This window comes from Pipistrellus kuhlii, unplaced genomic scaffold (assembly GCF_014108245.1).
Source record: "Pipistrellus kuhlii isolate mPipKuh1 unplaced genomic scaffold, mPipKuh1.p scaffold_m20_p_8, whole genome shotgun sequence".
Classification (NCBI taxonomy): Eukaryota; Metazoa; Chordata; class Mammalia; order Chiroptera; family Vespertilionidae; genus Pipistrellus; species Pipistrellus kuhlii.
The window spans coordinates 16,107,973-16,179,606 of NW_023425584.1; the positions used below are offsets into that span (position 1 = coordinate 16,107,973).

General features: G+C 41.2%; 2 protein-coding genes and 1 non-coding gene across 8 annotated transcripts; 1 reads left to right on the forward strand and 2 right to left on the reverse strand.

Moving 5' to 3' along the window:
- Window positions 1–9,877: 9,877 nt before the first annotated feature.
- On the reverse strand, window positions 9,878–26,679 carry MFAP3 (microfibril associated protein 3). 2 transcript variants are annotated; one of them, XM_045576827.1, is made up of 4 exons: window positions 26,526–26,583; window positions 26,301–26,403; window positions 16,260–16,721; window positions 9,878–12,817 (listed from the first exon to the last, which is right to left on the reverse strand). In XM_045576827.1, exons 3-4 carry the CDS (start codon window positions 16,552–16,554, stop codon window positions 12,024–12,026), a joined length of 1,089 nt encoding a protein of 362 aa, XP_045432783.1. In that variant the 5' UTR covers window positions 16,555–16,721; window positions 26,301–26,403; window positions 26,526–26,583; the 3' UTR covers window positions 9,878–12,023. The 2 variants fall into 2 exon arrangements, with proteins under 2 accessions (XP_045432783.1, XP_036279360.1); XM_036423467.2 differs by lacking the exon at window positions 26,301–26,403 and having other exon boundaries at window positions 26,526–26,679.
- LOC118710786 lies at window positions 13,449–16,242 on the reverse strand. Its single transcript, XR_006740724.1, has 2 exons — window positions 16,175–16,242; window positions 13,449–13,893 (listed from the first exon to the last, which is right to left on the reverse strand). It is a non-coding gene; the product is annotated as an uncharacterized LOC118710786 (transcript).
- On the forward strand, window positions 26,537–51,222 carry FAM114A2 (family with sequence similarity 114 member A2). 5 transcript variants are annotated; one of them, XM_036423464.2, is made up of 15 exons: window positions 26,577–26,678; window positions 31,017–31,136; window positions 31,221–31,345; window positions 31,687–31,786; window positions 32,176–32,268; window positions 33,478–33,569; window positions 34,901–35,035; window positions 35,550–35,708; window positions 36,269–36,392; window positions 38,765–38,844; window positions 41,189–41,308; window positions 41,762–41,901; window positions 44,731–44,803; window positions 45,382–45,435; window positions 49,571–51,222. In XM_036423464.2, the coding sequence occupies exons 2-15, from the start codon at window positions 31,031–31,033 to the stop codon at window positions 49,670–49,672; spliced, it is 1,503 nt and encodes a 500-aa protein (XP_036279357.1). In that variant the 5' UTR covers window positions 26,577–26,678; window positions 31,017–31,030; the 3' UTR covers window positions 49,673–51,222. The 5 variants fall into 5 exon arrangements, with proteins under 5 accessions (XP_045432780.1, XP_036279357.1, XP_045432782.1 ...); XM_045576826.1 differs by having other exon boundaries at window positions 31,017–31,123; window positions 31,208–31,345; XM_045576824.1 differs by having other exon boundaries at window positions 26,537–26,657; window positions 31,017–31,345.
- Window positions 51,223–71,634: the final 20,412 nt, after the last annotated feature.

Sequence of the window (71,634 nt, forward strand, 5' to 3'; positions counted from 1 at the left end):
ATAACCAGGAGCAGCTTGGCTTGGCATTGGGCACAAAGCTTTAGGAAGCAATAATAATATTTCCATGTCCCAGTTGGGGCTTTGTGACCTCCACTAGTTGCTTCCCACCCAGGACTCTATATGAAAAAGGTTGGCTATGGGAGGAAGAACAGTTGAGGGCTTCCTGTCCATTCTGCGACACAACAGCGGCCTCACGTGGCCATCAATAGAACTACCAGCACTTTTGTCTCAGTTTCTGGGTTTTCTTCATTCTTTCCTTTTACATTTATTGGGACCTACTGTGTGCCAGCCACGATTGTAGACACTGTGAACATATCAGTGAACAAAACAAAGTTCTTACACTCATAAGTGTAAATAAAGATTTTCCTTTACCACCTGAAAAGGACTTTTCTGTTTCATTGGCTATTCCTTTTAAATAAATGGCTCAATAAAAATTTTTTAAAATATTAAAAATAATAAAACATTGACTTTTAGCAGAATTTATATGGATCCATGCAAGTTCAGGTTAATAACATGCTCTGAGCAGATAGACCAGGGATAGCAGAACTGAACACATTTATTTATTTTTTAAAATATTTTTATTGATATCAGAGAAGAAGGAAAAGGGGAAGAGAGATAAAAATATCCATGATGAGAATCATTGATTGGCTGCCTCCACACACCCCTGACTGGGGATCAAGTCCCCAACCCCCGCATGTACCCTGACTGGGAATCAAACTGTGACCTCCTGGTTCGTAAGTCAATGCTCAACCACTGAGCCACACCAGCTGGCAGAAATGAACACCTTTAAAACAGAGTTTGGCCAAGCTGTTAGAGAAAAGATATTCCAAAGCACAAATGTTGGACAGATGGATGATACAAGATGCTTCTCAAAATGTTACCAACTCTCAAAAGGAGACAGAAAAATATAATATGTGGCAAGAGTTCTTAATTCATAAGAACTCTTCCCCCCCCCCCCCAAGGAAACATTCATTTTCAAATTCTTGCTCCTGCTGTAGTGGATTAATATGTAATCCATCAGCTAGTAAGCTATTCAATTAGAGTGATCTTAATATTGACTTGTTTCTTTCTCTGTGCCAAGTGTTTTAGCCCTCACAATCACCGAATGAGTAGATCTTGCACAAATAGGTAAACTGATGTTCAAAGAAGTTAAGTAACCTGTCCAAGGGCAGTTGGTGAGTAGATATATGGTGGAGGCCCTCACCCCAGACTCCTTGTCTCCTCCTCTCCTCCTCCCCCCCACCCCAGCTTAGAACCTCCTGTCTGTGCATCTCAGCATTCCAGTTAGGAGAGGGCCTTGGGTACCATCTTATTCTGAAGAAGAGGAATCTGAAGTCCATGGGGGGAGAGGCTTGCTCAAGGCATGTGTACAGGTAGTGACTGAGGCAGGTCTGGAATTCATGCATCTGTTTCCAGTGCATGTTCATCCGCCCTAACACACTTCTTTAGGCCTCGGGTACATAGCGTGCTTCAGACAATGCTGAGCTGAATTAAACTGGTCTCTTACATGGATAATTCTGTAACAGGCCTCCAATAATGAGGTTCCTTTCTGAAACCAGCACTTCCCAAACCTGAATATCTACTTCTGGATGTCTGCACTATACCTGTGCCCCTGAGCACCACTGTCAATTCCATAATTTGTCGGTGGGGGGTTACTATGGTATCAGCTATTTTACCTTTGTCTAGACAACAATACCTACGAAAGCACCGGATTTAGTGGTAATTCCATTTTCTTCTAACACATATTTTGAAGTGTAATGCTGCTTGCTCCCTTTGTTAAAAACATTTAACTTGTCTGCAGAATGAAGATTCCTAGGCTGGGCCTGCGGGAGGAGGGGCCTGCAATCTGGCCGCATGGCTCTGTAGCATTGTAGGAACCATGCTGCCTGCTCAAATGCACCCTGGCTCTCACAGCCACTGGACATGCTTTTCCATCTGCCTGGAATATTCTTGCCCCGAGCAATGCCTTCGAAGGAATCAGCTTAAAGGCCATTTCTTTGGAAAGGCCTCTCCCGAGCCCTAGGGTAGGCCTTTGAGGTTCTGGCCATACTTACTTACTTGATCACTGTAGTCTTCCCCAGCACATTGTGGGCTCCAAGAGGGCAGGACCAAATTCTTCTTATCATAGTGGGTATTGTTCTCAGTAGCCAAGTGCCCTACTTGTTGACTAAATAAATGAAAGAAGAAAGAAGAACCTATGCAATACACATAAGAGCGCTCAGAAAACATAATGGTTCTACACATCTGTGATTTCAGAGTTTATCACTATTTTATACCCAAATATAATAAGTCTATAACGATATCCTCGGGTTATTGACAAAAGGCTCTGTTCAGTGTGCTTCCAGAGAAAGAGGCACTGAAATTGATTTGAAATCTATTTCCATTACAATAGTCAAATTGAAAAAATCTTATAATGGGAGCATTAAGTACACACACACACACACACACACACACACACACACTTAGCAAAATATCTATCAGTGCCAGATAAACAAAGTGTTATTCTACTTTGAATTAATATAAGCTGGATTTATGAAATTTTATATTACAAATGGGTACATTTCATTCCCCACCCCCCATCTTATTCAGTCCCCAAAGGTTCACGGGTAATAAAACAAATTACTTTCTTTCTCCATTAGCCTGTCATTGCCACTTTCAAATGGCTCCTTGCCCATACACTCCAATATTTTTTCACAATAAGTGGTAAAGCCTTTGGCCTTCCCATACATCTTAACTGCCTTCTTTGTGTTCCAAAAGAGACAAGAAGTGTATTACCTGCCATCTACATCAGGGGAAGTGGTAAATAGAGGCAAAAATGCTAAATGGTTTCTTTAACTTCATACATTTAATCAGCCCATCCATCTATAGCAACGATGCAACAAATATTTAGTGGTTGCCAACTTGGTGCCAAACCTTGTTTTTGTGGCTGGGAGTATAATAGGAAATAAGATAGATAAGGTCCCTGTTTTCATGTGGCTGATGTTCTAGATAGGGGAAATAGATAACAAACCAGTAAATAAATAAATAAAAAATGATCCCAAATAGTGCTACAGACCACATGTTTGTGTATCCCAAAATTCATGTGGAAACATAATCTCCAATGTGATGGTGTTAGGAGTGGGCCTTTGGGAGGTATTGAGGTCATGAGGGTGGGTCCCTCATGACCAAGATGAGAGCCCTTATTAAAGAGCTGTCTGACCCCTTCCTACCATGTAAGGATACAGCAAGAAGGCAGCCAACTGGGAACATGGAAGTGGGTTCTCACCAGACACCAAATATGCTGGCACCTTGATCTTGGACTTCCCAGCCTCCAGAACCATGAGACACAAATTTATATTGTTTAATTTACTCAATTTACAATATTCTGTTATAGCAGCCCAAATGGACTAAGACAAATCGTGACAAACACTATGATAAAAATAGAGTTATTATTTAACCCTGACTCTAGCCCCAACCCTGGGCGCACCTACTGGTTCTGTGGTTAGGAAGGCCTCGCTAAAATGATGGCAAGTGTGAGAGACCTGGATGCCAAGAAGCCGTGAAGGGAACATTTGGAGGAAGATTATTCTAGGCAAAGGGAAGAACAAAGCCAAAGGTTTTGAGGTGTGTTTGAGGAAAAGCAAGTCCAGGGTGGCTGGATGGCATGAATGAGGTGAAGAGAGGTGGGTGACGAGCTCATGCCGGGTCTTGCAGACCACGAGGAGTATAGGTTTTCTCTAGAATTGTCTTCTAGTGGCAGGAAGTCCTGTAGAATATAAGTAGAGGGTGACATAATATGATTTATGCTTTTGAAAGTTCATTCTGGTTGTAGTGTGGACAATGGATGACCTGGGGACAAGAGAAGCAAGAAGCTTGTGATGGGGGGGCCGCATTAAATAGAACAGGTAAGAGATGAAGTCTTGGACTAGGAGAGTGCCACTGGAAGTAGAGAGTAGAGAAGAGTTGTTTTTTTGAAATGAGATACCAGGACTGGCTAACCTTTTGCATATGGAAAGTGAGGCAAATAAATCAAGGATGATGCAGGTTTTTGGACTGAGCAAATGAGAAATGGTGGTGCCAGTTATTAAGAAGGGATGATGGGGTAGCCACTGATGTATCCTTTAGATATCAGGGCAGGGAATCAAAACTTGTTTTGGACATATTAATTATGAGATGCCTTTTAGAGATGCCTGGCCAAGTGGAGATGCCATGCAAGGAGGTGATGGATCCACAAGAGAGCATTTAAGAGCTGTGAATATCCATTTGGGAGTCACCACTGTGAAAATCATATTTAACACTTCGAAAGTGGGTGATGTCAACAAGGAAAAAAGTGCTGGAGGAGAAGAGGCAGCCAACCTTCATCCCTACACCCACCACAGACCAGTGGTCATGGTCATATGCCATCACACAAGAATTTCAGCCCTCCCATTCCACTAAACTAAACAAACATCCATGGTCTCTTTGATACGAAAGTGTTACCTTCAAGAATAAGGGACCACAAAGATAGGCGACTAATACATAATGTCATCTCTCAAGTTGCTCACAAACTGGTAAGGAAAGAGTAACAACAATGTGAAAGATAGAATATGAAATATGTTAGTGTATTTTCAAAGATGTGGAGGGGTTCTCCAAAGGATACACTTGGGAGCATTTCATGAAGGGCCAAGAAAGTGGGTGTTTTTTCCTGCTTAGAAAACAGGACACCATTGAAGTTTTGAGTTCCATAATCAGATTCACATCTTTTGCTGTCATGATGTAGTCATCCTCCTGTGTCTAGCTGAAACCTCACCCCATTTACAAAGTGTTGTCCACTATCTGCTACCACTCACTTTCCATCTTTGTGTTTATCCTCTAGTGCTGATCCATTTGGCACTTGATGACACACCATCTCTTTCAGATAATTTACTGTAGGAACACCTTACTTTTTTACCTGCCCTATAAATTCCTTCTAAGCAGGTCTTATAGACTTAAACCCATAGTCTCTGGCTCAGGGGTAGGAACATAAGAGCCCCCAAGCAATGCCTGTTGCTTCAAATGCCACTGTTTCACGGAATTCTCTGACCTCTGATTAGATTAGGTTCCTTAGTCCTAGGCTCTCAATCAATCATTTTCTAGCACACTTCTCTATTTTTAACTATGCACCTGGTGTGCGACTATTTGAATAGGCTATATATTCCCACAGGCTGTAAGTTCCCAGAGAGCAGGGACCAACCCTAATTTTGCTCATAGTTGTATCCCTAGTTTGTGTGCATCGAACACCTGTTGAAAAATTGAACAGGCATGCCTTAGGGGTTCAAGGTTAAAGGGCTTAAGCAAAGTAGCCTCTGGCATGGTCCAACTGTTTGCCTGAAGTTTCTGAAAAGAGCAATGAGATTCACGCAGCGAAGCTCTCACAAAGGGAGTTCCTCCTGATGAACTCTTCGGCTTAGGAACAGTTTCACAGAGCGTGGCTCTTTAATGGGAAGGAGGCCCCTTGGAGCGAATTTATCATCATTTAGGGTCCTGAGTCCCCCTTTCACACAGCTGAGCGGGAGGCAAAGCAGAGTGTTCCCAACTGTCAGGAAGAAGCAGCATGTTGGCAGCAGCTACCGATCTTCTAGGCAGATGGAGGGACATATGTATATTTACATATATATTTCCTAACCAATAGGTTCCAGAGAAAACAGGAAAACGCAAGAACACGACTGGAAACCAAGGGGCTCTGAAGGAGTTTAATTCCTTAAAGGAAATTAGCACAACTGTTTTTTTTTTTCTTTTTCTTTTTCTTTCTGTAGAGGACTTTAGGAGAAAACAAATATTATTTGAATGACCAAACTTTCTTCCCTAAATATGTAAATTCTCCTCTTCCAAATTAGGTACTTCTAGGATTTCTTCCAAGAAATGCTTTTCTGGAGCCAGACAAAAAGAGCTTTGAAATGTATATTTTTTGAAATGCATTGATTTCAAAGAAGGGAGAGGGAGAAATAGAAACATCAGTGATGGCAGAGAATCATTGATTGGCTGCCTCCTGCACTCTCCATTCTGGGGATTAAGCCCACAATCTGGGTCTGTGAACCCCTGGTTTATAGGTCCATGTTCAACTACTAAGCCACACCAGCCAGGCTCTTTTTTTATTTTAAACTTATCTTTATTATTGAAAGTATTACAGATGTTGCCCTTCTGCCCCATTGACACCAGCCATACAGGCCTATTTCTTCTCTTTCTCCAAAAGTCCAACTTTGGTCTCCTCTAAGAACTTTGTCATTGTGTGTTCTTGGCAGGTGGACAATAAATGTTAATGAATAAAAAGGCTAAGGTAAACCAATTATGCCTGAGCAGAACCCCATAACTTATATCTGCTATTTGAGCCACATGTATTGGAGGCAATATAAGTGATGGCTTGAAGATTTATTGCTTCTGACTTTCACTTTGTTCATGCAAGTATCTTCAAGGACAATGGTTTGCAATTTTATCCACTACACACACTCATCTCTCCAGGCTTTCTTACAGCTGTAGCAGGTAACCATGCAATCCAGTTCTGGCAGCTGAGCAGCAGGAGTCTGGTGAGATTTCAGGAAAACTAATGCCTTCTTGTTAAAACTCAACCGTTATGCGTCTTTTGTCCTTTGACCTTCTACCCTTTTCCCTGCCTGGAACACAGACATGACTCTGGAGATGAAGTTATCCTGTGTAGCAGGTGCTGCAGGTGCTCTGCCCATAAACTGTTGATACTCACCATTCCTGTATTCACCAAAGGCTTCCTACCAAAAGCTCCTGTCTTTGTACCTGAAAGATTTTGGAAGTTACAGGATCATGCTTAGCTGGCATGTTGTAGGCTATATATTCCCATTGACCCTGGGAGCAGCCCTCAATACAAATAGGAATTCTATCCTATATAATAAAGAGATAATATGCAAATTGACTGTCACACCCTTGCACAAGATGGCTGCCCCCATGTGGTCACAAGATGGCTGCCACAAAATGGCCGGTAGGGGAGGACAGTTGTGGGCAATCAGGCTAGCAGGTGAGGGCAGTTAGGGGCTACCAGGCCAGCAGTGGAGGGCATTTGGGGGCAATCAGGCCAATAACGGAGGGCAATTAGGGGCAACAGGGCCAACAGGGGAGGGCAGTTGGGGGTGATCGGGCTGGCAGGGGAACAGTTAGGCATTGATCAGACTGGCAGGAAGGCAAGTGGTTGGGATCATGAGTCACATTCACTGGCGGCAGACAGAGCTCTCTGAGGTCCTGGGTAGGAATGAACATCAACTACCCATAGCAGTAGCCCACTCCTTAAGGCATTCTGTACTGGCTTTCTCCTTTTCTGTCTCATTTCCCCACTCCCCCATCTGCCTGGGCTCAGTTTCCAGATAAACTACTTGCATATTAATTCTTCTCTCAGGGACTCTTGGAAGAACCCAATTTAAGACATCTTGTGACCATGCAGATGAAAGCCAGTTACTAAGGATGGAGAAAAATCTAGAAGGAGCCTGCGTTCTGAGACTTGAGCCCTCCTATACTGGCCTTGTTCTACCATATATTCCTCTGAACTTTTTATTGGAGAAAAACAAACCTCTTATTTGAGTAATCTACTACAATTGAGTTTCTACAGCATGCAGTCAAATGCACTTATAACTGAGAGGGATCTGGAGAAATTTTGGTTTGAGTACATATGCAAACAGTTTTCAGCTGGACATGACTGCTAGCAGAACTGACACTGATGACTGATCCTACACTGTGTGGCATGGTACAGCTAGCACCCTGTTTTGTTGCTGTATTTAATCTTCACATTAATTTGTGAGATAGGTGTTATCAATCTCATTTTACTAAAGTCCATAGGCCAAGACCTGTGGTGACTAGTGAAATCAAAACTCCAAAGCAGTGAACTTTTACCACAGAGAGATATGGGCTGGGTTTTCAATCTAAGGAGTCTGTGGCATTTAAGTAATGAGTCACAGCTCAATTGCCTTTGCTTGTCTTCTGAGATCCTGTGCTTTCCAATCATCATCCTTTACTCCTAATTGGGCTGCAGTTGCTTGCTTCTAACAGAGCTACCCCTTTCAACAGCCAAATCTCATCACAAACTTTATAAACCAGTCCTATGTAGGTCTGTGTCAAGGTCTGGCCTTTTCCAGGAATGCCTTACTTCAGAACGGGAAACTGCTGCTTTTGGGCCCAGTGGGATGGTCTGCTAACTGTGTCCTCGTGGTAAATGTGGACAGGACACCCACGTAAGAATCAAAGCACGAAAATACAAATGCTTAACAAATATTTGTAAAATCACAATGGGTAGCCACGGTGGCAGCCAACTTGAATCCAAACTCACTCCTGCTTAAATTAAAACCATTAGCATCAAATTCCAAGACACATAAAAATGAATACATATGCTACAGAAGATTTCAGACAAATAAAATGTAATACATTAAACATTCAATATTTTACATTCAAGGATGACTTTTTCTTAAAAAAGGACAAAATTATAATGTAAATATTCAATGAAATGGTGACTATTTAAACATCATCTGAATCATCTATATGTATAAAAGCCCAAACGACCATGATGACTGAACGACCGACAGGTCACTATGATGCGCACTGAGCACCAGGGGGCAGACGCTCAATGCAGAAGCTGCTCCCTGGTGGTCAGTGCTCTCCCACAGCCAACCTCCTGTGGCCAGCCAACCTCCCACAGTCCCTCTTCTCAGTCAGCCAACCAACCTCCTATGGTTCCTCCCCCCGCCAGCCAACCGATTGCTGGCCAGGCTGAGGGACCCCACCCACGCACAAATTCACGCATCAGACCTCTAGTATAAGGTGACCAGACGTCCCGATTTTTAACAATTTGTCCTGCATTCCACGGCATTTAAAAATAGTCCTGATTTTTGGAAAGAATCTTTTAAATCTTTTGGACTTTTTAAAAATGCCGCGGGACCCGAGACAAATTGTTAGAAATCGGGACTGTCCTGCCAAAAGCGGACGACTGGTCACCTTACTCTAGTACCAAATACTACTCATTTACTTTTATGGACTGTGTTAAAAACTGACAAGTTTATGTAGAAGGCTGAGCATTTTCAACTTTACTGGCCTAGATTAGAAGAATTTGTGTTCTCTTACTGGTGATTTGGGAAACAAAATACACTTGTGTTGTAACAGCTGGTGTGTGGAGACAAGGTTGGCTGGACTCTGGAAAAAGGGCATGCCATGCTCCCATGCCACTCTGGGACACAGGAGACAAAGACTGATCTACGGTGAGACCATATGCAGGGCAAGGAGAGTACTGTACCAAGGGCTTCAAGGAGGCTGGAGAACTGAAGGGAAAGCAGTGTGCTTTGACTTTAAAAATGCCTGTCTGTCTTGTTTCAGCTGATAAAAAAAAAAACCTATAAGAATGCTTACATGTCTATTTTTAGAAAATTTATTTCGCAGAGCCACTATTTCATAAAGACAATAAGGTTCATTATATATAAGACAAAATTTATAAGTGAGATAAATATTTCAAATACATTTTATTGAGTAGAGGCATTTTCACAAACTATAAAATCCAATGAGGCAAAAGATAATTACATCAGTTATTATCAAAAGACTTTTAGAGTATAGTTTAAGTTCAAAAGGTTAAAGATTTTACAAGATAACATGAGACTATTAATTATATATGGAATCTTTTGATTAGATACAGAAAATATCAATAAGTGTGATTTCCTTTCTCTTGAAAACTAGCTTTAAAAATATTAACTCTGATTAAATTTTGACCTAATTTAATTTCTTATCAATGACACTTGGAATATTCAAAGTAAACTAGTTACTTTGCCACCAACTTAAGTTACCATTATGCTTCTAAAATAATTTATCCAGGATACACTGGAGTAGCCTGTACTTAATTATTTTATAATATTGTCTAAACTTATAGGTTTTTTCTCTCCTCTCAATATTTTCAATATTTTTACAAAGCCCTGTTTTCCATAGCCTTGATCATTAAATATCTACCTTCGGGCTCCAAATACTCATGTCCATTATGGGAACATGAGGGGTAAATTCATTCTCTTTAATGTGACAAGCTACATTCTAAGAAATGCCCCCAGAGATGCTATTTTGGACAGAACTGGGGTACTATCTGAAGATCTGAGAAATGTTCAGGGGACAGATCTCAAACAAGGGACTTTAAAAGTTTTAATTTTTCAAGAGAAATATTCTAGGAAGGGAAAAGTGTTCTATAACCTAGGGCATGTTCAAGAGCCCCTGTTCTCATAGCCAAATGTATGGAAGCAGTCTTCTTAAAGGTCGATGAGCCAAGGCAAGCTTTGGCTAAATGACTGGTAGCTTTTGTTTGGTTCTGAAGGTTTCCATGGAAACAGTCAGAGAGACAGAGAGGGTGTATTATCATATTCATCCCTAATGCCATCTGATACAACGCACATGGATTCATTCGTGCCTTCCCAGAGCAGAGGTATTATTTCTGATAAGCCCGAACAAAGGGAAGCATGGGTTTTATCTGGTCACACTTGGGATTTCCTATCTTTCTCCATTTGAAACCTTAAATTAAAATCCAGATAAAACCTCCTCTGAACATTTCCCTCAGGACCCGCTAGTTCAATAATGCTTCAATAATCAGAAGCCAAATGAAGAAAACGTGAAGTACCAAATGCCAAGTTCTTAAAATTATGTGACATCAAGCTTCCTATAGCAAGTAAATTATTCTAAAGAGTATTTACAATCCATTATGTCAGATCTCAGCCAGGCAAGAAATAGTGCCTTAAGAGTTTATTACACACAGTTCAATCAGGTGGCATCACCCATAATTTTTCTCTTTCTTTATATCTTGATTACTTGTATGTATGTGTATATACATCTATCTATATATGCATATCTATTTAATATATTTAACATAGTAACATACATCACACACCATAATCTTATCTCATTTCAGGTTAGTACATCCCAGAGAGGCTACAAAAGGGGCCCTAGCTCAATTCTTTATCTGAAGTATACAAAAATAAAAACCTCAACAATAAAATATAAACAAAACAAACAAGGTAAGGAGGCAAGCATGCGACTGTTAGCACCATATTTAAGATCACAGAGAGCAAGAGGGTTGACAGAGATTTGAAGAGGAATCCAGCTCTGGGAATGGGATCCCAAACACAGAACCCTCTTGTTGAGTCCAGTACTTTAAAAAGAAAAAGCCTGAGAAATTCTCTTAACAGAAGTGTCAAAATCCATGATTTACCAGAGACAGATGATTTGACATTGCTTCTTATTCTAAAAGCACTGAAGACGGTATTCCTTAGAAACAAATGGCTCACTTTTAGAAATCAATTGAGAAATCACTGCCAGTTCAATGACACCTCAGTACATTAAAAAGACATGATATATCCCCCAAAGGACCAATTTACTCATGGAAAGTAGTTTATTAAGGAGCAGTTAGCTCCCTGATATCTGTGTAATAATTCAGACCTGAGCTACACTGAAAAGATTTGACCTAGCACATGCAATTGCATACTCCACAACGCAAAATGTCCAAAAAACACTCATACCTTTGTGCACTATGGCACTGATGTAGAAATCTAACCTACAGAATAAAGTCTCAACTTGGTCCTTTTCACAAAAAGGGACTAAAAGTCCAGAGTTGGGCTTATTTAGAGATGTGCTAAAGATTTCAGTGGCTTAAAGTGATGGGTAAGAAGTTACAAGGTTAGAAGCACATTATTTAATGCAAGTCCCTCATTTTATTGGTAGGAAAACTGAGGCCTCAAGATATGTCAGCCCTAACCACTGGAAGAACTGTGACCAGAAGAGAAGCCACGGAACTCTTAGTGTGGTACTTTCCCCATCACTTTTACCTCTCAGGTTCCTTTACATCGTAATGTCTATCAGTTACTCAAGATTGAGGAAAATGAGAAATATCAGATAGGAAAAATGCTGCATTTTTACAAAGATTTTGGCAATACTGTATATTCTGATATGCTTAATTTGAACAACGGGGAAACCCCAGTCATCTCATGGTAAAAATGTTATGTCCTGCATGAAACAGGTTTCCTATCCCGAGAGCAGTTTTTGTAGGTACTGGGAGCTCACAGATGGCAGTTTTCATATGGCCCATCTTTGTAGTTAGAGTAGGCCTCTACAGATCCCATATCGTCAGGTGGGCTAAAATGACAGCTGTCTTGAGAATCTGTACCAATACTTTTGGTTTCTGACTGAAGGTGAACAGAAACCTGAACTGCTATTTCCTGGCCTGGTTCATTCAGAGAACCATCATCTGAATCTCCTCCTGGTGAATTACTCCGTCCCATCTCTGGGTTAATGACATAGATGGCACCTTGAGCGTGCAAGGCAGGTCTCTCTTTAATTCTTTCTCCCAAGTCATCAGGGTCATCCATTCGCACAGCCTCAAACATCTCCTCAACAAATGCCCGGCAGTTTAGAATGAGGGGTGGAAGAGGGATGCTTCGTGCCAGTTCTTCTATGTAACGAGCAAACTCCATGGTCTTAAACTGTGTGACTTTGGCGAGCTCCAGAGTCTTAGCTGAGGTGATGATGGGGATGCGTTTTGCAATCTCAAAGGCCTTCTGAAGTTTCTCAGCCCCTTCGGTTCTGAAGAATTCATTGATAGCCTTTTCAGTCTTACGAAGATGGCTGCTCATCATGCAGAGCCGTGTGACATTCAAGATGAGAGTGATCGTAAAGGCAATCAGACAAACAATCATGTAGTAGACACTCATGTCTCCCGAGGTGAAGATAACACGCAGGGTGACAGAGTAGGAGGCACGAATCGGAGACGTGACGAAACATGTATAGAGCCCACGGTCATCAAAGGCTACATTGGTGATATTCAGGAAGCTATCAGAAACCAACCATTTTCCACCTGATAACCCAACAGAAATAAAAACATTACCGCATAAAGAATATTACCACTAAATATGCCAACTGGGTTATCAATATTCCTTTTCTTCATGAGAATATTTTAACTCAACTCATCTATTAGGTTCTGCTATTTGTTTAAATCAGTAAGAAAGGGCAGACTGTTACATCCAGGGTTAGAATTTAAATAGCCTAGAACTTAAAAGGGAATAAAGATCATTCTTGCAGACAGTAAAGACTAGCATAGCTACCTTTTCACTGCTAAACGTTATAAGCCTTTCAGGGAGACAGGTCTATATAATACTACATGACTAATCTTTAAAAAATGTTTATATGTATACAGGTATACCTCGGAGATATTGCAGGTTCTATTCCAGACCACCTAAATAAAGCGAGTGTTGAAATAAAGAAAATCTAATTATTTTGCTGGTGGTCTTGCTTTTCTTTGTAAAAAAAAAAAAAAAAAGCAACATATGTGAAGCACAATAAAGCAAAGTATAATGAAACGAGGTATGCCTGTATGTGACCTACATCACAATTTCTACCTATACATTTTCAAGAATATGCCTCAGAAATATAAAACAATGGTCATTTCTGGATGATGGCTTATGAATAATTTTGATTTTCTTCTTTTAATTTAACTGTGCTTATTTTCGATAATAAGACAATTTAATGAATTTGTTCAATTACTAACTGGCTAATGTGACATGCCTTCCACATGTGAATGTTTTGTTAGAAAAGATTTGTTGATTATATCTTGACTTTCTGGCAAAAGTAACTGAAGCACAAGCCAAAAGATATGTCTCACAAGTCAGGGTACATGAGCAGCTTGAGGAGAATAAAGTTGCCTTTAAGATGCCTGAGCTTCTGTTTTCACCTAAAACATGTCACTTCTCTTCCATATATGAAGGTATCTTCATTTAGGAAACACGTATACAGAAAAGCAAAGGATACTAACCACTCACCTTGATTCAATGTCCTTTAATAACTTGGCTCTGCCTGCACAATTCTCACATTTCCAATAAATTCTCAGCATACTCTGTCACTTTGTGACAGTCATTCAAAGATGAGATCAATGGGCTAACCCTGACTGTAGGTGTGAGTCCCAGAGGAGGCTAGATGACTGCTTAAGCACCAACCGAATCCTAATCTTCACGATCTCTTTAATCCTCAAGATTCTATGGTTCTGGATTATTTTAGTGGTACTTCAATTAATAAGCACTTTGGATTGTGCACATGTTTTTCACCATCAAAATTTATCTAAACTCTATAGTTATATTTAAGAACCATCACTTCACCAATGTAAAAAGAGGAGGAAAGACTGTAGCTATAAATACAGTCATTATTCCTCAAGCTTCTGTCTTCTAAACTTGGGCTATAAAAAGACTACCCCAGGAATCCAAGGTCTGATGAACTAGTAGTACATAGACTCTAATCATCAACTACTGAGCTATATCCACAATCTAAACTCTCTAGCTCATTTGCTGATAATAGCTCAAGACTTATGAACCTTACACCAGACTGGCATGCTCTTTAAACATCTCTCACTTGAGAGTCATAAAATTTAACGATTTTCTAGAAGTTGTTGAAAGTATCAATGATAGATGTCAGTTTAATGGTTTTCAGAGTAAAGGCAATATAGGAAAAATAAAACTGCATTTTCTTTCTTTCTTTTTTTTTTTTTTTAAATATATTTTATTGATATTTTACAGAGAGGAAGGGAGAGAGAGATAGAGAGCTAGAAACATCGATGAGAGAGAAACATCGGCCAGCTGCCTCTCGCACACCCCCTACTGGGAATGTGCCTGCAACCAAGGTACATGCCCTTGACTGGAATCGAACCCGGGACCTTTCAGTCCGCAGACTGACGCTCTACCACTGAGCCAAACCGGCTTCGGCTAAAACTGCATTTCAGTTGGCTGATCTCAACTTAACCTAAGCTTTGTTTATGCAGTCAGTCAGTACTAATCACATTAATTGAATAATGCAAATCTCAGATGCATTTGGTCAGGATCCAACAGACCAAAAGAGGTGAGTCTAGGTTTGTGAGTACAAATGTGGAACCCGAATCATGCTCAAAATACACATTCTGGGTATCACTCTAGAGATTCTGATTAATAGACTTATTTTCTTAAGAAGTTCGTTGAAAATACACTCTTCTAATAATTCAAACACTTCAATTCCTTAGTGGCCAGTTACTCGTGTGTAGATGGTTAAAATGTCTAGCATGTTAGAAGGAAACATCACTGTCTACTTTTCTGTTTCCTACTCTAAATGTGAATAACCAAATACCTTTTATAGTCCAAGGGATTAGACCATCTTTCTAGCAAGAAAGATAAGGGGCCTTTTCTAAAAGTGTTCCTTCTGAGGATCCTGGATTTAATCTTTATCCCGATTTCTTTTTGAGGTGCTTTAACCCATGTGATCTTCAAAAACATCTTCCTAACAGAAAACTAGCTCAGTAAATGGTATTCTGATTAAGATGTGTTTACAGGTCTATAAACAGCAAAATCAAATAATAACCTGTCAAAAGGTAGAGCTTGGTCACATTATTTGTGTGATTTTTAAGATGGAGACACAAAAATTACAAGAGAAACTTTCCTGTTTTCACGTAAATTAAGTGTATAGAATAGAAAAGAAAAAAAAAAAGAACTAGAGGGTGTACAGAGCTCCTCCTCAATGCCCTTCTAATTATCAGAGGCACTTAAAAGTTTTATACAGATCTATAATCATTCAAAACCAACAATTTTGAATTTCCTCTAACATTTTTAGTAACTCATTTCTGAGCAATTTTTAAAAAAAATTATGACAAATTTACTTAAGTCTAATCAAAATCTTTCTTGTTATATTCACACAGGGCCACCAAACTATCACACTACAGTCTAGGTCCGTGGTCAGCAAACTGCGGCTCTTGAGCCACATGCGGCTCTTTGGCCTCTTGAGTGTGGCTCTTCCACAAAATACCATGGCCTGGGTATTTTGAAGAAGTGGCATTAGAAGAAGTTTAAAAAATTTGGCTCTCAAAAGAAATTTTAATTGTTATACTGTTGATATTTGGCTCTGTTGACTAATGAGTTTGCAGACCGTGGTCTAGGTGAATGGTCTCCCTGGACCCATGCAGTGCATGTGCTGCACAGCTGTATGCAGCAGCCCTGATGAAGCCCACCTCCAACAAAAAAGGAACTCAACTCACCAAGAGGAGTGAAATGAGCTCACAGTAATTATATGAACACCTTTTAAATTTATAACTATTCCTTATTTTTTTCTTCTTTTAGCTGAGTATTTTTTTTCTTTTCTTTTCTTTTTCTAATAGGTATAATACTCCAGGCCTTTCAAAAGTTTTCACTATTCACCCTGGTACCTTACCTTTGAGATTTCTTGTTGAATATGCTATAAAACCAAGAAGAAAGAAGTAACCTTGATTAATTATACCCTAGCATAGTTACCTCTGCCTCTGTCATCCAGTCGCTGTCCTTTTGAGTTGTACCAATGGACATCTTCATAGTGGTTGATTGTGAGAAGACACTCGATTGAAACACTAGTTCCCTCTTTGGCTATGATAACATTATCACCTGAGTTGGAGCCTGCTGAGAGTTCAAAGCTTGGGAGAAATGACATATTGAAAGAACTATGATTTGCTCCCAGTGGGTCCATTTGGTTGAAGCCTCCATCTTCCAGAACAAAAGCAGCCGGCACAGTAACACTCACCACTAAAGTGAATAAACAACAATGTGGCTTCATGGGAAAAGGGGAGACGATCTTATTTAGATTTAGAGAACTGGAAAGCTTCTATGCTGTAATGAGAGTACAGCGATAATTTATTGCTTGGTATTGGAGTTTTCCAGAAAAGTAGTAGATCCAAATGTATTCTGAAGTCCTCAAGGTTAAACATGTGAGTGAAGACCAACCTAAAAGAAAACCAGATATAAAGTTTAACCAACAAAGATGCATACTGAGATGAAACTCTATATTCTAGGCTAAATGAATAGATGAAAACCTGGTAAGAATAACTGGTGCCAACATCTGGGAATGCAATAGAGAGAACACCATCTAAAAATCTCACATAGGGATGGTAGAAAGAGCATCAAATTGGGAAATGGTAGACCTAGATTCTGGTCCTAGTTTTGCTACCAACTAGCTGTCTGAGCTTGGTACGTAGCTGGGCTTGTTTTCTTATCTGCAAATAAGGGACCAAATAAGACAATTTTTAAGGACTCTACTAGTTGTGAAATGTTACGGTTCTATTTCTGACAAATTCTATGCAATAGGGAACCAATGAAAGCTAAAATATTTAGCTTAATGGTCTTTCTTTCCAAATTGTACCATTACCATGTATTGTTATAATAATAAATCAATTGGTATAATCATAACCATGGAACTCAAAATTTGAGTAGTTCAAGTTCATAGATATATTATATATAAATAAAGCAGAGACAGTTGAAGTAGTTCTTTTGTTTTAATATTAGAAAGAAAATTGTACTCCTGTATATACATAAATATACATATACTAACTTGGGAGGCTATAACACCCTTGGGTAAGAATATTAGACAAAATAATTCCCTTTAATAGTTTCTTCAATATCAAGGGACAAAATACAGTATACATTTAACAGTTTGTAAGAAAACCAAATTTCTAGCTCAAAGTCTGTAAAATTAGCTAAGGGAGAAATTAACATTTTAAATGACTAGTTGGCAGAAATGCAAATATAAACTACAGGGAAAGCTTACCAGACAAATTTGAAAGAAAAGTATAATATCACAAATAATAAGCAAAATGATATCTCAGTCTAAGAGTGTGTGTGATTATAATCATTGTCCTGGTAATGTGATTCCTCTTTTAAATCATTGACTCCCAAAGAAAAATTTCATCTCTTATTTCTATAAAATATGAGATGAAACACCTAACTTTATTTTTTACAAGGGTCCAAAAGAATTAGTTTTGAAAATGACATTTTCTCTCCTTTTACACTTTCATGAAGGCTTCTTGATCATCTATAATAAAAGCATACTATGCTGAAACGGATTTGGATCAGTGGATAGAGCATCGGTCTGCGGACTGAAAGGTCCCAGGTTCGATTCCGGTCAAGGGCATGTACATTGGTTGTGGGCACATCACCAGAGGGGGGATGTGCAGGAGGCAGCTGGTCGATGTTTCTCTCTCGTCGATGTTTCTCGCTATCTATCCCTTTCCCTTCCTCTCTGTGAAAAATCAATAAAATATATTTAAAAAAAATAAAAAATAAAAATAAAAGCATAATATGCTAATTAGAGTGGACATTCTTCCAGACGAGGCTGGGGCTGAGAGGGAAGCCCGGGTCCTGGGTGCCTGCAGGCGGCCGGAGGAAAGCCTGGTCCCAGGTGCCAGAAGCCGGTGCTGGCAGCTGCAGGAAGGCCTACTTTTACATGAATTTTGTGCATTGGGCCTCTAAGTATAACATAAAAAGCAATGGATCATTGTATTTTGCCAATAAACTCCTCAAAGTCTGAATTATGATACACTATAAATGTCATTTAATTTTCATTAGCCCTTGAAAGGATGGTTGAATAATGAAAATGACTCTGTATCTTTCTTTATCTTTCAAATTTAAGAACATACTATTTAGAGTAAAACAAAAAACTTCAGACTTTGTTATAACAGATGGAACACATGTGTTTTTTTTCATTTCCTCCCCAAACCCAACTAAAATGACACTAAAGGAAACAAAGCACTTGGGTGCAGGTGTTCCCCACGACTTTGATGAGGCGTTCCTGTGGCTTCATCCAAGCCAGCATTTCCCAAATCTCATGCATTCCTTCTTCTGCCATAATTTTTATGCTATATCCGTTTACCAACTTATTATTTATGCTTTTTCTTTAAACCAACTCATTATTTTACTTTCATACATTTATTTTAGAAGGAAAGTCTGTATCACATCTGTGGATAAAAGTAACTGTACATATAAACACCATAAAAACAAGGCAAGGTTATTAACTTGCAGAGATACTGTCATCTGCTGAAGGCTCCGAGCTAGAGGCCTGCTCTCTTTGTAGGGAAAACAAACAAAACAAATAACCCCCCATAACTTCACTTTATTCTGCATTTCTTATCTTGCCATTTCCTTCCTCCCCACCCTTACCCACCACTGAGTTTAGAACCTATTTTAAGACTAGAGATATGCATTTTTTCATGTATTCAATAGTACCTACTGTACTATAGACATGGTCTCTGCCTTCATGGAGCTCAGTCTGCTGGAGGACATAGACACTAACTAAATACACACAAAATATACTAAATGCTACCTAAGGGAAAGGATAGGGTGCTACAGGAAAATTAACCTCACTGCAGAAAGCCTCTCTGAGTAAGTGAGATGTACAACAGGTTCTGAGGAATAAACAGAATTCAATAATGGAAGAGAAGTGTTCTAGGTAGAGGGGCAGGGACAGGGAAAAAGCAGATGGATCACTGGTTAGGCAGTATTCAGGAATAAGAGCTGTGGTAAGGAGAGGTGGTGGCCAAAGAGTGCTGGGTTGGATTCCTGATTCTAGAGGGGAGCTGTCTAGGCCAACAGCTAAGTTGGCAGTGGACTTGGGGAATTGGAGTGTGAGGCTGAAGTGAGTGAAGAAGATAATCGTTCAAGACGAAGAGGCCAAAGAACTGAGAGACTCAAGAGTAAGGTAAGTCATCTGCAGGATGGTATGTACCTCCACAAAACAAGGCAGCTAGGGTAGAAGACACCAGGAATAGAAGAAATGGACTCTCTCCTGGCTCTTGAAATGCAGGAGCTTCTGGGTGATCAACAGTGCCCCCAAGAGGGGGGTGGGGAGATGCAGTGTCCTGGCAGTTACTGTTGTGTGGAGTCCTTTCTTCATGCAGCCTCCCTGAGCCTCCTCTCAAAGCCTGGCTCTTCCTCCCACATGGATCCAGCATATACCTGGATACAGGACGGCTCTTCCTGGACCCCTGTAACCCTCACCACTATACTGCTCTCCTGGCTCTAGCACATGCTGCTCTGTACCGCTAGGCTGTCCACCCCATCTCACCTATGAGCACTGTAAGCACAGAGACTATATTTTTTATTGCTATCCTTCATAACTAGTACATGCTCAATAACTATTTAGTGATGGTGATTAGTTTAAATTTGATAAAGTATGTGATGGATCTTCATAAATTCAAGAATATTATATAATAGGGATCATAAATATTCAAACTGATATGAATTTACTAACTAGCACTTACTCTATTCTTTGACACAAAGAGACAACGCTAACAATCTTGAAAAAACTTAAAGGCATAATGCCTAAAGGTGTTTCTTGAACCAACCCAAAGTCTTCATTTACTATCTTGTTCTAGAATAAAAGATTACCAAGTCCAGAGTTTTCAAACCAGGTTGAATATTACAATCATCTAGAGAACTTGTGAAAATACAGATTACTGGATCTCATCCCAGAATAAGAATCCCTTGGAACGTATGTTTTTAAATGAGCTCTTGAGTGATTCTGAGGCAGAGGGTCCATGGGCTGGCATCCAAAGACCACTAATATACATCCTTTATTTCCTCTACAACAGCCCTGCCTAATTGTGCTCCGGACTGAACACTTCCAATATGAGACAACTACCTCTCACATTCCATTTGAATTACAATTTCCCTGAAATATCATGATTGCAGGCCTCTGATAAAGGCAGGGTAGCAGAGAAGTTCAAAGTACAGACCCTGGAGCCAGATTTCCTGGATTCCAATCCTGGCTCTAATTTTAACTAGCCTTGTAACTTTTGTTAATGACTTAACCTCTCTCTGCCTCAGTCCCCTTATCTTTAATATAGGGAAAATAATAGTATGTATTCTCATAGGACTATTGTGAGGTCTGCACGAGACAATATATATATATATATGTACACACACACACACACACACACACACTGCATATGTATATATGCAATAGAGTTTGGCAATAGTAATCACTGAATAAGCTCCAGTTATTATTACTGTTGATAGTCCTTTCAGATATTGTGCTAAAATCTATACCTTATCACAAAAAACTATTAGTTAAGATAAAGAAAACACATTTTTACTCAGAATAACACCAACTGTTTAAAAAACTTGGGGGAGGGGAATTCCAGAATTCCATATGTAATTTCAATCTTTAATTTTAAATTTCACATATTTCTTTTTCTCACTGCAAATAAGTATTTCACAAAAATATGGATCAAACAGGCATTGTAAACTAACCTGGGACTCCAACCACAATATGCTAACATTGTTTTTATGTGTCCTGAGTGTGTGGTAGAGAACCTTTGCAACAATCTACCTGGCCTATGTTTCCCTTTCTTGAATCCTGCCTTCTCACGCCCAGGAGGAAGCCAACCCATTGGCTGACTAATCTAATTAGAATCTGTTCTTGGAATTGAGACATCATGGGTCAGGGCTATTTGAGGAAGAGATGGAGTATAGGGGGCTAAGGCAGCTAGGTTTGGACCACATACAAAGAGAAGCAGAGAGAAAGGACACTAGGGATGGAGAAGGGAAAGAGGTGGCAGAGAGGAGCAGAGAGGAGGAGAAAGAGAGACTCACACCCTCTGTTCTGGCTCCTGACACAGTTCTACTTCCTGGTTCCAATAAGACTGTTTATCTCTCCCCTAAAGAAACAAGCATCTTTATTCAACTTTATTCAAAATTAAAACCACAAAAATATAGACTGAATGTGCAAACAAGAAAAGAAAATGGAGAAATAGCTAGAAAGAGATAAGAAAAAAAAAAAAGATTAAGTTCAGCCAAAGTGACTAAACTGTGCTATAGCTCCAGGAAGTCCTGGATCTGTACATTATTGATCTGTATCCTATCTCCTCCTTAGGTATTGACAGCCCATGCAGTCAAGATTTCAGGTTCTCTGTTCTGTATGCACATAGTCAATTGCCCCTACTAGAAGTTTAGAGAAACCTGTAAGACAGGATCTACAAAATACTATGAATACTCTTAAACTGCTCTTAGGTTAAAGGTGGCAGAAATAATCTGGTACACTAATTTATGCCAGGAGTTAGTGCACAATATCCTTATGGTGTAGTCAATAAAGACAGGCTCATTCTGTGTACTTCATCCTCATACCATAGGCATGCTGAACACAAAGGACTTCTAGTATGAGCTACTACAGACAGAACCCATTTGGAGATAAGAGGCTATTAAGGGAGAAAACACTGGCAAAGGTCTATGTTAAAGGTAACAGAAGCAGACAAGAGAGTAAAGGAACAAATCAATCTTGGAATCAGGACTTATCTCCTCAAATTAAGTTTCCTTTTACTTAAGTCAGTGTGAATTGGTTTCTGCTACTTGCAACTAAACAACATTGACTAAAACCATTCTACTCATTCTGGATTGATTTTAAAACAGCTTAGCTAAATCAGGGGCTGCAAGGGATGCTCAGGTGAACTAGGATACTGTCCCAGGCCTTCAGGAATTTACAAACTAGCCTGGAGACAGAAACAGCTGAAAACACACACACACACACACACACACACACACACACACACACACACTGTGAGATGTACTAAAGTATAATTGTGCTATGAATGCAAACAAGAAAGAACTCCATGACTTTTAGAAATATAAAATTCACTTGTAAGTTTGGGACTTCCTATAATATCATGCCTGCTATTCTCAATGCAGCAGAGTAAGAGAAAGAATAAGAAGAAAGAGTTTAAAAAGGAAAAATCAGAGTGCCATCTTCCTATAAAAAGTGATAAATTATGCATGTGGATGAAGTTTTTTTTTACTACTTTGCTTGAATAAGAAAAACACAAAAGTGTAAAACTCAAGCTTATTCCAATGTATTTTTCATGTTGTAGCTGTAGTAAAATGTAAGCTTTTCTAAGCTCATGAATAATCAGAAATGCAGATGACTTTATCCTACAAAACCATTCTGAAAATTGATCACATCATTTTTTTAAAAAAGTGCCTAAACTGTCATCCCTAACAGATTGCCTTGTTGCTGTTCCTGCCAACTTCTATGAAATATTTGCATTCGGTTCCAATTCTCAACAGAAGTAAACAAGAAGTAATGTGGCTGACTTCCGTTCTCGTGGCTCAATAGTAAGTTGGCTGAGGAAACTGCTGTTTGCAGAAGTAGTTCTGAGATAACTCAAAGGGAGGAAAACACTGATGCCCAGATAGTATTGGCTTTTGCTCCAAGTACACTGGGATATTAATGCTTCATTCTCCATAATGAAATGTGTTCTAGGCCGTATTTACAGCTCATTCACTCTTCCCTGCCCGCACTGTTACACTTGAAAAACAAAGAAGTCCCCTAATCTTGGCACACAGATGGTCAAAGTTGTATTCTGAATTGGCAAAGAGGAGAAAAAGCCAATGAAGATCCAATTTTGTTAGCATATTGTCAGCACTACTCTATCCTTTGCAAAGAACAAACATAAAACTATTTTGCTTATAGTGAAGCATTATTATAGTAATCTTTATCATAAAATGGTTAGTAATATTCAAAAAGAAATCACAATTTTGAGGGACATTTTCTAAAAAATAGCCCTTATGCTCCCAAGAGTATCTTGGAGCCATCACATACCTCCTAACTGGCATTTGGGCACTCAGCTCAAACTTCAACATATTTTCTGGCACATTGAGAAATATCTTTTGCATTTATTGGAGCTTTGTTTTAAACCCAGAATTATTTATTATACTTATGACTCTTACCCTTTCTGCCACAAGCACCAGCTGAAGCTACTGGATGCAAATGGCAAAAACACTGATGTAATAAGTTTGATTTATGATCTCTATTCATTTATTTTCCTCTACAGTCTGACCACCCCCCGGCTTTAGTATCTCAAACTCAGCATAACTAGAACAGAACTCCTCACTCTCACCCACAGATCTACCTGTTCAACGTATACATAGCTTGGATGATATAATAGTTAAACAATACAGTTCTCCCAGTTTTCCAAGATCAAAGTTACAGGATCATCATGACTTGGTGGTTAGGAACACTGGAATTAAGGGTGCCTGATCCTATCCCTGGATGAAGTTGTGTGTTTGAGAGGCCTTAATTTTCACATCTATTAAATCAGGTTATCAACAGTAACCACCTCATAGGGTAACTGTGAGCTGCCCTATGAAGTGAATCTAATGTGGGTACATTACAAATACAAGCTATTATTATTATTCCACATCCTAGGTGTTTTTCAATTAAGTCCTATGTCCCTAACCTAAGTCACAGTCCTTTTACCTAAGTGGATACCACATTATACCAACTACTAGTGGCCCGGTGCATAAAATTCATGCACTTTAAAAAGGGATTAATTAGAGGAAATAATTTAATATTGCTATTTGCCCTTTCTCTATAATAGAAGTGTCAGAGATAAAAGAAAATTAGTAAAATGTATATGAAAATCTTCCTCCTGTCAGAGTCTGGGGTTCACCATGGGATCCAGAGTCAAGTCCCCACCCACCCACATGTGCCCCAAAATCGCGTGAGACCCAGATCTGGCCACCTCCCCGCCCCCCCCCCCCCCCCCCCCCCCCAATTGGGCTAGATCCAGACCCAGCCAGTCCCACCCTTGTTAAGCCCCACCGGGCAGGGGACATAGCCTCAGGTCCCTTGGCCAGGCGCCAGGATGGGAGGGCGTGGGCAGGGCCTGAGGTTCCCCCAGCCCAGACTGGGGAGGGCACGTGCCTTGAGGTCCCCCCGTCACACCCAGCCAGGTGGGGGACACAGCCTGAGATTCCTGTCAAGCCCCGCTGCGTGGGGGGCATGGCCTGAGGTCCCCCGTCAAGCCCCACCAGGCAGGAGGGCGCAGCCTCAAGTCCCCTGCCAAGCTCAGCAGGGCGGGAGGGGTGGCGGGAGCCCCCCTCTCCCCCCAGCGGGGGTGCACCTTGAGGTCCCCCGTCAAGCCCTACTGGGTGCGGAGCATGGCCTGAGATCCCCTGTCAAGCCCCGCCAGGCAGGGGGCACAGCCTCAGGTCCCCTGGCCCTGTGCAGGGGTGGGGGGGCATGTCTTGAAACTATTTTTCATGAAATGCTATTTATATAAACATACAATGAGTTTGTAATTTTAAATAAATCAATAACTTTTTGAAAGTTTTGATATAAAAAATGGTAGATATTGATAGCTATAACCCACACAAACAAAAACTCTTTGACGTTCTCAATAAATTTTAAAAGCATAAAGGGAGCCCAAGACCAAAAAGTTTGACAACTTTTTGCTATATTTACTACCAATAGCGTTTTAAAAATTATGACAGTTAAGCTTACTAAGATTCCATAGTTAAATCCCAAATTCTATGCCTTCTCCATTACAACAGAAAAATCAGAGAGCCGCAGCCGGTTTGGCTCAGTGGTAGAGCGTCAGTCTGCGGACTGAAAGGTCCCAGGTTCGAATCCGGTCAGGGGCATGTACATTGGTTGCGGGCACATCCCCGGTAGGAGGTGTGTAAGAAGCAGCTGGTCTATGTTTCTCTCTCATTGATGTTTCTAGCTCTCTATCTCTCTCCCTTCCTCTCTGTAAAAAATCAATAAAATATATTAAAAAAAGAAAAATCAGAGAAATAACCTACTTTATACTTATATAGGTTTGTTTTTTTAAATAGGAATTTTTAACAAGCTCCCACATGATCCTGATTCCTCTAAATTTAGAGGACCATCGTGAAAAAGAAAAGGAAACTATCTAAAGGGTTTTAGGAAGTGATATTATACATATATTCTGAAAAGGACAAATCCCTTCACCAGCTGGGACAGTTTTAGTTTTTCACGGCTGTATAATGAGGCTGTCTCTTATGGCTTTCTTTCTGTTATCCAACTGGGTTTCATGCATTCACACTGCTGGGAGATGCATCTTTCTGACCAGAGGTCAGTTGTAAACTTAAAGGTATAAACTTGAGCACTTCATTTCTTTGCATAGAAGCCTTCAATTGTTTTCCAAATAAAAGTCAAAATGCTTGTCCTACAAGATTGGCCGGTTTACATCTCTGGCAGCATCTTCCTCTTTTCTGCTTCAGTCAGAGGTCTTTTTTTTTTTTTTTTTTTTTCCTTTTCTGTACCTTTCGAAGTTTGCTCCCACCAGGAGGCTTTGCACTTGCTATTTCTTCTGCCTCTAATGCTGTTCTCCAGATCTTTATAAGGCTTATTCCTCACTCCTGTATGTCACGTTATCCTGTTTAATTTTCTTTAAAGCACTCACTAACCACTTCAAGAGATGTGATTTTTAAATTTTTATTTAAAAATCTTTTCCAATTACAGTTTACCTTTGATATTATTTTGTATTAGTTTCGGGTGTACAGCATAGTGATTAGACAACCACATACTTTACAAAGTGTGCTGTTCCCCTTACCCCCAAATTTCCAGTACCACCTGCCACCACACCTAGTTAATATAATATTACTATGTCCCCTCTGCTGTACTTTACATCCCCATTACTATTCCGTAACAACCAATCTTAATCTTTTATTCACCCAGTCCCTCAAAGCCCCCTCCCGTTTCCTGTTTGGGTTCCACACCAAAATGTCAACTACCTGCGGGCAGGGCGTGTCCGTCCCGGGCGCTGGGGCAGTGCCAGGCGTGTTGTTGTTGTTCCGCAAACGTACGTCGATCGAACTCCCGCAGCTCAGGCCACGCCTTCAAAACAAACCCGGCGGAAACGGTCTACCCCAACCCTCAGGCTCTGACCCAAGCCTCGGTTACCCCAGCAGCGCCCCCTTCCCCCTTCCCGCAGCGACCCCCACCGCGATCACATTTACCCGAGCGGCACCAAGTCTTCTTCCGGCCGGAACGGCTTGACCCGGAAGTGTTCTCAGGAAGGCGAGGCTGCCTCCGGGCGGAAGGAGTACTTCCGGGGTAGTAGGAGCGGCTCGTCGGCAGCAGTGGCGGCGGTGAGGGTGGCCGCCGGCGGGGTGCGGGGTTTCCCGGGAGGAGGCTGGTCGGGTGCGGGGTCCCGGAGCCGGGCCGCGGGGCCCGCGTCGCTGGGGTCGGGGGAGGACGGTCTGCGGTGGGGGGGCGGCCACCTCGCGGCTGGACGCTGAGGCTGTGGGAGCGCTGTGGGCATTGAAGCGCTACGTTAGTGGGAGGAAAATTCGTCGTGGACGAATTCGTCAGCTTAGCGCTTGCGTTTACACTCGTTCTCCCCTTTCGGAGATCTTGTTTGTGGGAGGGAGTGAGAGCGCACGTCTGTCCATCTAGACAGCCTGTTCATAACGATTGCAATGGTGTAAACAACCAGCAGCACGAGTACTAACAGCAAGATGTTACCCACGACCGGTCACGGGCCAGTCTCTGTTCCAAGCCCCTCGCACACACCGTGTCATTGAATCTCTATGGGACCCCTGGCCAGTAGGTATTCCCTCCCAGCCGCATTTACAGACGAGGAAACGGGGACACAGACGGGTGAACTCGCTTTCTCACAATCACTGCAGTACGGAGCTGGAAGCAAGTCGCTCCAACTCCAGAGCCCGTGCTCTTAGTTACTAAGCCAAACCTTCCATTGTAGTAAATGTGTGGCTGTTAGTTCTCCAAGATAATGTGGAAAAGTACACACACACACACACACACACACACACACACACACACATATATATATATAAGCTGTAAACATTTTTACTTTCAAAATATATAACTCAGCCATTTAGTTTTGCTTGTAATGCCCCAGTCCTTTGAATCTTTGTCCTCCAATTATGCAAATAGAACACTTACTACAGAATACTTGGAAAACTTAAAAAAACATAAACAGCCAGCACCACAAAAACTTCTCTTTCCACCTAGCTCAAATATCACTAAATCTTTGATATACAATAGAAAGAGTAGCGATAGCCAGTGTCTAGTATTTTAGAGTATGTCCTTCCAGTCTTTTGTAAAATTATATAGATTATGTAGTACATATGCTGTGTGTGGTATGTATACTATACATAGAATGTTGTATCGATATTTGTAATATATATTACTGTTACTCTGTATTATAATTTGGAGAGAGCATAAGGAGAGTTAAAAGATAGTTTAAAAAGTACATATTCAACTATACAGAACATTAATTGAATTTTATGCAAGAACTGTCTAGTCATTCCATTTGACCCTTGGAGTAAGTGGGGCACAGAAATTGTATCCAGAGTTTGGTAACTAGTAGGTACTTAAGTGTTTGCAAATAATTGAATGATATTTCAAACTTTGTTTGTATGTCTATGGGTAGTTGTATCTAGATTTTTTTTTCTAGGTGTTTTGGGAATGTATAATGTATGTATGTATAATAATAAAATCATAATATGCTAATTAGACTGGAAGACCTTCTGGAGGAGACCAGGGCTGCAAGGGAAGCTGGGGTCCCTGGGGGGGGGGGGGGGGGGGGAAGAAGCCGGTGCCCGTAGCTGGGGGAAGGAAGGCCACTCTTGCATAAATTTCATGCATTGGGCCTCTAGTATAATGTATCTAGGCTCCATGGTGTTGTATAAATCTACCTTTCTACCCTATGCCTTCCCACCTTCTCCCTGCCATATTTTACTACTGCATATTTCATACTGTCATACCTTGGGCCTTTGAGGTTTCCCATGTTTTGTTTCCATACCCTGAATTCTCTCATTGGCATCTTCATCCGTCAAAATGCTAAGTGCCCTTTAAGGCAGGTGTTGCAAGCTCAGATGTCTATAGGGGTTAATCAGGTCACATAAACAGTCAAATTAGTTGTGGAGAACTAGAGGGCAGGACCCCATCTAAAATATTCCAGCAACTATTTGCTATAAACTAGTTATTACCAGGTCGAATGTGGGCCCAGTGTTGCAAGATCTTTCAATTTGACAAAGGAAGTTAGAAATCTATTTGTATACAAACTTTTAGTTTTAAATGTTAGCAATTAATATTAACAATGTTTAAACATTGTGCAAGCCAAATAAAAACATTTGTAGGCTATATTTGGCAATCAAAAATCCTAGTTTGTGGCCAATATTTTATGTCTATTTCATATATTGTCCATGAATGTTATTCTCTGTTTCTAGCAGACTTCTTTCTCTCTGTTCTTTTAGTATAGTGCTCCTTAATATGCCTTAAAAAATTAAATATATATATTTTTTTAATTTCAGAGAGAGAAAGGAATAGAGAGAGAGAGAGATTGAGACGTAAATGATGAGAGAAAATCATTGATTGGCTGCCTCTTGCACACCCCCTACTGGAGATCGAGCCCATGGTCTGGGCATGTGCTCTTGACAGGAATCAGACCCTTCAGTCCACAGGCCAGCACTCTATCCATTGAGCCAAACAGGCTAGGGCCTTCCAAGATGTCTTAATTGTTAATATGTCTTTCTTTTCTAGTACATTAGGAACATTTTTATGGTCTGGATTGGGTCTGCACTTAGTATATATTGGTATAAAATCTGTGTTTGTATATACCTTAGGTCTCATTGTGTGTGTGTGTGTGTGTGTGTGTGTATGTATGTGTTTATATGTATGTATATATTGGATATATCTGTATCTTCCCTGGTGATATTTGGTTATCCTGTAAACTAGTGGCATCTGCTCGTTGTGAAAACACTAATATCTTGGTTTTAATTGTCTAAGAGCTATACTTCTGGAAGGAATTGAATTGGTTAACATTGCCACTCAGGAGTTAAGTCTGATGAAAATACTACCTGATAGCTTGGATTTCATAATTTCTCTGAAAATTCAGTAAAGGAAAAGTTGATTAATTGGCCCTCATTGAAATGAAAAAGTTTTGCTTTTAAAGAGGATGAAGAGATAAGCTATCGTATAATTGGGTTAAAATATTTGCAGACCACATATCTGACAAAAGACTTGAATCTAGAATATAAAAGGAGCTCTCAAAACTCAACAGTAAAAGAAAAAAATTCAAGTAGAAAGTGAGCAAAAAATACAAAAAGGTATTTCACTGAAGAGGATATATAGATGGCAAATGAGCACATGAAAGATGTTTAATACCATTATTGATTAGAGCAGTGGTTGGCAAACTGCAGCTCTCAAGCCACATGCAGCTCTTTGGCCCCTTGAGTGTGGCTCGGTGTTAGAACCACTTCTTCAAAATAGACTCGCCCAGGCCGAAAACCAACTTCTGCACATGGGCCACGAAGTTTCAATCACACTGTACGTGCATGCCCACATGTGGTATTTTGTGGAAGAGCTACACTCAAGGGGCCAAAGAGCTGCATGTGGCTCGCGAGCCACAGTTTGCCGACCACTGGATTAGAGGAATGCAACTTCACACACTTAGCAGAATGGCTCAAATAAATAATACCAAATTCTAGTAAGAGTGCAGAGAAACATGATCACTCATACATTCCTGGTGGGAATGCTATTTTGGAAAAGAGTATGACAGCCCTACCCGGTTTGGCTCAGTGGATAGAGCGTCAGCCTGTAGACTGAAAGGTCACAGGTTCCATTTCAGTCAAGGGCATGTACCTTGGTTGCAGGCACATCCCCAGTAGGTGTGCAGGAGGCAGCTATTGATGTTTCTCATCGATGTTTCTAACTATCTCTCTTCCCCTCTGTAAAAAAATCAAAATATATTAAAAAAGAGTATGAGTTTCCTATAAAATTAAGTACCAATGGTTGTACTTTGGGACATTTATTCTAGAGAAATTAAAGCTTATGTTCCCATAAAAAGTTGCACATGACTGTTCATAGTTGTTTTATTTGTAATAGCCTCAAACTATAAACAACAGGTAAATGGTGAAACAATATTTCCTTACAAAGGAATATTACTTGGCTATAAAAAGGAGAAGCTATGGATGCACACAACAACTTGGATGAATCTTGAGCTAGTGAAAATAGTTCATCTCAAAAGCTTACATAGTCTGTGATTGTATTTAAATCCCATCTTGAAATGACAAAATTATAGAGATGAACAGATCATTGGTGGCTATGAGATTGGAATAATGTGGCCCAAAAGAATAGCCCAAATGATCCCTGTGATTGAACGTTTCTATATCCTGACTTGGTGATGGTCACAGAAATCTGTACATGTAATAACTTTTTATAGAACTAATTACACATGCACAAATGAAAGCATGTAAAACTGGTGAGATCCAAATAAAGTCAGTTTCTATCAATATCCTGGTTGTGATATTATACTATAGTTAAACAATTGTTAACCATTGGGGAAAACTGAATGAGGTTTCTTTGTATTATTTCTTACTTGCATGTGAGTCTCTGATCATCTCGAAATAAAAGGTTGAAACAAATAGCTTATACTGAAGAACCTATATAATTAATTTGTTCTTGGGCTTTTATGTTACCAGGCAATGATCTAATCATGTCAGAAAAAGAAGATATTGAGACTCCAGTGATAACTGAAGCAACCCCCATCCCTGAAGATGAGAACTCCGAGCCAGCCAAGAATTCTGAGTCTGATGACCAAAGTATCAAGTCAGAGAGCAAAGTAACCGCCATCCCTGAAGATGAGAACTCCAAGCCAGCCAAGAATTCTGAATCTGACAACCAAAGTATCAAGTCAGAGAGCAAACCTGAACCTGTAGTTTCTACTCGGAAAAGACCAGAGTCCAAACCTTCCTGTGACCATGAGACTTCAGAAGTTCTTCCTATTCAGGCATCACAGGCTGTAAGCAACGTAGAGTATCTGTTACAAATTGAGGTTAAAAAATGTAAGGGTTAAAATTATTTAGAATCAATGCCAGTTCAGAATTGCACATATTTCCTTTTATAAGCATAAAACATAATTTTCTCAGGTTTATAAATGCCTTTATGAGTAGTTGTCTTTGTGGGGTGATGCTTACATGGAGGTTATGTTCATCTGTCAGTCAAACAATACATTTCTTTAGCCAAATAATGTGTATTCGTTTGCCCATACTTTTGGCTACAAATTAGTTGCCTTGTCTATACACTCTTATTTTCCTCTAATTTAAAAAAATTTCTTTTGCTTTTTGTTTTTCTGGCTACTGGGAAAATTAGGAGACTGTTTCCAAAGATGAACCCCAGACTGGATGGGGCTATTGGGGCAGCTGGGGCAAGTCCTTACTTTCCTCAGCCTCAGCTACAGTAGCCACAGTAGGTAAGGACAGCAGTTATTTTTATTAATTTTTATGTGTATTTTGCTGAAGATCTGGGTTAAAAGTGATTTATTAGTAATTTTTATGTTTATAGTTTGAGGATGCATTAGTATTGATGGGCTGATTTACACAGCCACTAGAATTTACAGCATTTCCTACTTATAAGGTTGAAGTTTAGGATTTATTAATATAAAATTATTCTTTGGTGATACTGAATCATTTTTTCTCTTTTGATAAGGATGTATTTCCAAAGATAATGTAAGATCCAAATAACATGTTCTGTAGCTGTTCATACATTAAATATATGGTTTTAATTTTTGGTTTATTTTTTCAGTTTTGGAGACTAATAGCAACTAATATTTAAATATAAAAATGTTATTTTTCTCGTTAGGACAAGGTATTTCAAATGTCATTGAGAAGGCAGAGAATTCCCTTGGAATCCCTAATCCCAATGAAATTTCAAATGAGGTCCAGTATGCAGCAGGTCAGTATATTGAAACAATAAGACATAGAATTATGGATCAACATAGAATGGTTGAGCTCTTTTTTCAGTAGAAAATTATTGAGCCTCTGATATTCAGGGCATGATGGGACTGGTGACTCAAAGGACTTTTGTAAACCTTAATAAGTTCTTGAACATAGAATATGAAAATTGCCCATCACATTGCTTGGCATAATTAGTAAAAGTCCAATAAGAGTTAGCTAATTTTGAAACTATCATGGTATGGAAAAATACTTTAATGTATTACTTTTGGGGGTATATATTTTTGTGGTTGGATTTTTAAAATGTGGGGGTCTTCTTAAAAAATGTATTGATTTCAGAGAGAGGAAAAAAAGCATGAGAGGGATAGAAACTTCAATGAGAGAGAGAATTATTGATTAGCTGCCTCCTGTATACCCCCTACTGGGGATTGAGCCTGCAATCTGGGCATGTGCCCTGACCAGGAATCAAAACTGTGACCTCCTGATTCATGGGTCGACACTCAACCGCTGAGCAACACCAGCCAGGCAAGTTTACTCTTTTTAGGTATATAGTTTTATATGTTTTTTTTTTAATATTTAAAAAAATATACTTTATTGATTTTTTTACAGAGAGGAAGGGACAGGGATAGAGAGCTAGAAACATCAATGAGAGAGAAACATCGACCAGCTGCCTCCTGCACTCCCCCTACCGGGAATGTGCCCGCAACCAACGTACAATGCCCTTGACTGGAATCGAATCTGGGATCCTTGAGTCCACAGCTCGACACTCTACCCACTGAGCCAAACCGGTTTCGACAAGCTTTATATGTTTTGACAAGCATGCAATCCTGTTTACACAGTCCATTTGATTATACAGATAGAGAATATTTTCTATATATAGGAAATCAAAAAATAATATACTCATCATTTCTCCCAAAGTCCCCTAATGCATACACATACTCTCAGCTCTTGACAACCACTGATCTTTTTCTAACTCTATATTTTGTTCAGAAGATCCTGTAAATGGGATCATATAGTAATAGATTGGATTTTATTTTTGAAATTAAATGAAAAAGAAAAAAAAGCTAAATTACCTTTCACTTTAAAATAGGCAAATAGTTTAATGAAACAAAAAGACTTTCTATGTGGGAAGTAGGGTGTGATTTTTAAAAAATTCACATGGATGCTAACAAAGAAAACCATTTATGGACCCATTCTCTACTTCCTGTAGGAGAGACAAATGCCAAAGAGAATGAAAACTTCTCACCAGTGACTGGGGCACTTGGTGTATTCTCTACTATCTCTACTGCTGTTCAGAGCACAGTGAGTATAAGGTGGCCTGCTTCCTTTCAAGATTACAATGGAATCTTGTCTCTTTCTCCCTCATCCTTGAAAAGCCATGGGAACTAATTGGCATTCCAAATCACTTTGATCTTAAGGGTAGAATTACAGGTACTTGAAAACTCGCTTTAAAGGAGTAAAGGTGGGAGTAGGAGGTTAAATGGAGAGGAAATGTGTGTAACATTTTTTGGAATAAGAATTCTTAGTTTGGTAGCCCTAGGAAACTCTGCTTTACAAAAATATTTGTCTCATAATTGCATCTTTTAGGCAAAGGAGAAATATATTTATGATAGATACTTGTAAAACTGTATGATTAGAAACACTTTTTAAGAAGGTTTTTTAATTGATTCTTAGAGGAGAGGAAGGAAAAGAGAGAGAAACATCAATGTGACAGGGATACATCAGTAAGCTGTCTCCTGCATGTCCCTTACCAGGGATCAAAACCTTAATCTGGACATGTGCCCTGACTGGGAATCACACCAGTAATCTTTTGGTGTATGGGATGATACCCAACCAACTGAGCCACACTGCTTAGGGATAGAAACATTAAAGCTTAATATCTTTTCTATATGAATATAGATAGCTAATACTTTTTAATTTAACTTTTATTGAAGTATAACACATATACAGAAAATGGAAAGCCTAAGTGTTCAACTTGAATTTTCACAGCGTGAACACATTCAGACTAAGAAACAACATGATGGTACATCATGTTCTGTTTCCCAGTCATCTGTGCCTCCTCCTCTTGTCTACCAAGATAATCACAATCCTGACATCTTACCATCGTAGATAAATTTTGCCTGCTCTTAAACTTTATGTAAATGGAATCATACAGAATGTACTCTGTTGTATCTGGCTTATTTCACTCAACATTATGTCTGCATGATTTATCCATGGTAAAGTGTGTGTAGAATATTGTATTTTATTTGCTGTGTTTCATTGTGTGACTGTGTCACATTTACTCATTCCACAGGTTGGTGAGTATTGGGATAGTTTCTAGTTTTTTGCTTTTACAAAAAGCCTTGTGTGGGCATTCCTATATGTCTTTTGATGAACCTCTGTACAAGTTTCTGTTTAAGTATGTAACCATGTGTGGAATTGCTGGATCAATAGGATATTCATAGGTTTAGCTATAGTAGATAATTACAGTTTCCCAAAGTGGTTTACCGATTTATATTCGCACAAGTGGTGTATGATTGTTTCAGTTGCTCTACATTTTTGCCAGTGCTGGTGTAAGCCACTATTTCATGTAGTCAAAACATGCATGTGTCTTTTTCAGTATTATTTGTAATGAGCTTGCATGTGTTTCCTAGGGAAAGACGGTTATCAGTGGGGGTTTGGATGCCTTAGAATTCATTGGGAAAAAGACAATGGATGTAATAGCAGAAGGGGATCCTGGATTTAAAAGAACCAAGGGTCTGATGCACCGGAATTCTACATTGTCTCAGGTACTGCCTTTACCTGTTGGTTTCCTATTTCTTTGTTGATCTGTATATTTTTGCCTGTGGTAACTTGGGACATTGATAGCATTTCCTTTTGAAGAATTTTTAATGATTTGTAAAATTAAGGCATTTGTGTGTGTGTATGGTGTGGGGCAGGGGAGCCTTGGGGAGGGTGGAGGTTAAGAGGAAAGGGAGAGCTCTAATGCTTAGAAAATGTCCCAGCTCTCCCCCACCCCCCTTCCTTTCTGCAGGGGCCTCCTGTCAGTGCAGTGTAAGATGCCAAGCCCTTTCAGAGTGTTTATTAGATTAATGTTTAAACTACTTTCAGAGAAACACCTGGTTCCTAGGGTGTTATTTACCCTGTCTGGAATCAAATTATGTGTGATCATTTCCCCCTGCTGCTCCTGAGCCTATCAGATTTGAATCACAGTGCCAAGAAGGGAAGAGCAGTGCTCTATACTGTTACCCATCTCACCCTTGAGCTCTCATTACTTGAAATGTAATGCCTCTGTCTCTTCAGGTTTTAAGAGAGGCGAAGGAGAAGGAAGAGCAGAGGACCACAAATGAGGTTACCATAGAAACAGACAGGAAAACGCATTACGGGGTACTCTTTGATGAATTTCAAGGCCTTTCACATCTAGAAGCTCTGGAGATGCTTTCCCGAGAAAGTGAAGTAAAGGTAATTCTAAACCAAAATATCAGCTGGAATAGTCGCCAAGCAAAGGAATGCTTTATAGTTCCTTTTCCTTTTGTACAGTTGGAGGATGAAATGTGTTTCAGATGGAGGCTTGAGACTCTGAGAATACCAGGCCAAAACAGACTAAAAACTAATGTTTGAACTAATTGCTGGAAATAGAATAACCCAAGTGTTATTTTTAAAATTTAAACAAAAAAGGAGAGATTAACAAAGAACTCTTAATAGCACATTTGCTATTTTTCTTCACCTTGGTCCTTTTTTTAAGTTTCTTTGGCTTAAACTGCCAATTTGGATACAGTTACCTGTTAGCTTTTAATTCAAGACTGCTTCATTTCCAGACATTTCTGTCTTATATTATTTTTGGAAGTACACATTCTACCTTTCTATAATGACCAGTCTGTTGTGTAAAGGTTCTTAAGGAATAGATTGTGTTGGCTGGTGAGCTCATAATTTTGATTTTAATTAGATCTATAGCCTCTTCTCCATTTGCGAATGTCTTTCTTTTTTATACTCCCACAACTTATTATATTATATTGATTCAGGTGAAATCTATTCTTAATTCTCTAAGTGGAGAAGAATTAGAGACTCTAAAATTTGAATTGGAGCAGCTAAAAGAAGCATTTTTCCTACCAGAGTTCTCTGAGGAAGAGGAAGAAGAGAAAAAAGGTAATATGAAAACCTAGCATCTGAGTGGGAAGGATATAGTGTGTTATTTTTCTCTTCTACCTCTTTGCCACAGATTAGGACTCCACCAAGATAGCAGTGGAGTGCTACATGCCCTCCTTCCTAATAACCCTCAACCAATCCCTTGGTTGAGATTGCAGCACTGACCTTGGCATTTAATTGTATCTCAATGAACTTGGTTTAAAAAAAAAAAAAAAAAAAAAAAAAAAGTGGTGGTAGCATAGGGGAGAGAAAACCACAGAACCTGGTTCTGGTGATATTGGTCATTTTTGTTTTCTATCAACATCCTTAGCCCTCTCCTCTATCTTAATACAATGATCCTTCTGCTTGGGAAGAATACTTCCCCTTCTCCTGAGTCCCTCCAAAACACTAGCTGTCTCCTTCCGATCCTTACACACTTTTATTCTAATGCAACAACTACTTTTTATACTCATATCTGTGGAGAATACATGACAGTGATCTCCAAACACTTTTTGATCAACTCTTAGCAATAAGTTTTTTGAGCACTTAGACCTAATATATCCATATTGGAATATTTGTAAATTATGCATTGAGTAATACCATAATAATATATTATTTATATTCTAAAGTATACCCTAAAATAGAATTTTAAAAAGAATGAGACAGATGTCTATAAATTGAAAGTTCCACCTCTTCTGTTAGATTACTTTGTGAACCTCTTGGGGTGCATGCATCCCAGTATGGATTTACCTACATAAATTTGAGCTTTAACTGAGAAAACAAAATGCCTGCCTAAAAGTCAAGTTTTAGGTTTTTAGACAGTAAGATATGATTAGGAGTTGTTTTTATTACTTATATTATTATTTTTTAAAATAAATTTTATTGATTTTTTACAGAAAGAAAGAGAGAGGGATAGAGAGTTAGAAACATCAATGAGAGAGAATCATCGATCAGCTGCCTCCTGCACACCCCCTACTTGGGATGTGCCCGCAACCAAGGTACATGCCCTTGACTGGAATTGAACCTGGGACCCTTGAGTCCTCAGGCAAATGCTCTATCCACTGAGCCAAACCGGTTTCGGCACTTATATTATTTACAGTTGTATAATTTAATGAGATCAGCTTTTTCTAAAACCTTATTATATCTGGGATCACTAAAGCATTTGAATTCTCATTCTTGAATGAAAAAAGAAGGATAAAAGAATAATAGATGGAGAGAGAAAAGCCAAGATAGAATTTTGGAGAAAAAGCTGCTATGAAACAATAATAATTAATTCTGATGAAACATGAAATGCTGTCTAAGAAAGACTCATACAGATTGTTGGTGCCAGAAGACTTATATGTACAAGAATTGTCTCTGCATTCTGTGGTACTGAGAGTCCTTGGGGTGGGCTTCCAAGGGATAGTGGGTAGGATTTAGATGAGTAGAAAGGAAAAGAGCATTTTCTGCCATTTGTTTTTTAATCTTGACCCACCTGTTTGCATGTATGTTTCTCAAGTATGAGTATTCCGTTTCCTATCATCTCCTGCAAGGCCCTTCCGACAGCTTCCTTACCATCCTTCTAGCATTCTGGAATCACTTTTCCTCTTCCTTTCTTTTTGTCCACCATTAATTTTTACCCAGATCCCAGATTATTTCCTTAGCCTTCCTGCCTCCCTTCCTGTTCCCCTTTCAGTTCACCCTGCCCACCCTCAGGAGCCAAAGTGATTTTTCTAAAATTTAAATTGGTCATATCTGTCTGTGTTTAAGTTTGAATACCTCACCATGATTTATTAGGCCCTTCATTACCTGGATCCTGCTTACCTTCCTAGCTTCATTTTATCCCTCTTCTTTCATATACAATATATACACACATGCACATATATACATACATAGACACACACACACGCACACACATACACATTATAGAGGCCCGGTGCGTGAAAATTCATGCACTGAAGTTGGGGGGTTCCTCAGCCCAGCCTGCCTCCTCTCACAGTTCCGGAGCCCTCAGGGGCGGAGGCAACCCACCTCTGCTGCCGCCACTGCCGTCAGTGCAAGCCTTGTCCATCCCTGGTTATCTAAGCCTTGGGGGGCCCGGGGCAGCTGGGCAATTGCCATCCAAGGCTTGCCTGCACCTCTGGCCAACCCTGGGTGGCTGGGAAGCTGAGGTGACTGGGCGCTGCCATCTTTGAGGGCAGGGCAGTCAATTAGCATATCCCCTCATTATTGGCTATTGGTGCCACCATTTTGTGATGACGTGAGGATCAATTAGCATATTCCCTCTTTATTAGATAGGATGCTGCTGCTGCTGCTATTATCATTCCTTTTCTTGTTCTCCTTGTGCACCACCCTTCCCATCCTGTGATCCTCACTCCTCTTTCTATAGTGTTTTACATGGGTCTTTTTTTTAGGGGATGAAGAGTTTACCAAAGAGATAACAGAGCTATTTTCCCAGCTGCATGTCTCCTCCAGACCAGAGAAACTTGCCAGGGTAAGATACTATTTCTTGCTGATTTTTTTTTTAACTTGTTTGGATTTAGTGTGTAAAGAAGGTAAGATTGTAAGTTCCTGGCAAGGATGCCAACAAGATTGAGGGTAAATTCTGAGTTCCACATCTTTTGCCTGCCTCTTGCTTTCACAGGTTAACATGCTGGACTCACATTTGCATCCCCTCCCTTTCCCCTGGAACACACACATCTGCCTTACCTGTTTTCATTTGGAATGTTTTGATTGTCTGAAAAATTTAGTTAGTCACAGAGTTGGTCAACGAAAGCCAGCAGTGCTCACCAGCCTTCATGACACCAAGGGGTTAGCCTCTTGTGAGGCTGTAACTGTCCACGGGGCTCTGAATGTTTCAGAGATAATGGGATGTGGCATCTGACCTTAGGAAGCTGGAGGTTGCCATTTCCTAGAACACAGTGACTAAGATAATGACCATTTAGCTCTGTAAATGTGAGAGTCCATGGCCTCGGCAGTGATACTTGAGCTGTCTTTACATATCTAGAACATGGAGAGACTTTGGTCAAAGTTCAGAGTGGATAGGGAGGGCTGGTTTCCATAGCAGTACCCGCATAGCATATGTCAGTGTCAGCTCATGGGACAATACTCACTGGGTCTTAGGCTGCTTGATGCTTCTTCACCTTCCTTTCCCAATCTCTAGAAACATTTCAGGACAGTCTGCAGCAGGTACACATTGCCTCCAGCCCCCTGTATTGATCCTTAAAGGGACTTCTTAAAATAATTTAAAAGAGCGTGATCTGGTTGATGGGAAACCAGTGAAGAGAAGAGGAATGGTCAGCTCTGGGCTCAGGTAGATCACTGGTAGCATTAAGGAAGATGGATTTAAGATGAGCCAGATCAGAAGCAGGGAGACCAATCAGAGTGCTATAGCCACAAAGTGGATCTGAAATCAAGAGGTGGTAATAGAAAGAGGAGGGACTGATGGAGAAATAGGGTAGAATCAGACCATCTTGGTGATTGATTGGGAAGGGAAGATTCTAAGATGGCTCACATATTTTGGCTTGGATGACTGATATATCATTGTTCCTCTAAAGTTCTGGGGGATAAAAGGATTAAAATTTTTGGGAGAGAAAGGCAATTCAAATTTTGTACATGTTATATGTGATATGCCTATAGAATATTCTGATTCAAATGTCCAGCAGGCAGTTGGAATATGTTGTTTTCAAGAGCAGTCAGTGCTGGAAAATAAGGATTTAGGAGTCAGCAGCAGGTAGGGAGTATTTAAAATCACTGCAGTAGGGTGAGTGGAGAGGAGAGGGAGGGGGTGAGACAAAAGAGCCAAGACCAGGTAATGATGTTCGAAGGGCAGCCAAAGGAGGTCAAGGAGATATGCTGATAAGGGTAGGGGGAACACCAGAAGATAGTGTATTACAAAAGTTAAAGAAAATTAGAAACATCCCAAATGGCCATTATCCGAATTGGTAAAATGTGGTGTATGTATAAAATAAAATACTACACAGCAATAAATAAGAATGAACTGCTGATACACGCAGAAACTGTGTAGATAAATCTAACATGCAGTATGTTTTGCTTAAGAAACTGGACACAAATTAGAACATACTTATGATTCCATTTATATGCATTTTAAGAACCGGTAAAATTAAGTTATAGTGAGACGGAAGAATGGTTACCTTTAGGTAGGAGTAGGGGGTCTCCTTTTGAGCAGTACTGACTAGGAAGGGGTAATGGGGACAGCTAGGGTGATGGGAATGTTCTTTTGGTTTTCAAATATTTTTTATTTTTTAAAAATATTATTTTTAAAAATATATATTTTTATTGATTTCAGAGAGGAAGGGAGAGGGGGAGAGAGAAACATCAATGATGAGGGAATCATTGACCAGCTGCTTCCTGCACGCATCCTACTGAGGATGGAGCCCACAACCTGGGCATGTGTCTTTGATCAAAATCGAACTCAACACTCTTTAGTCCGACGTTGACGCTCTGTCCACTGAGCCAAACCAGCTAGGGCTATGGGAATGTTCTTTATCTTGACCTGGATCACAGATACATAGGCATATGTACATGTAAACATTTCTTGAGCTGTGCTCTGAAGATTTGTGCACTTTGCTGTATGTAAATTATACCTCATTTTTAAAAAATACTAAGGATGAGAGAATTCAAGAAGGCATGAGTGGACAGCAGTGTTAGGTGGCGTAGAGAGTTCTAGTAAGTTAATTACTGAAAAACTAGGTGTTATGTTTGGATGAGAACAAAAACACCAACTTCCATGATGCTAACATGTTCTTGGTCAATGCACAATAATCTTGGTAAGCTGAATTGAATTGTTGATGGACAATAATCTTTTTCTTATTTAGGCAAGAACTGCAGCCTATGAATGGATTAGGACATCTCTGGAGAAGCCATTAGAAGAGAAGGAAGAAGAAAAACAATTAGAAGGAGAAAAAACTGAGCAAATCAATAAAAATTCAATAGAGGTAACCAAAGCAAATAAGGTTTTCTTTTTTGTTTTGTTTTTTAAAGGATGTGAGAAGCAGGGGTATTGCAGTCAGGGACTTTGTATTTTGTTGCGTTCTTATCCATAATTTCTACTTTGTGTTTTAAGTTGTAACATCCAAGTTCCAGACTATAGGATGGAAAAGAGTGAAGAAAAAGATGAAGGGTACATATGTGGTGGTATGAGGGTTTCCAGAAGTTGCCACAAGATGCTTTATCTAAATCTTTTGTTGAAAACTTAGTCACATGGTCACATCTAACTTCAGGGCAGCATCTGTTTTTATAGCAGTGAGTCCAGCTATAAAGTTATATTACTTCTATGCAAGAAGAGGTTTCAAGGTATTGAATCCTTCAGTGTGAGAAAAGTAAGGTAATGTCATTGAGATAAAAAAAAAACACGTGTTTTTTTTCTTTTTCTTTTTTTTTCCATCCAGGATATCCATGCATTTGCAATCCGGAGCCTAGCGGAAATGACTGCCTGCTCAATTGAATTGTTTCACAAAACAGCAGCTCTGGTTCTGCATGGCCAGAAGCAGGAAGTGACAGCTATAGAAAGAAGCAGAACCCTTTCCCAGTAAGTGTAATAAGTATCCTTGTAAGTGATGCATATTACTGAAAGAGTTTTCTGGGCTTATTTCCAAAGTTTTAAAAACTTTCAGCAAGATACTATTCCCACTGTACCATTCACATATTTTAGGTTTTGTTTATTTTGGGTTTCAGTTAGTTAGATAGCCAAGTGAGATGTTTCTTTTTCACTGCAATAAAACTACATTATAATTCTGCCCTTTTATTAACTACTTTATACTCTGAAAACTAGTTCTCAGATTATTGATTGTTCTTACTAGGAATAGAATTTTACATATGTAAAAACAGAAAATAGTTTTAAGAATCTCATTTCTGGATAATTAATTTATTGAGTGCTAATTATATGCCAGGCATCATGCTAAGGGATTTACATGTATCATTTTTAATTTTTACAACAACCCTAAATGATTGTTCCAGCTTTAAAAGTGAAAAAATGCAGACTCAAGAGAGGTTGAATAATCTACCCAGGTTATTTTTGTGGTTTTGTTTTGTTAATCCTCACCTGAGGATATTTTTTTTCCCATTGATTTTTAGAGAGAGTGAAAGGGAGGAATAGATGGAGGCTGGGAGAGAGAGAGAAACATTGATATGAGAAAGGCACATTGACTGGTTGCCTCCTGCATTTGCCCTTCTTTCACACTGTTGCTGATTTTGAACAAAAATTTTAAAAATAATAAAATGTAGATAGTCATGGGGGGGAGGGGAGGAAGACCTATTTGTAAATACAAAAATCTCTTAATTAAACAATGAGAATTTTTATTGGAAAAAACTGTGAGAGAGTGTCCAGTGTACTAGGATTGGGAGGGGCCCTTGATATTTTCTATACTTCTTCTTCACCTTTAGTTTTGATGCCCCTTTGTAATAGGAGGGCCTGGATTTATCTTGAACAGCCTTGGGAGAGGGGTTCAGAATTCCATGCCATCCATCCTGTTCTGTGGAAAAATGGCTATTTCTACTGCTTGGAATGCTCTTTTAGTCATGACTCACTCCCTCACAGAATTCAAGTTTCCACTCAAATGTTGCTTTCTTTACCATCCAATCTAAAATAGTATCTTCTCCTATTTTCTAATCCTTTACTTGCTTTATTTTCTTAGCTTATGTCACCATTTAGTGTATATGGTGTGTGTATGTGTATATCCTATTTAATAAAAATGAAATATGCAAATTGACCATCACTTTGCAACAAAGATGGCAGCACCCATAGCCAATAAGGAGGAAATATGCAAATTGATGTGACAAGGATGCCAGCAGCCAAGCTGGGATGCTTGCATTGTTGCCATGGCAGCGATGCAGAAGGTCACCCCCCCTTTCCCCCCCAGCTGCTCTGGGCCCCTGGGCAGCACGTGAAGGCAGAAGGTGGCTCTGGGCCTGAGGGAAGGCAGAAGGTGGTGGCCAAAGTGAAGGCCTGGGTTCCAGGAACTGGGAGGAAGGAAGGCCTATTGTTGCACGAATCTTCGTGCATTGGGCCTCTAGTGTGTGTGTGTGTGTTTTATTTTTTAATTTTTTTTTTTTGCACTGGGCCTCTAGTGTGCATGAAATTCGTGCACTGAGCGGGAGGTTCCTCAGCCCGGCCTGCACCCTCTCACAGTCCAGGACCCCTTGGAGGGTATCCCTCTCACAGTCCAAGACCCCTTGCTCCTTACTGCCCGCTTGCTGCTCCTTATTGCTCGGCTTGCTGCTCCTTAACACTTCCATGGAGGCAGGAGAGACTCCCGCTGCCGCTATTGTGCTTGCCAACCATGAGCCGGGCTTCTGGCTAAGCAGCGCTTTCCTTGTGGGAGCGCACTGACCACCAGGGGGCAGCTCCTTTATTGAGCGTCTGTCCTCTGGTGGTCAGTGCGCATCATAGTGACTGGTTGTTTTGCTGTTCAGTTGGTTTGCATATTAGGGTTTTATTTTATAGGATGAAAATGAATGTATGGATGTGTTTATAAATCTGTATGTAAGTCTATACTAGAGGCCTGATGCATGAAATTCATGCACTCTGGGTAAGCGGGTCCCTCAACCCATCCTGCGCCCTCTTGTAGTATGGGAGCCCTCAGGAAATGTCCAACTGTTGGCTTAGACCCGCTCCCTACAGGGAGCAGCCCTAAGCTGGCAGCTGGACATTCTTAGCTTTTGGCTGAGCAGTGCTCCCCCTTTGGGAGCATACTAACTACCAAGAGGCAGCTTCTGTATTGAGCATCTGCCCCCTGGTGGTCAGTGCATGTCATAGTGACCAGTCATTCTGCTGTTCAGTCAATTTGCATATTAGCCTTTTATTATATAGGATACCTACATATACACACATCTGTCCATCTATATATACATATATAGTCTCCCCCGTTATAAACAAGTAAGTTAGAATCCATGAAAACTGTGACTTTGCTTGTTTACTGATATATCCCCAGGGCTTAGAACCTGGCACAAAGAAGACTTTAAAACATATTTGTTGAATAAATGAATGTGTATGAATTTTAACTATATTTCTAAGTGGAACATAGGGTTTTACAAGTATTGTTTCCTTAAAATGCATTTTCCATTATTTTCTTTGATTTTCCTGAAAAATATATTGCTTTTTAGAGGATTTTGTAGGAAAATTTTTTTTCATGGAGTGAACCTTCTCTTCTTGTAGCATGGATGCCTATTCAGATGGGTCCCCGAATGCATAGGTTAGCTGACAGGCATGCTTCCTCCCTTTAAAAGCTTTTTTCTTTCACATTTAGTATCATGAGTGATTTGTTCTCTTCTAACAGTTGTTAAATATAGCCTATTAAAAGAAAGAGTGAAAGGAAAACAAAAGAAGGAACCATCCTAACTCTTCTCCCTTCTTTTCTAGGGTGACGGTTGTGTTGTGTAAAGAATTGTCCTCTTTGTCTAAAGAGTTTACCACCTGCCTAACAACTGCTGGGGTAAGAATTCATGTCTCTTGTTGGGGTGATGCCTGTTTTGTTTTGAAAACAGCTTTATTTAGGTATAGTTTACATATCATAATATTTGGTTTCATAGTATATTATAGAGTTGTGCAGCCATCACCATAATCTATTTTTTGACCATTTTAATTATTTCCCAGAAAACCTCATACTATTAACAGTCATTTATTTTCCTCTGTACTCTTATATCTCTTAGCAACACTAATTTACTTTCTATCTATAGATTTTCTAATTATGGAAATTTACTACAAATGAGATCATACAATCTGTAGTATTTTGTGTCTGGTTTATTTCACTTAGCATAATGTTTTTGAGGTTCATCCACGTTGTAGGAGTAAACTGTGCCTAGCCCATAGGAGAGTTGTAATTAAAGCTAAAATTTAAAGCACTTCCAGATATGACATTTTGCTCTCTCTCAGTCCAGACTTTTTCTATGCTTTTATTTATGTTTGGGGGTGTGTGTATGAGTATGTTGTGTGTATCAAAGTGGGATCATACCATGTTTATTGGGTTTTTTAATCTGCTGTGCACATTTAACTTTGTTTTCTTTATTCTAGGTCAAAGAAAAGGCAGACGTCCTTAATCCATTAATTACTGCTGTATTTCTAGAGGTTAGTAGAAATTTTTTTTAAGTCTCTAACTTTTAGGCATTTTGTATTAATTAACTCTTGTTAAGTTTTTATTTTTTGGCTTTTCCAACCCCCCCCAACCCCCCCCAAGGTTGGTAGTTTAGCCATATTGATGCATATATGACCCCAAAGGTGTGTATCTGATGCATATTCCCTGTTTATTACAAAATGTAAAAAAGCTGCTAGGTAAAGTGCACAGGAAGTAGGAAGCTGTCATTACTTAGTACTGTCCTTTGGCAGTTAATGGACAATTTTTAGTAACAAAATACCCTTGGAAACCAGCAAATAAACAGAAAGAGTTGGAAATTAAAAGCAGGCAAGCTTTTAAAGGACTAAGGCTTAAGCAGAGATTTATTAGAAACAACACACAACATTTTGTCATTTTTTTGTTAGAAAATTTGCTTTGTTGTATCATGTTTATATAATCCTTAGTCCATAAAATTTAAGGAGGTGGGTTGTTTAAATCCATGAAAAAGGGAGGTATAAGAGGATCCCATCATGGAATATTGCTCCCATATGTGATGCTTTCTGGATTTCATGTTTTAAGAATTCTATCTTGCACACTAATTTTGTGAATAATTGGGCATTTGATAATCTGTTTAAAACATTTATGAAAATCTGGAGAGGAGAAAATTCTATATAATAATCCTATATAATAAAAGGGTAATATGCAAATTGACCCTAACAGCTGAAAGACCAGGAATGACTGATTGCTATGACATGCACTGACCATCAGGGGGCAGATGCTCAATGCAGGAACTGCCCACTGGTGGTTAGTGCACTTCCACAGGAGGAGCGCTGCTCAGCCAGAAGCCGGCTCATGGCTGGCCAGTGCAGTGGTGGTGGCAGGAGCCTCTCCTACCTCTGTGGCAGCACTAAGGAAGTCTGACTAATGGCTTAGTTGGATATCCCCCAAGGGCTCTCTGGCTGCCAGAGGGATGTCTGACTGCCAGCTTAGGCTCGACCCCTCAGGAAGCGGGCTTATGCTAGCAGGTGGACATCCCCCGAGGGGTCCTGGACGGCGAGAGGGCACAGGCTGGGCTGAGGAATGCCTCCGAGTGCGCGAATTTTTGTGCACTGGTTAGGTTTTTAATATGAATTGTAAAAGATTTTTTGTTTTTTGCTCCTGGACTTTTAGTTACTGCTTTAGTTTTGAATTCTTTAAAGTCACCACTATTGAAATGCCTTTAATTCCTTAACTGCATAATTGTCCTTGAATAGTCAGGGAAATTATTCTGATCACTTAAACAGTTGTTTTTTAAAAAGTAAGTAAGTAGATGGCAACAATGTTTAGATGAGATCAGTTTGCATGTAAGGAGTCCAGTCTTGTCCTGGACCTTCCCTGATTTGCTGATGACCCTATACCCGACAGTTACCTTCTTGACAATCTCATAATCTTTATTTGCAAAATGAGAGATTTCACTAGTCAGTCACTGAGATCTCTTTTGGCTGGAAAATTTGGTATCAAATGCCACACTGAAGTTTAAATAGGAATACTTGCCATTGGTAAATCCAAAATAGGTAAACTCACTTGATAGAGGTTCCCCGTTGCTATTTTAAGTTGGTTGTTCTTGCTTAAAGATTTGAAACCCTTGTCCTGGAAATTATTAATTTTATCTTAATGTAATGAACTCTCTGTTGGTATTCTTCTGTAAGGTTAGAACATGTCAGATAGAAATATATCTGTGCTGTAATCATCATTAAAAGCTGTATCCCTTGTCCACATTTGTGAGCACCTATCTTGTGTTCACTGATTGTGTTGAGTCCATGGAAGAAGAGTTTTCACAATGGACTGGAAATCTTATTGGCATAAGATTCATAGCCTTCTGAAATCCTCTTTGAGTAATTGACCAAAAATGCTTTGAGAGAGATCCAAGATGGCTGCGCCCAGGTGAACACCTAGCCGCAGCCGCACACAACAATTTCAATAAAATACAACTAAAATATAAAATGGACATTGCCCAGAACTAGAGGAAGGTTGACTGACTGGAAATTCTACAGTGAGAAGCAAGGAGAAAACCAGAAGGAAGCGCGGAGGAGCTGGAAAAGCCAAGGTACAGAGACGTGGCGCGGAGAGGACGGAGCCGGAGAGGAGGGAGGCCGAGTGCCTGGCGGGCGTTCCCTAGCGGAAAGGAGATAAAACTCCGACTGTGCTGGGCCCCCGACTGCTCTGATCCCCAGTTTTAAGCCAGACCCCGGGGACTCAGGCTCAGCCATAGGGAGCCGGGCTGTAAGGCGGAACCCCGGGGAAGTGGCGAAAGGAGGTCCCGGCGGTGCGCACACTGCGCACAGAGAAGGGACGGTCGGCTGTGCCGCGGGATTGCCCTGACGGGAAGGAGACTGGGGCTCCAGACTGCTCTGAACGCCACCTCCAACTCCACTTCCAACTGAACTGAACCCCAATACCGGGCTCATTGTGGGAGAGCATAGACTGTTTGGCAGCAGGCGAAAATCGAGGGCACCTTTCTCTCAGAGGCGCCGGCAGCGAGCACTGATGGACCCACATAGGGCGGGGCTGACGGAAGCCAAAGCTGCAGGCTCCACCCTGAAACCCCGTCCCATCTGTAACTGCGAAATGCGACAACAAAATAGATCACAAACGAAAGAAATGGAGGACAAAAAGCGTCTGGATATAGAGTTCAAATCTACGCTTATAAGGTTTTTCAAGAATTTCCTAGAAAAGATGGATAAGGCCTATGAGGATATGAAAAGAGATCAACTAGAATTAATAAGGAGTCATCGAGAAATGATAAGGGATCAACAAGAAATAAAGAATACATTGTCTGAAATAAAAAATATTTTACAGAGTCCTAAAAACAGAAGGGACGATCACAAGAATCAAGTCAAAGATTGGAACATAAAGAGCCAGAAGACACTCCTCCACAGAAGCTAGAAGGCAAGAGAATCCAGAAAATTGAAGATAATGTAAGAAACCTCTGGGACAACTTCAAGCGAACCAACATCAGAATTAGTGGGGTCCCAGAAGATGAGAGAGAGCAAGATATTGAAAACATACTGAAAGAAATAGTGACAGAAAACTTCCCCCACCTGGTGAAAGAATTAGACTTACAAGTCCAGGAAGCGCATAGAACCCCAAACAAAAGGAATCCAAAGAGGACCACACCGAGACATATCATTATTAAAATTCCAAGAGCAAAAGACAAAGAGAGAATATTAAAAGAAGCAAGAGCAAAGAAGGTAGTTACCTATAAAGGAGCACCTATACGATTGTCAGCTGACTTCTCAACAGAAACCATGCAGGCCAGAAGGGAATGGCAAGAAATATTCAAGGTGATGAACAGCAAGAACCTACAGCCAAAAATAATCTACCCAGCAAAGCTATCACTCAGAATCGAAGGCCAGATAAAGAGCTTCACTAATAAAAAAAAGCTAAAGGAGTTCATCCCTGCCAAACCAGAATTATATGAATTGCTGAAGGGGGTTCTTTCAGAAGAGAAAGTAAACAAAGATAAAAATTATGACCAACAAATATGTAACTATCAACAAGTGAATCTAAAAACCAAGGAAATTAAAAAAATCTGATGAACAATATTAACTATTGAATATAATAGAATCAGAGGTATGGAAGGGGAGTGAACTGACGATTCTTGGGGAAAAGGGGAGAGAGGGGCGTGGGAAGAGACTGAACATAAACTGTGCACCTATGGATGAGGACAATGGGGAGAGGGGAAAGGGCAGAGGGTGGGGTGGGAACCTGGTGGAGGAGAGCAATGGTGGGGGGGAAAAAAAGGAACATTTGTAATAATATGAACAATAAAAACTTATAAAAAAAAATGCTTTGAATTTTGAATTCTGGAATTAATGTGCTTGATCTATTAATGCCATGCACAAATTTGAGCAGGATGACAAAGAATGCCTGTTATTTTTGCTGTGCAAGTTGGGTGAAAGATGCTGGCATTCTTTGTTGCTGCTTTCATATCTTCTTAAGAGCTAGATCATTCTTTCCCTGTAACTTTACTAAAATGATTAAGTCTGCCCTTATTTGTCAGGCTCCAGATTCTATTAGATTTATATAAATTAGTTTTTTGTTGTTGTATGGTATATTTTCTCTTTTAAGTGACTGGTATTTTCTTTTTTTTTTTCCCAATCTTTTCAGGCATCAAACAGTGCTTCCTACATCCAGGATGCCTTTCAGCTGCTCCTACCTGTGCTGGAGATCTCGCTCATTGAAAAGAAGACTGAGTTACCAGAGGCATGAATTGCAGGGCCAGAGACTTTTGTCAGAACATTGAAGATCAGAGAAGATTGACCTGAGACTTGTGATGGCCAAGAAATGCCACTCTATTCTGGGTACTCTTGCAGAAGTGAAGGAGAAGGGCTATTTTAGTATATAAAAATTATACTAAAATTACACTAAATCAGGATAGCAGTTTTATAGGAAGTTTGTTGCCTTCACTGCTTGGCTGAAGTATTCAGGTTCTCACACTGCTCCTCCCAGTTGTTATAATTAATAAATTATTTGAAAAGAAATTTTTAGAAGAAAGTTCAAAAATAATAGCTCTTATATTAATAGATAAAGGTTAGTGGGATACTCAGGTAAAAATATTGGTATTTTCTTTGATGGTGCAGAACACTAACAATTTTGTCATGGATATAATTAGGCAAGAGAAAAAGTATTTAATTTTGAATTCTGGAATTAATGTGCTTGATCTATTAATGCCATGCACTTTTTTCTTTAATAAAATCTATGGCTTTAAGAAGCTGCATATATGTAAACTCTATAATGATTACCCTTTATTACATAAATTCTTGGAATTGGTTAGAAACTTTTATCTGCTCTTTAATTCTCAGCAGATAGTTGGCATTGAGGAGAAACTTATATACTTGCAGCCACACAAGTTAACTATAGCAGTGTGTCGTTTGGCTTCAAATTGCTCTCCCACAATTGCTCTCTCACTCCAAGTTGACAAGTTTCAAGTTGTTGACCTCTACTCAACTGGATTCAAGACCAGTAAGTGCCATTTAGAGAAACAGTTCCATGTTTGCAGTTATTCTGAGTCTCTTCAGATGTTTTTCATGCATATCCCCTGTGCAGGAGTGTGAAACACTTACAGTAATGGGTTTTTTGTTGATTGACTATTGTTGAAGTGCATTGTGGAGTCCCGTAGTAAAGATGTTCATTATCAGAGGATTTAACCTGTTAGTCATCGTATATTTTTTCTCATTCTTTTTGTTTTAATGCATTCTTTAGCATGTTTATAAGTACAACTATCCTTTAGATCCTCAGCCTTCTTCTTGTTCTCTTCAGTAGTTTAAGAGACTGAAAGACTGTTGTTTTCCTAAAAGTTATTTTGGTATTCACTCTTTTTAAAAAAGTTCTTCAACCTTATGGTTTTTAATGATTTAGGTAACTTTTGTGAGTTCTGCCACTCTTCTTCTAAAACCTTTAAATAGAATGTAATAATTTTTTCAATTGATCTTTTTGTCTAAACATGAGCCCCAATAGCTTTCTCAGAGCCAAAAAACAGCAAAGTCATAACATAGATCAATGTCAAGACTGTTTCTATGTAATCGCCTTATTTGGGGTAAGAAGCTATTTGTAAGCAAGGAGGAATATAAATAGATTTGGCTAACTAGGTATACCAATAACACTAAAATGTAGCTCTGCTTATATTCTGTTGTAAAGTGATCAGAAGATTTTTTAAATATTACTTTATATAGACAAATTTCATCTTTCCCAAAGTGACAAATTTTGAATTTTCAGAAAAAGTTTTTCTGTGGTTAATAAAGTTGGTGTTCCAGTTTTGATTTATTGCCTCAATTCTGTTGCTGTGTCTGAATCTGGATCTTTTGAGCAAGGTACTCCTTGATAAGGGTTTAGAACTGGTCACAGTGCCTACTACCTGTTCAGACTTATAAATTGAAAGTTTGTAGCTTTTACTCTTTGATCTAGAAACATGTCTAAGGTTTTTCTTTCAAGAAGAGGGTTATAGATGTGGAGACAGAATAGTAACTCTCTGTATGTGTCTATCCAGATTGGAGTCCTGAATTGGACCAATGTTAGATTGGATCTTTCAATAGCCAAATGTGACATGCTGCCTCTTTTCTTTCTCCCTCATTTCTCTCATCAGTTCCCCCCACCCCTCCAAATCTACCAGAAATGACAAAAGGACCAGTTCTGAATAACACCTAAAATATAATGAAGAAAAAGTTATTTGATTCAGTAGAGATAGAGGAGTAAGAACATAAACTTTCATTCATAGGTGAATAGGTAAATTTAGGGGGCATCTTGGACCCTATTGGATTATGGTGACGGTTTTGGATGGTACATGCTTCATTATTCTGTTTGAGGTTGATACATGGTGTAGTTTCTTGATGAAACCTACTCTTTTGGTGCTATTTCCTTTAAATTTTCTGATGTCTAAGATTTACCATTATGTCTTAATATGTGCTACCCCCTTTCCAGTTAACAACTCGATAGGTAATATGTTCAGTTATTATTGGAGTAAATGCTTCTCTTCCTACTATTGAGATCTTCAAAGGCTATGATTAAAATAGACTTGATTTGCCGAAACCGGTTTGGCTCAATGGATAGAGCATCGGCTTGCGGACTGAAGGGTCCCGGGTTCGATTCCGGTCAAGGGCATGTACCTTGGTTGCGGGCATATACCCAGTGGGGGGTGTGCAAGAGGCAGCTAATCGATGACTCTCTCTCATAGATGTTTCTGACTCTCTATCTCTCTCCCTTCCTCTCTGTATAAAATCAATAAAATATTAAAAAAAAAATAGACTTGATTAATTTGATCTAAAAGAAATAGAAACTTCTATGAACGAATTCCTGGCTTCTTTTCCTTTATATAACACATTGTATAAAGATTGGATAAGCTATTTTTTCCTTATTTTTGATAATTTAATTTTTTTTGTTAGGCATAGATTACCAGATTGACAGGATTCTGAAATATACAATAATTCATATAGGCGTTTCCACAAATCCAAAATTAGTGCTAATGCACAAATGTGAAGTTTTTAGTCCTACAGTCAGGAAATAAGACCTTGTGGTTCCTCCACCTGAATGAGGACCTCCTTTTTGTACTTGTTTTTATCTAAAGACCTGTTTGAGGGAGAGATACTACTTATAACAGATACTACTTATAACAGATACTACTTATAACAAGTAGTGTTATAAGTAGTATCTGTTGATATCATCATTTGAGAAAGACATTTTCCTATATTTTTTAGATGAATTCTGAGTTTTAAAGGTGAGAATATTCATCATGTTGGAAAAACCCAGAATAAAGTTATACCTACAGTAGGCACTCAGTAAGTATGATATTTCACAAATGTCAAGGATTGGAATCCCTTAACAACATAATGTACTTATTTTCATAATGAAGCATTTGAAAAATGAAGTTCTAAAAATAAACCTGTTAATTATCATGTCACCAGATCTCTGGCTAATATATGAGAATTTTGAAAACTTCCTCATTAGTGCCACTTTTCAACTGTACCCTGATATTCCTCCAGCACTGGTCTTCTGGTCCCTCCCTGTTTTACTTGTGGCCCTTGTTATTAACATTCTTTCTTGTTATTTCATCATTTGCCCAAATCCCACAGTGCCCTCATGTCTAATTATAGCTTCCCCAATCAACTCTTTAGGGAAAAAAAAAAATCAGAATATTCTCTGAAGCTCATTTGTCCTTTAAACTAAAGGTAGAGGAAGACTACAGTGATTGATCATTCACCCTTGCACATCAGTGTTGCCTTTTATAGACCTTTTAGTTTCTGACTAGCCAACTTTTGTAAAGGGCATATTCAGAGAATACATATTGCATGAAATTATCATTTATATTTGCTTGTCAGCCCCACATGTATCTCTGTCTGTACACACTGGCCATTGCTGTGCTCTTAAACTGGTTTTAAAGAAGTCATTTTCCCAACCTGATTGTGATTGCACCAGTATGCTTTGTTTTTTTTAAGCATATTTTTAAGTTGAAATGGGTGTAGTTTGTGGCAGAGTTTCGACCAGCCAGTCTCACCTGGATAACTGTTGCACTGACCTTGGAGATTTCAGCCAAACCTGCTTAATCCTAAATTATCTACATAATTATTGTATTTATTTATGTCAGAATTAAAGGATTTCTCTTAACTATTTAGTCCAACTGGATCTTCCTTGACCTTTCCCACATGTATCATTGAGAGTAATAAAAACTGCATAGTTGGCGTGTATGTTGAGGCAAAAGTTTCCAAATTAGAACAATATTCTTACACATTTATAGCATCAGTAAATCAGTAAACACATAAGTCCTCTTTTTTTTGTGTGCTTGCCCTGGGTTTCCAACTTCTGGCATAGGGTCTGACACATGGTAAGAGATATGTGTTGGCTGATTGAAAGAAGGAAGAAAAAGGGAAGGGGAAGGGTGGCTTAGTGCTTTCCTACTACTAGAGAATATAGAGCTGGAAGGGACTTTCAGGCATGTAAGGTTGAAACCCTCATTTCACAGCTAGGGACATAGGCCTCATGAGAGCAAGTGACTCTCCTGAAGTCACATAGCTGATAGGAGGCTCTGGGGGGACGTGAACGCAAGTCTGGATTCCTGGTCCGGTCTCTCTTTTTGCTACACCAGAGCCTGACAGGATTCTGCACACACACACTGAAAAGCTGCTTCCAGACATGGGCTGAGGAACTTAGTACAGAAGTGTGGCCTCTGTCCTGTAGGAGCTCTCACTGGTGCCACTGTTGGAGCAATTTCTGCCTTGTAGATGCAAAGCCCACTGGAAAAGGAAGTGAGGCAGCTACTCTGTTTAACTTGTGGCTGAGTTGCATGGACTTGTCCCCAAAATGGTTGTGATTGTTGGGGCAGGTCAGCATTGCAAATGTTTGCAGATGGACCCAACAAAACCCACAAATGGTTACTTTTGCTTTGGTGCTTGTGTCTTAAGTTGTACTTAGAACTACAGAATGATCTATTGCTCATCAACTACCAGTTGTTAAGAGGGCACTAACATGAGTGAAACAGCTGTAATAGTAGGCACCATAGAATCCACTTCTTTCTGAAAATCTTCTTAACTGCTCTGTGATGCTGGACAGTGACATCCCAGTTTAGGGATCTGAAGGATGGTGTAGATGTTACTAGCAAAAATAGACTCAAAATAGAATCCCAGCTCCCTCATTTTCCAGCCCAATGATCATGAGCAAGTGACTTAATCCCTTAAATTGCAGTTTTGTCATCTGTAAAATCAACCTCATAATACCATATTAGGAAGTCATTGATGGGATTAAAAAGAATAACCTGTGTAAACTGTTTAGAAAAATAGTAAAATCAGACAATGTTAAGTAAACACTGTGCCAGGCACCGTTTTGAATGATTGAATCCTCATCATAAGATAGAAACTATGAGCATGTCCATTTACAGATGGAAAAACTGAGGGGCAGGGAGGTTAAATAATGTGCCTGAGGTCACATATCCAACAAAGGGTAGAGTCAGGATCCGAACCCAGGCAGTTTGGTACCAGAGTTTCTGTTTTTTATCATTTACATTGCACTGCTGCTATAAGCTATCAGTAAAGGAATCTTAATGACTTAGCTACTAGTACTTTATTATGATGATTATGAAACAGATTTAGAGTGTAAGTGACTTGCTGAGATCTCACAACTGTAGATGGCAGAGCCCCTGCAAGGTGAGCCCAATTTGCCTGACTCCCAAGCTCATGTTTGTTATATTTTGTTTCTTTTAGGGGAAGCTTGGAGATGCCTGTCTGGTGATAAATAACTAGGGGAACATCTGGGCAGACTATCCAAAGTCATTAGGAGTTGGCATAAAAAGGACGTGTGGTGACAGGTCACATTTGCAACAGCAGGAACAAAGATCTCAGTGAAGTAAGAGCATTTGTATGACTCAGTGATCAAGAGGAGAGAGGAGTACATCAATATGTATAACTTTAGTTGTAAAGGCCTCAAACTGAAAACTATGCAGGTGTCCTTCAAATATGAAAGATATGGTGCATACATGCCATACGTTACTACTCAGCAATTAGGAGGAGAGCAAGAACTTGGATGAATCTCAAGGGAATTATGCTGAGTGAAATAAATCCAGTTCCTAAATATATATATAGTTCCATTTATATAACGGTGAAATGTCAAAATTAGAGAAATGTAGTACTAATTAATAGTTGCCGGAGTTTAGGAATGGGGCTTTGGGAGAAGGTAGTAGATATGGTTTTAAAAGGGCAATTGGAGAGATCTTTGTGGTGATGGAGTACCTTGGCTGTGATGGTAGCTACACAGACCTACTTAGGATAAAGTGTATAGAATTGAATGTGTATGTGCATACATACAAACATATACACACACACGAGTGCAAGGAAAACAGGACTCTGAATGAGATATGGATTGTATTGCTATCAATATTCTGGTTGTGAAATTTTATTTTAGTTTTGTAATATGGTACCATTGGGGGAAATTGGGTACAGGGTACATAGGATCTCTCTGTTTCTTATATTTGCATGTGAATTTACAAAGATCTCAATAATGATTTCTATTTTTAAATAAGGCAGGAGTGGGACTTTGGGATTAAAAAACTAAAGAGTCAAGAAACTGCCCACCTCCTGGATTTAACAAACATCTAGGGGTCCTGTGATTGTCCCTAGGCAGGCACTCGGAAGCAGGAGAGGTGGCAAGTGTAGCTCTAACTGGCTCTTAATAAGGTACTTTGGTAGCAGGTTCCAAAGTAGGAGTTTGAGAAGGTTTTCTGGGTGACTCTGATCCATCATTCTTCATTGAAATCCACTAATTTAGTAGAATATTCTGTTTCCAGCACCATTAAAGCCACAGGGGAAAGAAGTATTACAAATTGCATAAATAGGTTTTGATGACAGCTACCCCAAGTTCTAGTTCTGGCTCAGCCACTAACTCACAGGATTGATGCAGAGCCACTTTCAAACTATTAATCTTAGTAATGATAATAGCTATTATTAACTGATCAGTTATCTTGTGCTGAAGATATTTAATACATTATTCTGTTTATCTTCACAACAGTCCCCCAAAGTTGGAACTGTTCTTATCTCTAGCTGCAGATGAGGACACTTGCTGCTGGGTAAGGCATGAGCCTGAGGTCATACAGTGTGAGGTAGTGGAACAGATTCTCTGCTTGTTTTCATAACCACGGCACTGACTTCTTGATTCTCAGCCATGGAAAGAGGAGATTGGGCCAAGGGGTTTGGATTCTCCATGGCTCCAATGGATGCTGAGCCAATTAGCTAATTCTGACCTTAACTTAACGGGGGGCGGTAAAGAAATAATTCAACAACTGCCAATCTTGCTCTACAGGGAAAAAGATAAGCCTGGGCAGATAAATGATTTTCTACCCTTCAAAGGGACATGACTGACTTAGAACTTTCTGTTCTAAGCCTGATTGAATGTGAAAAATAAGCCCTTTCTCTCCAACAGAGTGGGTCTCGTTGGTTGAATGCATATTATAACCTGTCTCTTTTGATTACCTAAGATGCAGGCAGTGGGAAGATAACATGTCTGTGTGCTGGCTCACTCAGGTTCACATACAGCCCACTGGGAAAAACACCTGGTGCTGTTAAGAAATTAGGAAGAAACCAGGATAGGATGCACTAACGGCCAAGGTAGAAGGGAGATCCCAAGATCCAATGTTAGCGGAGAGAATACAAATAGCACCCCCACGGTGGGCTCTGCCTTCTCCAACCAGGTGAGAGCCTGACCCTGGTGTGAGTCACAACGGCCTTGCCTGGTTGAAGGGCACCAGGCCTACAGCTCTGGCGGGGCTCCCCCCATGCAGTTACCGCCTTGCCTGCAGTGCAGTAAGACTACAGGCTCTGGGGTCGCATTGACCAGGGTTTAAATTCTGCCTAAGATATTTCCAGCTGTTACCTTGGGCAGTGCCCCTTCTAAGCCCAACTTCCTCGCCTGTGAAATGGAATAATATGGGCACATTCTTAAAGGGATGTTTTGGATTTGCTCAGGGGTGGCTACTTAATTTTCAGGCTTCAGTGCAAAATGAGAATGTGGGATCCTTGCTCAAAAAGCAGGAATAAGGTTTTGTACCTTGCTCTGTGGTTTGCCTGTCATGGTGGGCTGTATTCCTATTGAAAGCTGTGCTACCTCAGGCACAGAGACCCTCACAGGTGCCTGTGACCCACCTGAGACAAAGGGAACAGAGCCATGGGTGAGCTGAGGCTTCAAGCTCCAGCACGTGTTTCATTGTCACATCTGACTCTGCTAAATTCAGAATAAAATTATTAAGCATTTCAAGTTGGTCACTACAGAACACTAAACCCCCAAGTTTAGGCCCTTCTAAGCATGCACCTTGGTGTGATTGTAATGCTCATAGGCCCACGAAGCTGGCCTGGAATATGCTTTTGGCCATTAGCATAAGCCCATGGCAAGGACTCAGTCATGGTCAATGGAGAGGCCACTTTACTCACCGATCACCTTAGGAACCCCATAGTTCAAGCCTCATTTGAGCTTTGCATTTCCAGCCTGGCTCATAGGAGAGTCAGGGAAGGTGACATTACCACCTAAGTACAAATGGGGAAACTGAGGCCCAGAGAGGCGATAGGACTTGGCTATGTTCACGCTGTAGTCAGTGATAGAAGTGAACAGTGATCTCTAGACTCTCAGTGCCATTGTCTCAAGTTCAGTGTCCCCTCTGGGCTTCATAATCTGAGGATTATGAGTGGCATCATCTCACGCAGGTTCCACTGGGGACCAGCCTGCCCCTACATAGGTTTCCAAACCCTGGCTCAATGCCAGAAAGCCTTTCCTATCGGGGTCCTTCCACAGTATTTTTTTCCTTTCATATACATATTCATCCAAGATTTAATCATGAAATGTACTTTTATCTGTGCTTTTTACATTGCCAAACATTATAAGAATTTTTGTGGCTCATTAAATATTTTAAACTCTGTTTATAGAGTTTCATAATATTCTATTTTAGGGAAGCTCCATAATTTATTTGATGAATCCCATATCATTAGACACTTAGGCTTTTTCCAATTATCTTTCAATTACTGAAAGGCACTTTACATGTTCGAAATGGGATAAATGTAGTACCTGGCTTATGGGTCATTGTGAGAATTTAATAAATTAATACAAGAATAGTATTTAGGAAATAAAATAAGTAGTATGTATGTGTTAGCAGATATTCTGTTGGCTATTATTTTGGTAATGCTATAGTGGATACCATTTTATGTACATCTTTGAGTATATAAGTGATTATTTCTGGAAGTTGCATCACTAGGTCTGCATTGTTAAGGCTGGCACAAAGTGTGTCCACAGTTTATGGCAGCTGACAAGGAGACCAAGAGGTTTGAAGGGTGTGGGGTGAGGGCGGGATTGAACCCTAGGCTCTGGCTAAAAACATTTGTCATAATCTGACTGTGATGTTTTGGACAACAGTTTTTCCATTCTAGGGCTGAACACCAGAAGGGGCAAGAGTAATAAACCTGTGGAGAGAGTCCCAGAAAGCATTGGCTACCCCATACAGATGGCAGTTTGCCCTCATCTCCAGATCGGTCCTCTTCCTTGGTTCCTGCTATGACTAAGGACTTGGGCCTTGGATGCAAGGGTGTTGCGATGAACCTGGATGGGATGACTGAGTCTTACATAGCCAGGGAATTGTGATAACAGGCTGTCACTTCAGGTGAGCACTGGGTAGAGGAGCAGGGAGAACTAATAGGACTAATAGCTGCCTTTGTGGTCTGTCTGCCCCCAAATATCTCCCCTCTGTCAACTGTCTTTCATCATGGAGTAATTAAAAGTAACTTGTCTTTAGGATGCCCTTAATATACCCAAATACCCAAATACGTTTTTATAGCTTGATAGAACTAAAGAATTGCAGAGATGATAGAGAATAAAATTCCATACAGTATTCTTCTAGAGCCGAAATCTCAAAAATTCATTTGTGAGTCAGAATTCTACCTCAGAAACACCTGGGGCTGGTTGAAAAGGTGGGCCCACACTCAGAGTCTGATTCAATGGATCCTGAGTGGACCCCAGGAATCTGTCTCTTTAAGAACACTCTTTCCCCTACCCCATATCATTCATGCTGATTCAGGCTACCATTGAGGAAGTCTTTCTGTTATATCCCTAGCAGGTTGCCTGTAGTGTCACCTCTGGTGTTGAGAAGCCCACCACTCCAGGAGATTGCCTCTTCCACTGTAGAAGAATTCTCACTATAAGAAAGTTCTGCTTTATGTGGATCTGGGATCTGGCACTTAATAAATTTCACCTGTTCCTAAATCTATCCACTAAGGCACATGTGTCAAACACAAGGCCCGCGGGCCAAATCCGTCCCGCCAGGCCTTGCAATGTGGCCCGCACTGCGCTGTCATCACTGCACTCCGCTGTGTTTCCATCACAATGACAGTTTATGACTGTTCAGTAAACCATTCAGCCCGCGATTTAGGCTGAATTTTAGATTTTGGCCCCTTCTCTGATTGAGTTCGACACCCCTACACTAAGGCCATGGTCGGCAAACTGTGGCTCGAGAGCCACATGCGGTTTTTTGGCCCCTTGAGTGTGTCTCTTCCACAAAATACTACGGCCTGAGTGAGTCTGTTTTGAAGAAGTGACATTAGAAGAAGTTTAAATTTAAAAAATTTGGCTCTCAAAAGAAATTTCAATCGTTGTACTGTTATTTGGCTCTGTTGACTAATGAGTTTGCTGACCACTGCACTAAGGCCATGCAGAGAAAGTCCAATCGCTCTAGTCTTCGATGGGCAGGAGGGATCATGAAGAAAGGAAGGGGAGGCCCCAGTGGCCTTTGCTCTTGTTCAGAAACAAAGTGTTCAGGGCTCTGGGTCCCTGTAGACTGTGCTTCTTGGGCTGGAGGCACCCTCTCTTTAGGTTTCTGAGCTCTTTGAGGCCAGGGCCTTGCCAAGGGAGACCCTGGAAACCAGGAGGGTCTGTGGATTGTGAAAGGGCCCTCATTCTGCAACCGGGTCTCTCTCTCCCCTTTTGTTCTGAGATAAGTGTTTTAGGCAAAGGAAACTCCGTGAGCACTGACTGAAAGTCACCTGTCTGGGCCTCTGTTCTTAATCTGTCTAGTGGGTTAACAGTATGGACCTCACATGCCTTATGAGAGGTCCACAAGCAGGCGTTGTAAACTGTAACGTACCTGGATGCCAGCCGCTGTTGTGTTTGTTCTCAGATTGGTGTGCACAGAAGATAACTCAGTCAAGCTGGATTCTGCCCTAAAGTGTGAGTTCCTACTTACATGGAGCTTTTTTCTTCAGGCCATGTCCTTCAGGGGGCTGTGACTTGGGGCATGGTGGGAAAAGGAGCCAGCTCACCAGGAAACTCCCCAGAGTCACCAGAGGTCTGATTAGGATTTGCAGGCAAGAAAATGTTTATCAGGAAAGTTGGGGCCAGAGATAACGATACTGGGGTCAGAGGCCATGCCAGCTGTGAGCAGAAATAGCGACTTACATCTGTGAGTTGTTCCAGTTCACATGGACGAGCATATGCATGTCATGTGCACATTCATCACATTTGGCCACTCACATAATACATACACCAGGCACCCCACATCCCTTCCTGCAGCCCACAGGAGCCCCAAGGCTGACCCCAGCATGTGCAGTGCTTAGCAGACTCCAGGTCTTTTTCTCAGGGGAAGTGCTTAACTATAGGGCCACCACTGAGTGTGATGGGGAGCAGGAAGGTTTCCTCAACGATAGTCATGTCCTACTTGATTGGAGAAGGACCATGGATGAGAGAAAGCAATCCAAGATTCCACTGCTACCATGGCATCAATTTTCTTGTGTGTTATTGGAAATGTTACTTTCCTTCTCTGAACCTCAATTTCAATTTCTGTAAAATAGGCCCATAGTTCCTTCCAAAATTATGCCTGAAAATGGCAATGGGGCTTAAGTTAATAGATGTGAAAGTGCGTTGAGAAAGCTGAAAAAACAAAACAAAACACTGCATATTCAAGAGGAGAAGGGGACAGGAGAGAGGTGGATATGAGAGAAAGCAGACTCTGACAACTTCAGGTCACACCATCAAAACAGCTTCTCACCTGAGCCCATTTTTTCTCCACCACTGCCTCCAGGTTTTGGCAAAGAGAATGACAAAGAGAAGGAGCAGCAGAAAGAGAAAGGAGGCTGAAGAGTAGGTCTTTGAGCATGAGGAGCAGCAGAAGAAAAGTAGAGCAGATGGCGAGGCTCCTGTATCCTGGCTGGGTCAGAACAGGCAGGAAACGAGGTGGCCACCAGCCCATGTGGAGACTCTGGGGCAACCGTGCTGTCCAGGTTTGAGCTGCTCTGGCAGGTGAATGTCCTGGGATGAAGAGGTGGCTCTGCTCAGGGTTAAGAGGATAAAGCTGTTAGCTAACTATGAAGCAACCATAAAGCTGTCGGCTAACTGTAAAGTAGTTCATTTCTTTATGAATGGATGCCTCAATGTTAAATGGCCACATGAATGGGTTCAAACCTCACCTACATAAATTACTGAATAGGGCTCTGAGGCCTGGGAAAAGGGACTATGGGATCCTCAAGGCAATGGTGCGTTAGAGGAGCAGAGCCCCTTCGCAGCCTCACCTTAGCTGATTAAGGGAGCAGCCAGCTCCATTTAAGGGTCCTTTGTCTAATGCAGCAGCACCCCTCTCCTCCCATTGCCTCCCCCCCTCCCCCAATATTCTCCTTTACCTCTGGACTTGTCTTTGAAGCTTGTGAAACAGCAGCAGATGGATCAATACAGCTGCCTCCTGCCGTGGGCAGCTCTTGAAGTTGTCAAGTAAGAACACTTAGATGCCACTCATTGTCCTCTGGTTGTTTCTTCCTCCCCTTGAAGCCTCTCGGTGCCCAGAGGCTTTCTCCCTCCTTCTACCTTCTGCAGGCTCTCTGGAAAGAATCTGATATCCACCATTTATAGTTCAAAGTCATGGCCTTTGAGAAACCAGTGTCAGAATTTGGACTAAAACCTGTGTCTCTGTTCACTAGTCTCTGCTGCCCCAGGTTGAGTTTCTTCCCCATCACTGCTGGTCAGCACATCTAGCTGTAATGGCTCATCTTGTTTGGCGCCCTAGGCATACTCCACACCTAGCTGAGGGTCTGAAAGAGAAGGAGACCCTCTGCAGGCAGTGAGGGCACCAGATGCCGTGGGAGAAACTGGCCCAGCACCCAGACCCCCACATTTGTGTTGTGTCTTCCTAGCAGAAGGACAAAGGCAGTGTAATTGGCAGCAGAAGTGATGAGGAGACTGCACAAGTGCTAGTAAGAGGCTCCAGCCTGTGGGCTTGGACTCCCAGCACACTGAAATGCCAGGGAAACTGAGTCCTGGAGGGAAAGGGACTTGCCAGAGGTCACCCCAAGAGTCAGAGCCAAGTGGCATTGATCCCAGGGCTACTAAGTCCCAGTGAAGAAACTATCTAGAGCTTCCTTCTGCAGACACTTCTGCCCCAGTAGACAGAGTTCCTGGCCTTGAGCTGGAGGAGAAAGTGTTGTCTCTGTCTGCAGAAGGAAGCTCTGTGTCTCTCTGGAGAAATGGATACTTGTGAAGCAGACACCACAGAACCTGTGCTGGAAGCCAGGGATTGGAGTGTCTATGGCAGGCTGAGTCCTTGGATGGGTCCTGAGAAATCTGCAGGAAAGAGAGGCATGGAGGGATGAGGGTGTTTCGCCTGGAGTGAAGAGGGCATTGGAAACAGCAGGAAGGGAACTGAATTCTGGAGGAATTCCGGGTGTGAGGGAGTTGAGTCTGAGGTCAGAAGTTGAGACCACCATGACCTCCCTGGGTTGTCTCAGGTGTTTTGGCCCTGTAGTCCCTGCCACTTCCCTTTGCCTTGTCTCCTTGGCAAGGTTTGAGTTTTCTTCTTGTCACACAGAACCAGATGATCAGCAAACGAAACACTTCAATTAATTGCAGGAATCAGCTGACTTGGGAGCCCAAGAGAAAGGGCAGTTGGGAGTGGGAATGCAGGAGGAATGTCAGAGTGAAAATACTACTTACACACGTCAAGCTTACTGTGTTTATCTTTGCTTATCATTTCATTTAGGTCATTTTGACATAGTGTCCTAGCTACAGCAAAATCCTAATATTTATCGAGCCCCTATTTATACCACACAGTGCTCAGAGCTGTTATCAATGGTTTATTGTAACCCCCCAAACAACCCAATAGATTTATAGTATCATCATGCTAAACTGTAGATGAGAAACAGATCTGGAGAGTATAAGGCATGCCCAGAGTCATCATGGCTGTGGGGTGGTGGGTGGGTGGGTGGAAATATGTTTGATCAATATTGCCTCTCCACAGGGGAAACACATGGGAGGTATAACTAGGTCAGGGCATCTTGGAACTAACTCAGCTTGACCAGAATCCCAAGGCATAGCAGAGAGGAGAGTGGGGTAGGATACTTGCTGGTCCTAGGGGCAGGAGATGGGGGCTGGGTCCAAGCCCTGCCAAGGAGCGAAGAGAGACCTTGAGCAAATCTCTCACTGCCTTTGTGGTTCACGTTCTGGAAATAAAAACCCACAAAGTAAAATTATTCCGTTCTCAGGGTGTTTGGTTCCATCTTCTGGTCAGTTCTGTTTACAGCACTGAGCACTTGAGACCCTAGTAGGGAATTATTTCAGTCTCTTCCTCAAGCTGTTTCTCTGAAGGGAAGGGAACTCATTGAAACCAGAGGCCATGGATGTTATGTTCAGAGAAGGGAAGGGAACAATATGGCAAACTACTGGTCCCCCGCCCCTCCCATTATGTCTCAGGGCTTTAACTGGTTGGATTCTAGGTCAACGAGAGTGATTCCAACATACTCTCTTGAACTTGTCCTCACTCACCTTCCATAAGTAAATAGGTTCTGGACCAGAGAAGTGAGTTTCACCCTACACTCTGCCAGGAGGCCCCAGAATCTGAAGCCAGAAAGCTAGGTGAATGGTCACCTTGGGTCCTCTCAGGGCTGGAAGATAAAGTATTGCCTCCTCATTGATGCTTTTCTAATTACTCCAGCTCTCACGTATGTCCATCCTACTGAGGAACAGGCAGAGAAAGATGGCCTTCAGAAAGTAACAGACAAGATGTGGGAATCTCTCTCTCTCTCTCTCTCTCTCTCTCTCTCTCTCTCTCTCTCTCTCTCTCTCTCTTTGTGTGTGTGTGTGTGTGTGTGTGTGTGTGTGTGAGAGAGAGAGAGAGAGAGAGAGAGAGAGAATAATGAAAGACAAAAAGAGACAGAGCTGCTGTCCTTGCACTCAGTAATTTTCCAGTATCTGCAAAAGTTCACCTGGCCTCCCTGCCCTTGCCTTCCTGAAATACCCATGAATCTTCCCCCAACCACCACCTTTATACCTGAACAGGCTTCGTGATGGATTTCTGTCTCTTGCAAAGATGTGATTTTCAACCAATCCTGCCTGAGAGGGGTGTGGGGAGGGGCTGGGACACTCAGATCCATCCCTAAGCACATACCGCACGCTGGGAAAGCAAATGCTCCATTCTGCTTGACAGTCGCTTCTCCGTCACTTCTCATTACCTCCAGGACCTGGAGATGACTCTGTTCCTCTGAAAGCATCATCAGGGCTGCCAGCTCCCAGTGGTTGGCTGGTCTCTTGTCAGTGACAGTCTTCCTGGGAGCAGACTTCCTGAGGTAATGAGGCTTCGCCTGAGCTCACTGGCACCCCAGGCTGCTGGTCACTTGATGCTCTTCCCTTCCTGGGACTGACCCCACTGCCCTTCCTGCTCAGGCCAAGTCCCCCTCCTCCAGGGGGCCTTCCCAATAACCCTGCAGCACACATGAGCCCTTCCCTTTCTAAACTTTCTTAGTGCCTATAGTCTTCTTTGTCCTTTAGTGCATCTTGCTCCATAATTATGCCAAAGAACTATTATGTAAGTTATAAGCTCATCACACCTTGTGAGTGGAAAAGGAAATCACTAACTTCCTATTGTTTCAAATAATTAGAGCTAGTCATAATATAGAACATTATTTGGATGCTGTGAATTTTCCAGGTGCTGTTCTAAGCACTTGTTATCTAATAACTCATTAGGTTCTCATGACCATTTACAGAACAGAAACCTGGGGCACAGAAAAGTTGTCACTTGCTAAAGGTCACATCCATAGTCAGTGACGGATGGTGAAGGAGATTTCATGGCAGATTCCTCCCCTTTCCCACTTTGCTGCCCAGTACCTGAAGGTCCACTGTTGGAACTTTCTCCTTTTATCTTCAGGCTACAATTCCTATAATAGTTTTTATGGGGGGAGGAGAGCTGAGGAAGAGCAAAGGGAAGGTCTCCCAGACCTTCATAAGTGGCCTCCTTGAGGGCCAGAACATCCCCGTTTTCTAAGTGCCGTTCGATGGAATGCTACTTCCTTGGGACTTTAAATAGGATTTACTAAAAAAAAGAAAAAAGAAAAAAAGAAAAAAAAAGTTAAAAGTGGGAAGTACTAGGTGGAACTGTTGTCCTGTGGCATGACTCTTAGAGCCTTACCATGCTAGGAGGAAAGTGTCCTATTGCTAGAACAAATTAACCAGAGGTCTGTTCTTACAGCTCTCCTCTCAACTTACTTTTATGGAAACCTCTTTGAGAAAAGCTGCCTGAACCCATGGGATAACCAAGCCACTGCTGCCCACAATTACTGTGTTTGCAGTGCTCCCTATGGACACATACTGGCTGTCCTTGTTTTGCATTTAGTGGCTTGCCTGCCAAATGGTTTCTCAGGTCAATAAGACGGATTGATTCAGACCACCTGCATGTTCCTTTCTCCGGGACTTCAGGACGCCCTGTCACTAACAGCTACCTCTACAGCTTCAGGACCATGGAGCAGGGGGCTTTTCTTGCCCTAGGCCCTTACTTAAACTTGCTTGCTAACTCATTCACACATTGCTTTAGAAAATGTTTCTAGCATCTCCCAAGGAGAGGTCCCTGAAGGGGTCCCAGAGCCTGCCCCTGGCCTAGGGTCTGTTAGAATGGATGGGATATATACACACAGGGAGAGGGGTGAGACAATGGGTTGTGAGACAGGAAAAAAGGGAGAGCTCACTTCCAGGTGGGGGTGGTGGGGTGGGATTCTGGCAGACCATCCAGGGAATTCCGCCCCCCCCCCCCCCCTAGCTGGGCCAGGAAGATGGTAAGAGGTAGAGCTTGTTGTCAAGAGGACAGAATTCTTGGGGGGGGGGGGGGGGGTCAGCAGCTGCAGCAGGTTAGCCCCTGATAGGTATCCTGTCTACCTTCGCACCTCCCTGACTGTGGAAAGTGGTAGAGCCCAAAGCAGCTGCTGAGATAGGACTCAGGCCAGGGTGTGGCCCCCCCCCCCCCCCCCCCCCCCTTGATCCTAGGGTGGGAAGTGCTCATCTATGGTCTGTCCTTCATGCCAAACCCTCAGCAAGCTTGGGAGGGAGGAAGCATATCAGGGACTCCAGGGAGCAGGGCCCACATTTGATTTTTCCCTGTGCCCCCAACATCTGCAGAGTGTCCCACAAACCTTCCCTGAGTGAGGGGACAGATATCCACTCCCTCCTCTGAGCCCTTTCTCTCCTCTGTGCCCTGTTTATCAGGAGCCTGGTGAATCTGCTGAAGTGAGCCACTCCAGAAGCAGCCTCATTTCCCCAGGGAGCTCTGGAAGAGCAAAAAGACTGGAAGGTTCACAAGCAGACTTTCACAGAAGCAAGAGTCCTGGGACGTTGGAGTCCAACGAGCATTGAGAAGATATGTTGATATTCAGAATGGTGGTCCAGCCAGCTGTGACGGGGGCCAGGAGCTCAGGGAACCTTCTGTATAAATATATTAATAAATATATTTCTAGGTAACATCATAAATAATATATCAATTGTGTACGTATGAGGAAACACACAGAAATCCAGCTTTAGCTCCCAGTTCCACCACAGACACTGATTCTTTTTGCATAGAGTAGCAATCCTATCTGACAAAAAAGATCATGTATTAAGCGTGATAAGTCTTGTCAAAATCCCGTACAAGTTAACTAGCTGCTGCCACACAAGGAAGATGACCACTCCATGGCCTTCTGGACCTTGGGCTCCTGAACCACAGACTCATGGGGTTTTAGGTCCATTTTTGCTTCTACATGCTTTTCTATGTTCCTTTGAACTATGTTCCTGATACCCTATAACAGGCCCCCCTCTTCATACTGCATTCCAGTGTTCTCCTGAGCCTTTCTCTCCAGCATGGCGGCCTTTCAGATAACCTGGCTGTGATATGAGACTTGGTTTTCACATCTTGGTTTTTGCCCCAAAGGGAGGATTGGAGGATAAATGAGAAAATGTATATGCATGTATATAATGTATATGCACACAATACATGTAATAGAGGTACATGCATTTCACAGCACAGTGCCTGGCACTACACAGAATGGCTGGCATTTCTGACCCCAGTGCCCTGCTCCATACCCAGCTGATGTTATTTCTCACTGGGCGGATTAGTGCAGGCTTCTGGGAGCTGGTGAGAATTGAGCTGGGCTTTGAAGAGCTGGAGCATTTTCACCAATATGCAGGTGTGGGTCTGAGATTGGATGGGGCGGAGAGAAGTTTGGAACAGAAAATACGTGGGAAGTCTGAAGGTTTGCTTTGGGGACAGAGAGGAGGCTGTCTTAGCTTCAGCTGCTGGTTCATTGAGGGAACAGAGGAAGATAAACCTAAAAGAATAGGGTGGGGCTCTAGAATCATAAAAGGTTGAGTTGGGCCAAAACAGGTTTGGCCCAGTGGATAGAGCATCGGCCTGAGGACTCAAGAGTCCCAGGTTCGATTCTGGTTAAGGGCAAGTACTTGGTTGTGGGCACATCCCCAGTAGGGGGTATGCAACAGGCAGCTGATCAATGATTCTCTCATTGACAGATATAGAGACAGTAAAGCAACAGGTAGACTGTCAAAGTACAGTGGGGAGGGGAGGAAGATCTGGGGGAGATAATAGATCAACCGAAGGACTTGTGTACATGCATATAAGTACAACCAATGGACATAAAACTCTGGGGAGGGAGGGTATGTATGGGAGGGAGGGAGGGGGGCAAAAAAAATCAATAAAATATATTAAAAAAAAACAGAAATGAAAATTTCCTATCAATTTGATGCCACTTGTGAAAAAACAAAAAACAAAAATCACCGTGTAGAAAAAAACAAAGGAAATATGCCAAAAGGTTAACATCAGTTATATTTGTGTTGTGAAATGAGTGATGATCTGCTTCTTTAAATATTTTAGAATTTTCTAAATTTTATATACTAAACATGACATTTTAAATTAAAAATAATAAAGATCATATAAAAGTAAAAAAAAAATGATTCTCTCTCATCGATGTTTCTAACTCTCTATCCCTCTCTCTTCCTCTGTAAAAAATCAATAAACTATATTAAAAAAAAAAGATTGAGTTGGAGTCAGAGGGAGAGGGGTGGGGGGTCTTTGGCCCAAACTCTTATCTGTAGTGGGAATAAAAATTCGAGATTTGGCCCTAACCGATTTGGCTCAGTGGATAGAGCCGTGGACTGATGGGTCCCAGGTTCCAGTTTAGTCAAGGGCATGTACCTTGGTTGGGAGGGAGGGTGTAGGAGGCAGCTGATCGAGGTTTCTCTCTCATAGATGTTTCTCTTTATCCCTCTCCCTTCCTCTCTGTAAAACAAAACAAAAAACAAAACACAACTTTTTTTTTTTTTTTTTTTTTTTTTTAATGCGAGACTTGTTGGTAGTAAGAGAACCTGTTCTGAGGCTCAACTCTGCTGTGTTCTTGGGTAAGTTACATGTACCTTACATGTACATTTCTTCCTCTGAGTGACGGAAATAATACTGACGTTTCCCCTTATGGGCGGTTTCGTTTTCTGTAGTTTAAGTTTACCCACAGTCAACCTCCAACTTTAGTACAAAATATTTAAATAGGAAATTCCAAAAAATAAACAATTCATACGTTTTAAAAAACCCGCTGTTGGGGGCAACGTGATGAAATCTCACGCCATCTCGCGAGAGTCATCCCTTGACCAGCCTCTCCACGTGGACGCCCCACGGCCGTTACTCACTTGGCGGCCATTAAAATGGCCGGGTGGGCGGCTCGGTACCACGCACGGGGCCTGTGGTCAGGTCATCCTTCCTTTGCCTCCTGGCGGCCCCAAAGCGGGGAAGGGGGTGCCGAAGAGAAGCCAAACGTGCTTCCATTGAGTGAAAAGGTGAGTACAGGACAACGCCATGTTCCGTGAGAGACCACGCTCACATAACTTTTATCACAGCATGTTGTTAGGATGATTCGATTCCGGTATTAGTCAATCTCTTACGGTGCCTGACGTATAAGCTGAACTTGATCATAGGAATGTGTGTAGGAAGAACAGTCGGTAAAGGGTTCAGTGCCGCTGGTGGTTTCAGACACTTCAGGCCGCGTCTCGGTGGTTTGGGGGCGGCTGCCGCAAACAGGCCCCTGGGCGTGCGGATGATCTTGAATTAAAGTTATTTAAGAACACCCTGACTGACCTCCTTTGTGCCCCCTGAAAGCAGGAAATAGGCCTCCCCTGTGCCAGGTGCCCTCCCTGCACCAGGAGGGAGGGAGACAGGGAATTCAGGGCAGAGAAAGCTGCAACCACAGACCTCGTTACTTACCATCCGACCCCAAACTCGTTCCTCTTGCCAGCTCCTCACAAACCGGCTGTGTTGTCTGAAAGGTAGAAATGCTGCCTGCTCTGATCACTTTTTTTCAGTCTCATGTTTTTAATGGTGCTCCCATAGGAAATGAAATCTGTTTTTCTTCTGTTTACCTGTCTTCCATCAACTACTAAGTGGTTAGACCAGCCAAAGCGCCTGGGAGGGAGGAAGGGAAACGTTTCCCTCCCAACACCGCTCTGTCATTGGCAGGAGGGTTTGGTGAGCCTTGGGCTGAGGAGGAGTCTCTTAAGACATGCTGGGCAAGCGGCCCCTTCTCTCTGGGCCTTGATTTTCCTGTCTGCAGAATGGAGATGCTACCCTTTTCCAGGGTGCAGGGAGGCTGTGAGTCTGGCCAGGGTGCAGCTGCCAGAGGGGAGAGGTCGGGGACTTGTGGGGAGGGACCCGGAGGAATTTTGGGGCTGCAGCTTTAGGCACAAACCAGGATTCCTACCCCAACTTCCCCCTGGCTGCTCAGAAGGGACCAGCCTATTGCGGTAGCTGCTGTGGGTCCCATAGCCGGAATTCTCTCTCCTCCCGTTTTTCTTGCAGGGACAGGTTACATAGCTTACGGGGGTGACGCACTCCTGTTGGTGTTGAGGGTGGGGCTCACTGCCCTGCACTTTTAGCCCGTGGGCATTCTGGCCATTGCTGGAGGGGCCTGAGGAAGCTGGACCTGTTCCTCCTCTGCCCCATCACCACTCTTCATTCCCGCCCTGACTTCAGTGACTTCATCTGTGCCCAAGCTTCCTATTCTCCGGGGAGGAGCGCAGGGAGGGGAAGCCCCGCTGTTCGGACCCACTCCTGCTGCTCACGTCATCATTGGCATCCTGGTCTCCAGAGCACACGCCGGGCAGGGCTCTGGGCCATGTTTCACCTGGGGAAGTGGACGCTGGGAGGACAGGACTAGAACTCCTACCCTAGTGTTCTTTACACTACACAGGTGGCTCTCAAAAGGGAGTGGCGTAAGAATCACATGGAAGCTTCCATAAATGCAGACTCCTGCGCTGTTATCCCCAGAGAGCGGGGCCTGAGCATCTGTGTTTTTGACAAGTGCTCAGGAATGATGACATACAACAGAGCTTGAGGACCCCTTACCTTCTAGACCTCAGGAGGTGTGGTGTTTAGGAGAGGTCTAAAGGGGAAAGTAACCTTTTATTGAGCCCTCAACTATGTCAGGCATTTAAAATGGATTATCCCTTGAGAAGTAGACATTATTATTATTCTCATTTTATAGATGAGAAAACTGAGGCCTGGGAAGGTTATGCAGTTTATCCAAAGTTGAAAAGCTGGGATTTGAATTCGGATCTCATAGCTCCACAGTTCAAATTCTTTCCACCTAACTTTCCCAATGAAATCGTCCTCACACCTTCTCACCCACATTTCTAACACTCACCCCATCTTTTCTCCCTGAAATTAAAGGTGTGTTATATCGATAGATCCCCCAGCCAGAGGGAAAGGTGTCGTTTCTTGCAAAGCTTCTCTCCTTCCAGCAGGTGGCAGTGCTGGACTAGCTTATGTGGGTAGGGAGCTGGAGCTGCCAATTGGAGGACTATAATCTTGTTTCCTCAACTGGTTTTACAGCATCTTTTCCTCCCACTCTCTAGGCATCCTAGGCTGTTAGATTTACATTTGCTGAGCT

What these genes read in the sequence shown, in the direction of transcription:
- MFAP3 (XM_036423467.2), bottom strand. Translation starts at nt 16,554, where the DNA reads ATGAAGCCACATTGTTGTTTATTCACTTTAGTGGTGAGTGTTACTGTG. An exon ending in ACTGGATGACAGAGGCAGAG is followed by an intron (nt 12,818 to 16,259) that starts GTAACTATGCTA and finishes TTGGGTTATCAG; the next exon opens with GTGGAAAATGGTTGGTTTCT.
- FAM114A2 (XM_045576824.1), top strand. Translation starts at nt 31,031, where the DNA reads ATGTCAGAAAAAGAAGATATTGAGACTCCAGTGATAACTGAAGCAACC. An exon ending in AGCTACAGTAGCCACAGTAG is followed by an intron (nt 31,787 to 32,175) that starts GTAAGGACAGCA and finishes TTTTCTCGTTAG; the next exon opens with GACAAGGTATTTCAAATGTC. An exon ending in GGAATTCTACATTGTCTCAG is followed by an intron (nt 35,036 to 35,549) that starts GTACTGCCTTTA and finishes CTGTCTCTTCAG; the next exon opens with GTTTTAAGAGAGGCGAAGGA.